At 46.9% G+C, this 68,030-nt stretch overlaps 1 protein-coding gene across 3 annotated transcripts; it reads right to left on the bottom strand.

Moving 5' to 3' along the window:
* Positions 1 to 7,821: 7,821 nt before the first annotated feature.
* On the bottom strand, positions 7,822 to 60,602 carry LOC119437150 (cholesterol 7-desaturase nvd-like). 3 transcript variants are annotated; one of them, XM_049659981.1, is made up of 7 exons: positions 60,478 to 60,602; positions 38,509 to 38,617; positions 35,888 to 36,008; positions 28,974 to 29,162; positions 19,915 to 20,336; positions 17,191 to 17,364; positions 7,822 to 8,673 (listed from the first exon to the last, which is right to left on the bottom strand). In XM_049659981.1, exons 1-7 carry the CDS (start codon positions 60,534 to 60,536, stop codon positions 8,509 to 8,511), a joined length of 1,239 nt encoding a protein of 412 aa, XP_049515938.1. In that variant the 5' UTR covers positions 60,537 to 60,602; the 3' UTR covers positions 7,822 to 8,508. The 3 variants fall into 3 exon arrangements, with proteins under 3 accessions (XP_049515938.1, XP_049515937.1, XP_049515939.1); XM_049659980.1 differs by having other exon boundaries at positions 7,823 to 8,673; positions 35,888 to 36,011; XM_049659982.1 differs by having other exon boundaries at positions 8,504 to 8,669; positions 35,888 to 36,011.
* Between the last annotated feature and the right edge of the window lie 7,428 nt (positions 60,603 to 68,030).

Below are 68,030 nucleotides of genomic sequence, written 5' to 3'. Positions count from 1 at the left end.
ACATGAACATTGTCAATAAAACCACGTGACCGCAAACAACAAAGTTTTCACAACCATGTGTCGTCTACCAACGGCTCCAATGACAGCCGCCAATCGACCCAGTATAGGCTCGCTGGCCGCCGTAACCGATGGCGCTTGCGATCCGGCCGCAGCTCGTCTTATAGACGTGTTCACGAGAGCGCTTCCGACGGTCTGGCGTGGAGAGTATGTGTCAGTGTTGCCTGTTCGGTCTGGACTGTGAGCTTGCCTTGCGCTTGCATTGTGGAGTGGTAGCTTTCCTTCGATGTTTCCGTTTATTTTTGTCACGAATGACTTACGCTCGTAAATAATGGCATATATACTCATCAAAAGGCTACAGGCCAGCATTGTGCAGTTTATGGGTGCCCAAACAACCAGCGGAAAATAACAATTTTGGGACTATGTGTGTCCACAACACAGCAATCCGCGAGACCACTGCCACGATGGGGTATGTTCACGCTTCGCCGGTTTCCTGCATCACCTGAGGACTTGGCATTTCAGTCTAATGTGAACCAATGCACACAACGGTAAAATAACGCATTTTGGTAAACTCTTTTCGGCACATTTCCCAATAGGTTGCGAGAATTGTCAGCTCTTCGATCCAATATTTTCTCGTATGTAGAGGTAGAGGCTACATTTGTTATTCTTTCAAACACGACTTCATTCCAGTGCCTAATACGGGGGTCACACGGTGCACTTTTGATCGTGATCGAGCACGATATAGGTCGAATTTCTTGGTTGCAATTGGCATCTTTGCTCAATGCGCGGAAGGGAGCCAATCGCGGTCGAACATTCCGATCCAGATCGGCCTCGATCGCTATCAAAGTGGCCGTGTGAAACCGGTATACGATAAATTGGAGCCCTCTGCGAGAGAACTAGTCGGTAAATACGCTTCGCAACGATCTGGAAAAATCGTGTCCTATGGAAGATTATGCAGACCCTGTGTCCACGAAAACATTGTCTCTGCGTTCACACGCACCCTGAGCGGCCCTGCCCATAAAATTAATTAACTTCAACAGTGTGGGGCTGCATCGAGCTCACCCATCTTTGAGCGTTGTCTATGTGCTTGGGCAGCAAGAGAATGCAAAAGCGAACGTGTCAACCTCATCAGCGCGGCCTAGCGCCAGTGCTAGAGTTCGGGACCCTTAATACGCTAAGTGTGCGTGGCGTAGAAACGCACTAAGTGAGCCCGCGCAAGTAAGAACGTAAAAAAACGGTATTAGCATGGGTACGCGGACATGCTAATACCGCGTCATAGCATCATGCTTGCAAGAATAACAGTAACGAAAAAAAATAAATAATTCGCACAGTCGATTACGTGAAATACTTACGTGCGTGCAGTGACCGCTTCGCTGACCACTTTGCGCTTTTCACTCATGGTCAGTAGTGGTTTACAGTCATATGCATATGTATTTATTCGACAATTGTTAAGACTCGACATTACTTTATTATGAACATAGCACAGTGAGACGGTGTAAGGGAAACAAGAGAAAGAGCAGAGATGGCCCTAACGCTCGAATATTATTGGCTTATTTCGCTTCAGAGATAGCGCACACGAACAATTCTTGCCGTACGCGATATCTTCAATACAAACTTCGTGCACGATCTACGTTAAGGTTCACCGTGAGCGAAGCTTGTTCCAAATTCAGACATTCGAAAGAAAAGCCATTCCAGGTATACAAACGTAAAAATAGGTAAACAAATATATCTTTATAACAAGTCCTGTTGTAAACCCTATTAGGATTCACAGTATGTATAAATAAATAAATACTAAATACTAAAAATAAAAATGTAGCACCTGGGCTGTATCAGTTGCGCTGGCATCTGTGATTACTGTGGCGCGTCGGTTCGCTGCAGGTACCACGCTGCTCGATCGCCACGCTCTTGCTTTGACATTTGGTTATAAGCGCCCTGCACCGCATTAGATCCAATAAATTTTGCATGATTGAGCTGTTCAGTTGCGTCGGAAACGTATAGAGTAACCACCCCATATCTACCAACCACTGACACGCGTCGTCGGGCCGTCGGCGCCTGGTTCTAAGCATTGCCCGGCAGCTACGTACGCACCTGCTTTCGCTAAATGAGGCAACTCTCAACCGCGAAACGTAATGGTGATCAGATTCAATCGACGATAGGGTCACGTGTGCCCAGCAATAACAATGAAATATACCGCTGATTAGCACGCCAGGTCTCAAGAAGCAGACGCGGCTGCCGCCGCTACCGACGACGTAACACCACATCCACTGGCTGGTCTTGCTGTTGCCATGGCACACTACACTGAGCGCTAACGCGAGCATGTGAAACATGTAACAAGTCAAGCAGCACAAGACAAGCGAAGCGGAAGAAAATAATCGAAATAATGCGCGGCGAAAATCACACAACCGAAGTAAGGCCGGCCTGCTCTCGCAAGCTAGGCTCACAGTCCAAAATGGCGGCGTAACATGTTCTGACGCTAGACGTCGCCCGTGTCCGCCAATGGCGCTGCTCAAACGTCGGTTTGTGAAAAGGTCTATAGAGCGCTTATTTTCGCCAACAAAAATAACATTGGTAGAAATATGTCGTGCTTTAATAAATCTAACTTGTTTTCTTGATGTCATGACTGCGAAGAGAAAACGTGTTAGCCAGGTGAGCTGCCTCTCATAGACAGTCGGTGTGTGCTGTCCTGCGAGACGAAATGCCCTCGCATCACGACTCAGAATTACGCCAGTGTTTTAGTACTGGGAACTGCTTGGCAGAACAGGCGCACTTTGAGCATAAATTTAATCTATTAGTTACTATTTTATGTCAAAAACTAAATATAAACAATTTGCATGCCGTCATTAATAGCGATAGACGCGATCGCCTCGGCCGTGGTGATCGGACCCGCCATGAACCCATCGCGCCGCCGGCGCCGGATCTATTGCAGGCATTCGCAATATGCACTAGTTGGTTGTTTGTCCAGCGTCCAATCCAATGCCGTATTCTGTCGAAACTTGTTGGAAATTGGACGAGTGTGGTAGCCGAGAAAGGTCCACAAGTCCGACCAGCCCACAAAAACTCTTGCAGAGAGCCCGCCGGAAGTTGCTAGGAACCTCCGTAGAGACTCCCACAGCCACCACCAGTAGCCCAAGGCCTGAAAACAGCCCCGATTAACGCAGGCGAGACGGCCGCCGTGCAACGGCTATACCGCCGCCCGCGTCAAGACCCCCAGCCCGGCTATGGAGGTCTCCGTAGAAGGAACGGAGGCAACGTCGGAAGAAATTACAGGACAGGGATGGATAGATGCCCACCGGAAGCTGAAGACACCCCGGAACAAGACGTTCCAGCCACAGGACACCCCAAAGCCCATCGCCACCGGATACCATCGTAAACAACAGCCACGTTAGCAGCCGCCGCGTCAGCAACTGCTGCCGCCGGGAGAGATCAAGGTCGTGCTGCGCCTGCGCAGCGGCTGCAACGAAGCTACGTGGGACACCGCAGCTCTTTCCGACGCCGTACTCGGAGCGCTTAATGCCACTATAACGGATACAAGCCAAGACAAGGTCCGCGTGAACACCTCACAGAACCTGATCGTCGTAAGCACTCCGCTCAAAGAAAACGCAAATGTTGAACAGCGTACTGCAAGAACTTAATATAAAAGACCAAACCTTCATTGCAGATGGCACCGGCACAGGCATCATCCACGACGTACCCGACTACGACACACCTCGAAATTATCCTTAAGATCCTAGAACGCAATGAACCGCGAGTCCTACACGCCAGAAGGCTCGGCAACAGATTCCGTAGTCAACGCCTTCGAAGGTTAACGGGCATCATACTGGGTGAGGTACTGCAACCATCATTCCCGTGCTACCTATACAAGAAACGGTAGCTGCTTGCCAAATATGCTGACAGCTAGGTCATCGCAAGAACAACTTGCTGGAAATTGGATGAGTGTGGTAGTGGGGACAAGTCGGACACCAGATCGGAAGACGGATCACACCATGTCTTAAGACGCAAGCACACAACCAGTTAGACTAGGAAGCATGGAAGCAGCGTCTATCCCGTCGTGCTCCGCGCAAGTATTCTTACCTAAGAGGTCGACAATTAGCGGCAAGAAGTTGGAGTGGCGCCGTCTACGAGTGACGTCACGGCCAGGACGGCGCTCGCTCGGCTGCTGCGCGCGCTCGTCCCCTTCGTGCATTATACTTGGAATGCCAGCAAACTTGGAAGTAGAAAAAATCGAGAAGAAGACATAGACAAAGTGACAGGAAGGTGGCTGGACTAACAACTGAACTTCATACATGAAAACGACGTCCCCCAAGTCCGCACTGAACATGCGCAAGGCACAATATAACATAAATACGGTCATCATCTTATCTATACACGTCTACACTGACCAAGAAATAAAAACTCTTTCTTGGTAAGGAACACAGATGACGCGCTTACACACTTCTCGGGCCCTAGTTTATAGATTTGATAGGCTTCAATCAGCTCTCTTTCCTGCTGATTCTTAGCCTTCCCCAAGATTGATACTTCACTGAAGATGGGATTACAACCGCACTCCTTACAATGTAGTGGAAGATTACCTCCTGTGCCTGTAGGTATCAGATTCGCATGCTCACGCATCCGATCAATGATCGTTTTGGAAAGGCAAAAATGATGATCGTTTTGGACGTTTTGGAAAGGCAAAAATGACGCTGAAACTATACGTCGGACATGTAGGTGAACGGGTCCAGATGGTCATATTGATGCTTGCTGCCGCTGGATGCGATTACACAGGCTGCTGCTGCCGCCACCATGTTCCCGAGTTCAACTCGAAGGGGGTTTCGCGATGTATGAGTTTGGTCCGAGTTCGTGTCAATCAAAACCATACGTCACGCCCCGCGCGAGGCATGTAACTCTTGTGCGCGCGCCCGCCGCGGTTGGGCCACGCCCAACTTATTTTTCCGGCAACAGCGACGTGGTGCGGAACTGAGAGGCATCAACAATCTTGACCGCCGACAGAAAATACGCGCAGCACACTGTCATCGGCGATGTACTGTAACTGAGAACCACTATCAAAAACAAGGCGGTGACTTTCGCTAGCTCATGCATCTATCTTCTTATGCTGTGATGGCCCCACAACATGGTTCATTGTCTGCATTGTAGCGACGTAGCGCAAAGCAAATATTTATCGGAACGACACTGTAGCTGCTTGCAAGGCGTCGATGCGCCGTGGTGGATGACGGTGCTGAGCAGTGCGTAATGTTTTCCAACGTAAAGGTATCGCAGCTGTTGTTTGAGATAGCTGCTGTGTCATCGGTGATGTATCAGATCTGCAGTGTCGCAAACACGGTCAGCGCCGAGAAACGCTCGCTTTCTTAAACCCAGTGCGATGGCATTTCTTCATCACAAGCACGGCACACTAAACAGTTGCAACCCCTTCCTGCTTTCGAAGTTTAATTTCCTAACTGCACACAGGAGCCATCACCCGCCAAAATGCGATTGCTGCGCTGTCGTTACTATATCTATCTGCGATCGCTGTTAGCTCAGCAGCAAAGGCAATCGGCAAGCACATTGGTGAGAACAACACACTCAAACTCTACGTATACATGCGAACGGAGGCACCTTCACTGGGCAAGCGGTGACAAGCGATGAATTGTGTCACTGGACAGCGCGCTCTTCTTTGCAATGCATCGCGGAGGCTTCCCGCTCGCAGATAAACGGGCGCGTTTTCACTGTGCTGCGTCACTACGGACCCTAGAATACCGCACAGCCATTTTGCAGTGACAACCGTTGCTCCCGTCGTTTCAGTTGGTAAAGCGGCGGCCTTAATAGCCGCCTAAGTGAAGCACCTGCGGTGAACAACCATGCCGTAGCACTGCGTTGCCATTCCCCTAATGGTCAGGGAATGGAAAGACCATTGTCATGACTGACTTTATCAAGGATTAGAGTGCCTCGATGCGCGCGGGCATCAAGGCACCCTATCAAGGATGCACTGCAGTGCCCCTGGCGACGGCTCACCGTATGAACTCCCTCGTGCGTGCGACGCTCTACAATGTATCCGCTTGTAAGCTTTCGCCTCACTGTCGCCACTCGCGGAAAAAAAGTGCAGAATTTAATAATTCGCTCGATCTCTGTTTGTCATCAAACATTTATGGCATTCCAAACGAAAAACAGATACTTCAAGAAATAAAGTGTTTCTTATTTTATTTGTTGTATTTGAACGTAATCTATTGAGGGAAAGTGTAGGCGCAACAATGCACCGCATGTGCCCTGTTCGCATCCGACGGAGGATAGAAAGATAATGGTCGAAAGAGGAGGCACGCCCTTGACGCGCCCGAGAAAGACGTGACAAGTGGCTCACGGAAGTGTGCAGATAGACAGCGGTACAGTCACGGTATTGCTAAATGGTGATAATACGTTGATAACAATACGCGGTGCTGGAGCCTGGCGCGTTTTGCTGCGCAGTCTTCTGTGCTTGAAGCGCGAAAGTACTGTGCCGCGCAGGGTGCGCTCATGTTGTCATACGCGGCTTTATCTCGACATTTCTTTTGGCCTGCTGTTCTTGCACGTTCCTTGCTATCTCCGTTCACAGACTGCCATCGAGCAAACTCGGGTGAAACTCGTGCGAACGAGAAACTCGGCGCATCCTGCATAGCACCCCAGTTCTTTAAGCGCCAATTGCAATGCCTAAGGTATACTCGAGGCTATACAGAGCAGCTTAGGCTGCTCTGAAGAGCAAAATTCAAACGCCTTCTGCCTCACCAAGTCTCGATCCTGCGTTGTTTAACTACACCAAATTGAGAACTATTCGCTTTGTGAGTACATAGAAGACAACATCACATACCCTCCTCATAGAGAAGACACAACAAGCCTCAAATGAATTCACTTCCTTTTTGACCTCCACAGGGGAATAATGATAGCTTCAATAAGCATCATACTGCTAATGAATAAGGCTTCGGCTTCTTTCTAGCTGACCATATGGTCCATACGGTCCAAATTTGGGCCGAGCAGCCTGTGTCAGTTCGCCAAACAGATTCGTGATGTCTGTTCCCCAAGAAACAAGCAGCAGTAAATTGCACAAGTGAGCACGGAACAGTGAATAAATATTGGTACATTCTTTTGCGTATTCTGCAAATGGCTGTAAGCATCAATTAGTTTTACTTCAAATTACCGCCACTCGAAATTAACCGGTGAAGAACGGTCTAATTTTGAGAAGCAGTTAAAGGAATAAATCGTGCTGGTTGAATCTAAACTGCATTATCAGGTCCTCGTGTTACTGCCGAGCGTTTCTGTGAAGAAATGAAAAATTAGATATTATACCATGAGCTACTCGTCATAAGCAAACACGTTTGGGTTAACATCAAGGTAAATGTAGCAGTCATGTGTAGCACACATGGTTAATTGCTCGTTGCACCACTGCAGATATGGTACCCTAACTGGATTCTTATGTTTATGCGTCTATGCTTTTATTAATCACGTGCTATTTTTGCTTCTTTAATTAGTCTCGCAAATCCATATCCGTGCATGAAAAACACGCAATGGGCTGGGCTGAGCTCCTTCCTCTGGCACTGCAGCGTTGCCCTTGAGAAATACATTGTCGTCTAGGAAATAAGCTCTTTGAATGAGTTTGTGCGAATGAAGACGTCATAAAAATGTATATAAGATGACCGTCATAAGTATACAAGCACAGGAAACGACATCGAACAAACGGAAACACTGCAGAAAGCGCCCGAACGGCAGCAGACGACAGGCGCCAGTCCGTGCCCTGACGTCACTCGAGCGGCGCTCGCAGCGCCCCTGTAGGTCGTTCTCGGGGCTAATACTCGCGGATCTGGCAAAACGTCACAGAGAGCCTGAGGGGCCACCAAAGGCATCATTTTGATGACGGTGTCGCGAGGTGCTGCAGTTTGAGATCAGCCGCTCACGCTGAGTTGAAAATCATGGTATAAGATATTTTCAAGCTAATGTTCGCCATTATACTCAGTGAGAGGTACCTATATGCAGGAGAATCGAACAACACAAACATCTTGAGTTTGAAATTTGGTGTTAGTGGTCCTTTAACTTTCTTGCTTTGTAACTGTGTTTCTTTTATTTCTCTTGCATTTATCCAAATCAACACTTACACAGTTAAAAACACCTTCTAGAGACTGCATGGTACTTTTAAGGTTGCGTTGTATCATGATCTAGCCTATCAGAATTGCTTTCTTCGCATATAGTTTCTTTTCACAATTTATTGCATGTTTGATTTGTTTTTTCGTAATTTAGGGCAATCCACTCATATGTGCCTAATAAAACGCCTTTTCTAGAGTATACGGTGCCGTTCAGGTTAGCTCCTGTCGCAGTTTTAAAAAGAAGTGCTTGTAGATGCTATAGTTCATAAACATGCATCAGCGACACCATGCCGCACTCGAAGTGGCCGCGACACAAGAAGGCGACAGTAGCTCACGCATGCACAACTGGGTTAAACTGTGAACTAAATTCAACGCCGCTGATGAACGCCGCAATGCCAAGTGCTTCTCAACGGTGTTCAAGCCACGTCCGCGGTCACCATTCCAGGGTCAGGTCGCGTATTTCTTGCCATGTGGGACTGCTGGCGCTGTAGAATTGAGAGTACCACTTGCGAAAACTGGCGACGGACTGTTCCTCCTTGACAAGCATGGGCTTCTTCAAAAACGCTTTGGAGTTCCACACGATCCCGTCTCGATCTACCTGCAAGGTTAGAAAGGCCACTTAGGTGTGTTGTGTCTATGAAAAGCGCTTATCTTAAATAAATGGCATAGGTGCTTATTATGATGTGAAAGCTTCAAATGGCTCATTGAGCGAAAAAGCCGGCGTCTGAAGCAGCGAAACGGCACCTAAATTCCCATTGGCTGCGACGCCATGGCACGAGCGCGCCTCGATGGAGCAGAGCGGGCGACAGGAAACACCTGCTGCCTCAGTAGCGCGCCAGGTGTTGCATAGGGGGAGGGGGCATCACCGTGGGCCCGTCATCCTTCCTCTCGCTCTCGGAAGCCTGTGGTATCCTCGCGTTTTTGTCCGCGCAAGCTCTCACCTGGGTTTTAAGTGCGTAAGGCAAAATCAAAACACGCCAAACGGCTCAACGCGCTCGCTTGCCCACAAGGCGTTCATAACTCGAAGGACCGCACAGCGGAGTTCAATTGGACATTAATGCTTTCGGATTCACAAGTCATAAGAAGTACTTCATGTGTCCTCGGATAATAATAATAATAATAATAATAATAATAATAATAATAATAATAATAATAATATATATATATATATTATTATTATTATTATTATTATTATTATTATTATTATTATTATTATTATTATTATTATTATTATTATTATTATTATTATATAGATGTACAAGTTCTCACATTTCTCTTGTGCATCCCGATAAGTTTCATCCATCACTAAAGATAGCTGCCCGTGCGTACCATCCCCGAGGCAGAAGGAGGACGCAAAGGCAGCCTCGCTTTGCTTTCCTTCCGTTTTGGTTTAAACGTGGTGAATACTTTTATTTAAACGACTTCTCCACCATCGAATCCTCACTCGTTAACGACAAAGCTGATGCTGCTGACCAAGCAGATCATTTCACGAAAGAAGAAGAAAACTTTATTATATGACGAATCTATAGTCCGATACAAGTCAAGAGAAATGTGGCTTTTCCCGGTCAAAGGACCCCCCTTCAGCCAATGGTGTCGCTGTGTCAACGTGACGTCGCGGCCGACGTCATGTTTCTATAGCGCCGCGGTCGCGAAAAGAAAAAAAGAGCGTGTTTCTCCGCGCTTGCGGACTTTTATCAAAATGGCCTCCTCCACTGTTCGCGTCTACCCACCGGCGTCGGTGTGGTCAGTGAGACCGTGCTCTCTCAAGCTGACTTACCGTTCAGTTATATCCCAAGGTGAATTCCGTGAAAACCCCTGTTTGTGTGTTGCGTGCAGTGTTTTTAACACGCTCGGTAACGGCGATCTCTCTGGCGTTTCGTCTACTGCGTCGGCGCTCGGTGCTGTCGCGAAACAGCCGCCGCTGCAGTTTACTGGAATTCAACTGACTACTCCATTTGAGAAATAAGCCCTTTGACCTCTTGTATTGTAACGGGCAGATAAAGAATTTGAGCTAAGATTTTATTTTCGCTCACAATAAAGGCGCCCTTCGGAACTACTTGTGCGTGCGGATGCACTCACCGGGTTCCAACGGCGCTACTAGTAGGTGTAAGGCGGTCGACCGCGACGTCACGTTGACGCAGCGACACCATTGGTTGGAAGGGGGTCCTTTGACGAGGAAAAGCCACATTATCTTGACTTGTATCGGAATATAGTCGGATTCGTTTCCTCGTGTGGAGGTGGCGCTCAACAGTGGTGAATTGGCGACGGATGCTAACGTCCCCTGGATGTGGCGGACGTGGCGCACCAGGAGCAGCCACAGACTCTGGCGCAGCTCACCCAGTTGTGAGGGGTGGATGGGTGATGTTGGCGCACCTGATAATATGGGGTGAGGAGAGGGCGCGACGACATTCCCAATACGTGTGCACCACGTTTGGATGCTGCCCGCAGAAACAGATGGGGTGGCCTGGTCTACGCTGAATGTGATGAATGATTGCGTCATTAGGAAGAGTGAGGGTCTGACATTGTCGGATGAGCACGCATATACGCTTGGAAAAATGTATGAGGGAGTCGTAAGGAGCATGCGGGATTCGTGGGCTTCTTTGAGTCTAGCGCGGCGTTTCTTGCGGTAAAGCTCGACAAGCTTTAGGGAAATAGACATCTGGCAATCGATGTGGGAGAGAGAGCGAAACGAAGAGGGAAACGCAGGGAGGTTAACGAAGAACGTGCCCAGTTGGCTATCCTAAACTTGGGGCGGGGAAAGGGGAAGAATAGATAAAACAAAAGAGGAGGAGGAGAAATAAACCTGTATTAGAGAACCAGCACTTTATGATGGCCGGGCCTAACCCTCCCATGAGGGGATGTCGAGGGCTTGCCTCGCCGCCGCCTTACGGGCGTGCTCGGTCGCCCAGGTTTGGTCGTCGAGGGCGGAGCTCCGCAGAGCCTTACGCAACCTCGATGAAAGGGCCGTGGTGTTAATGTGTGTGTACTTTCTGGGCACTCCCACAGCATATGCGGAAGCGTAGCCGGGTGAGTGCCACAGCACCGGCAGTTGAGGTACTGTAAACGTCTTGGAATATATATAAGGTGGAGACGGGCGGGTGAAGAGTACGTGTTTGTTTGTAGCAGACGCAGGGTGGTAGCCTGCGCCCGGCTGAACTTGGAGTGAGGTGGAGGGGATGGTTCGGCGACTGAGGTAAAAGGCCTTAACGAGATCGTTATAAGGTCTCAGATTGTCCCTGGTGTCCAACTCGTCTCCAGTGACTCCGGCGCGGTTGACTAGGCCTCGCACGATGGAGTGGGTGACCTCGTTGAGGTTGGGGAGGTGTGGGTGGACAGGCCCGCATGGGTCAATAACTTTAGAAGTATCTAACAGAAAATATGTACCTATACCGAAGGCCATGCAGTAGCCGTAAGGCACGCACAGTCTAACGCAGTGTCTGAAAGCGCTAGCTGTCACGAGGGAAGAATTCTGGATAGCGGCACATGACACACGCGCCAGAGGTTTCAAAGAGCAACTTTGGCACAAGGGAAGCATGAGTGCGATCATGCCCTGTAAAGTGGTTAGAGCGCTGTGCTGCTGTGCTGGAAGACAGAGGCTATCGGGTATGCATATCTTTCAGACATTATAGGCGAACTTCGCCCACTTTCAGGTATCTAACTGAAAAAACGCGAGGTGTTTTGAGCGCACGCGAGCGCGTCACAGTGTGAGCTACGAGATATAATAACGTCATTTTGACAAATGAAAGAATTAGAAAGACGCACTCGCACGAGGCGTTGTCAGGACATTACAATCATCACAATCTAAGTATTCTATCACACGCTTAAAGAGGTAGAGGTGCTAAAGTAACGCTAAATTTTTGTTCAAGCGTATTACAAGGTCGATCCAAACGGTCGCGAAGCTTCGGTCACCGACATCAGCAAGGGTGGTTATGGGAGCAGCGATTATAGCGCGACTATGTTTGGAGGGAACAAACATTGGGAAAGAAAAAAGCGTTTTTTAATTAAAGCGAGGCACACTTTGATTTATTCAACGAAAATAAAATTGATAATCAACTTTATATACGCATGGCGAAAAAAGAACAACTCTATTTTACTTGATCATTATCAATTAATACCTTTTTTCAGTGCCCAACGTAAGAGCGGCCACCGATAGCGGCGGGCGTTGATGCCGCTATCACTTGCAATGCAATTGAAGTGGACAGAAAGGCGCGCGCGTAAAGTTCCCGCCCCTCTCACATGTTGTGTTGCTTTGCTTGTCCACGTTTGCCTGAATTTGGTGACACGGGTAGTTTCATTGTTTTTTAACCTGTTCAGTCAAAAGTAGTGAGTTGCGACCGCCAGATAGTTGTTTACTTTAGTTGTTTTCGTGGGACAGCGCTGGCCGACGGGCTTGGCGTCCGACGAAAGGACGAGCACTCTACGCCCAAAGCGTTCGTCGGCCTTCAAACAAAGTATGTTCCGTGCAGCGATGCGATTTCGACACCCGTATGGCTGAACTTTGTCCTGTATCGCTTTCCGCGCTGAAAGCTCGAAACCCACACCAAGTCGAATGGCGGGGCATTTGAATACGATATACAGCTCTAATGGCATGCCTTCGAAAACAAATTTCGCGCCTTTCAGAGGAAAATGACATGACTTCTGTTTTTAGCGGATATGATGTCAAATTATTTTTTCTTCCGCCGGAAGTGTTCCCGCCTCACACAGATGGCGCTAAGCCCCATGAACCGCAGATGAACCGCCATGTTTAGAACGTATGGGCTTCTATGGAAGCTTAGCTACCAGGTATATTTACCTTGCGTATTATGCTTTGAAGCAATTTCCCACCGCTATCTATTTCTGCTTGCCGGCTTTGCCCTCCAATGATTGCGCTCGCGCCCCACGGGCGAATGGGCAAGGAGCCAGCGGTCACATGGTTGTTGCAACAGTGCTACGCACTATATGAAAATAGCACCAATCCCGTATCCTCCAGGCGTACGTAACAGAAACATTAGCAAGTGTGTTCAAGGATTATAATGTTCAGATCGCACACGTGCCCACGTGCAAATTAAGAATCCAACTGGTTCGCGTGAAAGACCCCTCAGTGCGTCAGCGTTCCCTCGGAGTGGTATATAAGACAGCGTGCCAAGACTGCGATGCGTCTCTATTGTGGGAAATCAAGAAAATTCAATCACCGTAACGTGCAGCACCAAAATAATGTAGCCATGGGACGCGTGGCCTAGAATGTGCTAGTTCTAGCTGAACATCACCTTAACACAGTCTACAATACTGATTGGTATTCTGCGGCTGTCATCGCCACGAAAAAATCGCAGTGATTCCGCCTTTTTTTGGAGTCTTTATTAATTCAACTCGTACCCCATACGTTTATTCAGACACGTGGAAACTTACCTGCGTATACACTAGATCATTGCGGCAGCTATTACATATAAAAGACACGACCCAACTTCTTTAGCTTTTGTGAATAAGCAACCCATACGGATCTCTAAACGGTCATAAAAAGTGTTATTTTTTTTTAATGCGAATAGGATTCTTAGCCTTGTCAGACCAGTTTTCTTTTCGACTATCTAGCTATCTACTTAGCTATACAAGAACGTAGGCCGATCCCTGAGAAAGTGCAGTCTAAAAATGTGGGCCGATCCCAAAGGTAACGCTCTTTAAAATGTGGGTCGTTCCCGTGGTTCAATGCCATTTAGTATGTCATCATCATCATCATCATCATCATCATCATCATCATCATCATCAGCTTATATTTTATGTCCACTGCAGGACGAAGGCCTCTCCCCTGCGATCTCCAATTAGCCCTGTCTTGCGCTAGCGTATTCCAACTTGCGCCTGCGAAATTTCCTAACTTCATCACCCCATCTGGTTTTCTGCCGACCTCGATTGCGCTTCCCTTCTCTTGGTATCCATTCTGTAACCCTAATGGTGCACCGGTTATTCATTCTACGCATTACATGGCCTGCCCAGCTCCACTTCTTCCGCTTAATGTCCACTAGAATATCGGCTATCGCCGTTTGCTGTCTGATCCACACCGCTCTCTTCCTGTCTCTTAACGTTAGTCCTAAGATTTTTCGTTCAATTGCTCTTTGTGCGGTCCTTAACTTGTTCTCGAGATTCTTTATTAACCTCCAAGTTTCTGCCCCATATGTTAGCACCGGTAGAATGCAATCATTGTACACTTTTCTTTTCAACGACAGTGGTAAGCTCCCAGTCAGGATTTGGCAATGCCGGCCGTATGCACTCCAAGTTCCAACCCAATTTTATTCTTCTGTGAATTTCTTTGTCGTGATCAGGGTCCCCTGTGAGTAATTGACCTAGATAAACGTACTCCTTTACACACTCTAGAGGTTAACTGGCGATCCTGAATTCTTGTTTCCTTGCCATGCAGGCAATTAAACATTATCTTTGTCTTCTGCATATTCATCTTCAACCCAATTCTGACACTTTCTCGACTAAGGTCCTCAATCATTTACTGTAATTCGTCTCCATTGTTGCTGAATAGGACATAGTCATCTGCAAACCGAAGGTTGCTGAGATTTTCGCCGTTGATCCTCACTCCTAAGCCTTCCCAGTCTAAGAGCTTGAATACTTCTTCTAAGCATGCAGTGAATAGCATTGGAGAGATTGTGTCTCCTTGCCTGACCCCTTTCTTGATAGGTAACTTTCTACTTTTCTTGTGGAGAACGAAGGTAGCTGTGGAATCCTTGTAGATATTTGCAAAGACATTAACGTATGCCTCTTGTACTCCTTGATTACGCAATGCCTTTATGACTACTGGTATCTCTACTGAATCAAATGCCTTTTGATAATCTATGAAATCCATATAGAGAGGTTGATTGTACTCCGCAGATTTCTCGATTACCTGATTGATGACATGGATATGATCCATCGTAGAATATCCCTTTCTGAAGCCAGTTGGTTGGCTGAAGTCAAGTGTTGCCCTGATTCTATTGGAAATTACCGTGGTGAATATTTTATACAATACTGAAAGCAAGCTAATGGGTATGTAATTCTCCAGTTCTTTAACGTCTCCCTTCTTATGGATTAGTATAATGTTGGCGTTCTTCCAGCTCTCTGGTACACTTGAAGTTGTGAGGCATTGCGTATAAAGGGCCGCAAGCTTTTCAAGCACGATATCTCCTGCATCTGTGATTAAATCTACTGTTATTCCATCTGCTCCAGCAGCTTTTCCCCTGGTCATGTCTTTCAAGGCCCTTATAGCATGTGCCGCTCTTCAACGAGCATCTTTGACGCCAACTTGGGTCACTGCCTGTTTGCCCCTGGGTATGCGTGGCGCCGCCGCCAGAAGGCGCAGCGTGTCCAGAGGCAAGCGCAAGACAGGAATCCGGCTGCAGTACAAATCCCATATATGATGCATCTAGGCTATTGGCATAGTTAGATAGTCAACGTACATGAATTTTGCCTGATATTTTTGTTGGTGGTGGTCTCGGTGGCGAGTGTTTGTTTACCTTCAAGAAAATGTATGCCCCTCACCAGAAGATGTTTCGTCGAACCCTGGGCTATATGTAAAATAAATTGTGGCAACACCCAGCACACGATGAATGTCGACTTTAATTCAGTAAACATTATCAAGCAATCAATGTAGCAGCACACCGTATGAAAGACGCGCGTCGTGTATGAGGCATGTATGCTGCTAGGCTCTTCACTCACGCGTCCCTCTGGACACGTGAGTGAACTTGAGCCTCCGGTGCTGGCCGTAATTAAACTAGCATTATATATATATATATATATATATATATATATATATATATATAATGCGAGTTTAATTACGGCCAGCACCGGAGGCTCAATTTGGTGTCAAAGAGGTTCGTTGAAGAGATGCACATACCCAGCGTGCGCACCCTGTGACTGAAGTTGGTCCGATGCTTGGTTTCCGACCAAGTTCCCTCAGCTCAGCAGCCCAATGTACTACCCAATAGACCCTGGACTACGCAGTGACCCAAGCTGGCCGAAAACGATGAGATACCCAGCCCGGCAGATATACGAATAGCCCCCTAATAGTTCAAGTTCCCAAAATAATGCTTAATCGCATTAAAACTGCGGTGTCATCGTTGCGCCATAGCTCTTGGCATTGACGTCATTGATGTTTTCTTTATTGTTTTCCACCAACCCCTTGATTCTGGGAGCATCCTCTATTTTGAGGCCACGTTTGAGGCTGACCATCACCATTGTCATGCACGCCTCTTTTATGCGTACAGTAATGCTGAGCGCTGTGTAATAAACGTGAAGAAGGGTAACCGAGGGGCCTGATCTCTTTTATTCGCAATCATATTGCTACATTCTGTTATAAGATGATGTAAGACATTCATATGAATCCAACAGACAATAAAAACCAAGGAAGGTATAGGGCAAATTACTTGTTGTCTTTAATTGAAATATTAAAGCGATAAATAAAGGGAAATAAAAGCGTACGAAAAAAAATCAACTTGCCGCAGGTGTGATCTTAATCCACATAGCGTGGCTCTCGACCCTGGAAGTTTTGATGCCTTCAGGTAGCATACGAGGGTTTATTGACCAGTTGCCTGTCCCCAAGTTCACGTACAACGTGACGCCCTAGGGGGCAAGGAAGTTCGACATTTACAGCCATGACCATGAGGAGTGGCGCTGGGTGACACCTATCAGAGTTAGATGTAGTACACACAAATACCCAAGAAAGTGGGCAAGAAAACCGCGCCGTGGCAGCTCAATTGGCAAGAGCATCGCACGCGTAATGCGAAGATGTGGTTTCAGATCCTACCTACGGCAAGTTGTTTTTTCGTCCACTTTCATTTCCCTTTATCATTACTATATTTCAATGAAATACAAGTAATTTACACTAGGCTTTCCCATAATTTTCATTGTGTATTGGATTCATATGATTGTGACCAACAAAAACGGGGTCCCTCGGTTCCCCTTCTCGTTCACAGGCTTCTTTAGGTCACCAGTAATATCGTGGTGCTGATAACGATAGCTTTGAACCTAGAAGACAACATTAGTCTTCAGTTGACCGATGTATTTTTAACAGTGCCAAGCATCCTCCAAAGATAAGAAATTGCAGTTTATGAAGTCTTTGCAGCGTTTACTGCCTTCAGTAGTACTCTTCCCCTATTTCACGTACCATGTTTCGCAGCATAATAATCCAGATCCATCGTACCAGCCAGCTCATTCGTGGCTCAAAGTGCAACTTGTGCAGCATCCTAATGTTGAATGGCCCTTCGGGAATCAGTGACTGGATGAGCGTGACGTTTGTGCGATAGCCGTGAACTCGGATGATGACCAGGGCTGGACCAACCTGCACCAGGTACCGACATAATGTTGCCTTCAAAACACACCTACAAAGAAGCGCTATATGCATCGCGATTGATCGATATGACCTGTTGTAGGACATAGAACACTTTATAGGTGCAGTGAGAGACACAATTTTCGTGGCGCTGAGCAGAAAATTTGTTTATGTCTCCGCTCGTGCAGCCCTGCTTAATTATTCGGCCACCAGATTCTTTAGGCGAGCTTGCAAAGGATAAAAACGGGTAGGCCAGCCACCTCGCGAGCAAGAGGCCGGTAGTTTGTGTCGTGTATCCTGCCAATGAAAGCTCTTATGTTTCTTGATACACAATAAATTTTACTACCAACATAAAGAAAACAAGCAACAGAAAAAGCAGAAACAAATGACCATGCTTGTTACCCGCGAATAATTGAGAGAGCCATCAAGTATAACTGCATAACCTTGGAGCTGAGCCTGTTTTAGCCACAAAAATATGCGTGCCCTGGCTGCTTGGTTAACACGAATGTCGTACATACACTCTTCCGCATACAGGCAGTGTGAAAAACCGTTCTATTTCATTTCAACCTGTCCTCGCGTACGCGTTTTAGATTATGCGGAAAGTATAGTACACAGCGATGCGTTTACAGGGATAGCATCACGTACCCGCGAAAGACAGAGCCCTGTGCTACAGTTAAGGCACACACAAGAGCGCGGGAGAGGTTGTCCCAGAAGTGCGATTGCGCCGTCTACCGCACGTAGCTGGATCGAGACAACTTGCTTCATCGGTGTTGGTCTACACTACTCAGGCGACTCGCTATAAAATTGCCTTTCCCTGATCTCTTCTAACAACGATACCACCTCACGCCACGTAGCTTCAGTAGTCGCGAAGATGCAAAGCGGTGGCGTGCCTTAACCGCCACGGTGGCGTCGCGGTGGCGTCGCATAGCCACGGTGGCGTCGCGGCTATGCCGTTGCATTGCTAAAAACGAGGATGCGGGTTCGATTTCCGGCCGCAGCGGCCACATTTAGATAGGGGCGAAATGCAAGAACGCTCATGTACTAAGATTTAGGTGCACGTTAAACAACCATAGGTGGTCAAAGTTAATCAAAAGTCCTCCACTGCAGTGCCCCTCGTAATCATATTGTGGTTTTGGCATGTAACAACACCAGAATTAATTTTTCTATAACGTGTCTTATCGCTCACGCGGCCTATCGCTCATTACAGCAGCTGTCTTAGCTGCACAGAGCTCAGCGGCCTCAACTAGACGGCGCAAATGACCGCTGCCGCACACTGCTTCAGAGCTCCGCCCAAATGTCCTGGCGGCTACACTTTTTTGGCATTTCAGTGCTCACCGATCGAAACGCGCACATAGAGCGCACGTGTCAACATCAAAGCTATGTGCAATGGATATGAAAACATACTGTGGTTTGTCACAACCATTATTCACACAGATGTCTCTTTATCAGACTTCTATCTGTTACAGAAAAAAGTAACAAATTACAATTACTTCACTGAAAATGTACGTGATGGCAGTGACCATTCATTGGCCCCCTAAAAGTAATTGAGCAACCACTAAAAATTAGTTACGTTACTTTCTTCCCAACTTTTAATAACATTGCCCATATACAGTTAGTAGGATGCGCTAACCTGGCTCTTTTGGTGCGTCCTCTGCAAACCATGACATGTTGTTTATATCATAATAATTGCTTTTATAATGTTTCTGCTATAATTTAGTATTTCCGTTTTTATAAGTCATCTGCTGTATTTTCTTGTGAAGGCATTAGCGGCGACTCTGAAATTTCGCTCGATGATTGCGCTGGTGAGAAGAGTGGTATTGTAACGTCTGAATACTTTGCGCATAAGAATGTGGTTACTGTATGCCTCTATGCTCGCGTCTTGGTGCTCTATTAAGTGCAACACTTCATTATTGCTGGGGATTGAAGAAGGTGCGCTCCCGGCAGAGCCAATGAAAAGCTGGAAAAAAAATAATCGTCTATAGCTATAGGTTCTTTCATAAACCGCAAAAATGGCCATCGCTACCGAGCCATATAGCAGTGCCAGTTCAAATCTTTGGCTAACATATGGTGGAACATAAAGATAAGGAAAAAAATATTGCCCGCCCGAGTTTGCCTCTCCTAACATGCCCATCCGCGAGGCTGCTACGTGGCAGGACCGCGGGCGTTCTACTGTAGTTGCACAAAGCTGTGTCGCCTGTTACAGATTCTATCGCCATTAAATTTACTGGTTGCATGTAATTGGTTACTGAAAAAGTAATTGAATTTCAGTGAGCGTTGCCGAGTAAAAAAGTAATTGATCAATCACGAAACTACCAAAAATCTAATTTATTACAGGTATTTTGTTATGTACTAGTTTGCTCTTTACACATACTGTAGACACGTCCTAAACTTCTTATGCCTCAGGAGAACAGCTGCGTGTTTTATCTGATGGCGACTGCTTGTGAATGCTCGAAAATAGAGTATTCCGGCCAAACTTAAGGCCACCAGTTAAATATAGGATTTTTTATTAAGTTTAGAATCAGCTCCAGCTGTTATTTGATTACGACAGCTATGTTCACGAACCTGGCGGGCTTCAATATTATAGCACAGGTACTTGGACTTCCAGCCAAGGAAAGTGACGTAGGAATCAATGGCCACCGTTGCCTCGTGCTTGAAAGGGCTCCAATTGGTTGCCCACTGGTGCTGAAGTATGCGGCCTTTCCAAGTCTCGCCCATGGTCTTCTTGAAGTGGACGCCATCGACGAGGGCGCTTGCAACGTGTAGCTGGGTGAAGTGTCCCATGTCAGCGCCGTTTTCGGCTATGTCCTGGATGTGGGTGTGGACCCGGTGCTCGAATTGCCCCGAGGCCTCAGACTCAACATTCTCTCCCAATACATCCGCTGGTATCTCCCATGAAGGCTTCTCGCCATCCGCGTGGTACCATATGAACACCATCCCTAGGAGCTCCTTGCACGTCCACGCTTTCGCAGTAACGAACGAAGGAACTGCGTGAAATCACGTAGAGGACGGGATATCACTCAGCAATTTCTCACAGCCGTGCCCACTCACTTGTTCTACTAAATTCAACCAACTCAATAATAAAGAGCATATGTTGCACATGTGTGTGGCGCCGGCGATAAACGATACGATAAACGAGCCACAGTAATAAACAACACGACTGCTTGCAACAGATTGCACACTGATACGCGCGATAATCTTACATGACACGTTGTCGCACGTGAAACCGACATATACCATTCACGTTAATAATGAGTAATAATGAGACACTGGAAAGGGTTCCGGTCACATCTCAGCTGCATGCGGACGAGAGCCAAAATAACACGCAAGCAGGTGAAGGTGCGCCTAACTGGCATGCTCACGTGTCGCACAATAGCACTCGAACAGACAGGGTAACAGAGACTGAAGCGTAAATGTCCAGTGTGGGCTTCGCGGCTGTGCCACTACACAGACCGCTAACCTATTCATCCTGATCATGCAGGTTTTTGTCCGCATAATCGCCCCTTTGCGGACAACTTCACTGCATATTGTTTGTCATGAGGAACACTCTCTGTAACCTTTATTTGTAAACCCACCCCTTATGTAATACCCCCTAACCGGGGTCTTTAAGGTAATAAAGTGAAGTGAAGTGATAGTACACAGACATGAGCGAAGACATTTTTTCAGCGAGTTATTAAAGACCGGGGCGTAGACCTTTTTTTAGAAAACCACATTTGAACGAAAAAGCAGCAGTTGCTGTAACGCTGGTTTGTCGCCTGTCGGCAACTAGAATAGATTAGGTATATAGCTGGGGGATCCGGCGGAGAGGTCGGAAGCATTTGCTTCCTCCTACTATTCTATTTCGCTTATAGATGGGCTAAGGCGCATGAAGTGAGGAAAATGAATTTTAAACATCCTGATTGATATGAAAAAAAAGAAAAATGTCGCAGTTTCGCCCGAAAGGCGAAGCATCGATTGCGATAGCAAATTAGTAGAGCGCTATTCGGAGTAGGGATAGTAGTTTTATCGGCTGCATAAACTTAGACACATTGGCTTACTAACTCAATTAACAATCGTGGTGTCAGCGCGCACAAGCAAACATGAATAGATCACAGTGTTGTCGCAGTTTCACCTGAAAGGCGAAGCATCAATTGCGATAGCAAATTTGTAAAGAGCTATACGGAGTAATGATATTAGCTTTATCAGCTGTATAAACTTGGACATGCAGCAGCACCGGCAACACGCAGAACTGTGTTGTCGACGCCGTCGGCGTTTTGCCCGCGTTCGCTCAAAATGCGTGCGGCGTTGGTGATTGTTGCCGGAGCCTCTGATATAAATAGGCACTTGGTGCCGCAGCTAAACGTCGCCTCCCTTCCCTCCCCCTCCCCCCCCCCCTCCGCCACGGCCTCTCGCGCGTCGGAAGAAGGTGCGTTTGCTCTACATATATGGTGATTCTAAAGGAGGAAAGAGACGCCTACTTCTGCAGCCCTTAAGCGAGCACGGCGCAGAACGCGCGTTTGTTCTCCGCCGTGCGTTCACTCCCCGTGAAAGCGCGCGCCCCTCGCGCCCTTTCCCTCGCACATACAGCGTTCGGCGCGCGGCGACGATTTCATCTCCATTGACGTCATACGGAACCTCACGGCGACGGCGACGGCGACGCCGACGGCAGAAATCTGCTTTTGAGTGTCCATATAATTGCTATCGCAATAAAAAAGAAAGAAATAGTGGAGGGCACAATGAGACAAAGTGTGAGCTCGAAGCAAAAAAGTGTCAGCGTTCAATTGCATGCACAGTGTCCGTACTTTAAGGTTATAGGCCGCATGCGACAAAAATTTTCCGCAGGGCAGATCATGCCCTCCTCGCAATGTCTAAAGAAGGCCGCGAACCGAAAGTCGGAGTTGAAGGTGTACTACTGAATTGCTGAACCGTGTTATCAAAGGCCATTTCTTCACGATGTGCTTTATGTTATGGTTGAACAGAGGAATAATGCACTTCTTGTCAATTAAACCATGCACAAGCTTCGGTCTCAAATGACGCGACATCTATAGAGTGACCGCGCTTGGTGTTACCGGAGTAATTTATTACTTTAAGGTATTCTTTAAAATTCTTTAATACCTTCAAATATTAATTAAAGGACTATGGTATTACTTTGTTGTGCTTCGGTGCCTCTACTTAGTAAACCTTTTGGCTGACGGTGGACTTACATTGGCCTGCCTTTTTATTGGGTGAGCAATTATATGGACACTCGAGGCGTGTTCAGACCGCCGCCGCTGTGCCGTGCTGTCACGGTATTGGTGGCGCACGTGCGGCCCGCCAGTGGAAGGCCTCCATAGACGCGAGAAACGCGTCGTGCGTTTGGTTGCACAGATGACGAAGCCAAGTAGTCGCTCCCGCAGGATCGGCTCAATTGTCTCTGCAGTGGATCCAGGGCCTCGTCCTCCCCCCCCCCCCCCCCCCCCCCCCCTGCTGACGTGAGGGTTGTACGCACGAACGCTCGCGTTCCTGCTGAGGTGCACACTACTTCGTGGCGCATACAGTAGTCTGAGCGCAACAGGTATACTACACTTCAACCAAGCAACGCTGAGTGTTGTACTTCTGCCTCATGTCGCGCATCATTGAGGTGCGACGCGTGCAACGGCTGTGGCGGCGGTCCTCATACCGCCACAGTTGTGAGACGCCTGTAGCTTCTAGTGCACTGTTTCTGCTGCGCACAAGCAGTTGCCTCGCATGATGTGCCCCGTGAACACAGCTGCCAACGTATTCTTAGTATACTGGCCGATTCAGCTCAACGCAAAGCCTTGCTGTCGCTTTCAGTGCTTCGCCCTTCGAATGAAATTGCCAAATTGTTTGCACAAGACTGACTTGGCCACTGCAGGAGAGTTTGCTGTTAAGCTAGTTGGTGCATTGTGCTTGCGCACTTGTTGTTCCTAGCCATTGCAAGAAGCTGTCCCACAGCATTTCCTGCGACCACGGTTGAGGTCGAAACGGGTTCGTTATGTCCATCCTTTTTGTTGCGCCGTCAGCGTTATTGTGTCGTTACTGTACAGCCACCTCTTGATTCACAGGTTCACTCTCGCTATACGGCAAAGAAAAACTCATTTTTGTCCGACCAGTTGGCGTCTCATAGGATGGACACTCGAAGCAATTCCGCACGACGAACGTCACTTCTAGAATTTCTAGAACCAAACGATTCTGCGATTCGCCAATGAGCGATCTATATTCGCATGGCGACTGATTATATTTCTTGACCATCGCGGTCGTTGCGTCGCGCGATAAATTGATGAAATGTTCATTGTGACGGCAGCAACAATGAACACACACTGGGCAACACACACACTGGGTGTTTTTTCTTTGTTTGTTTCTATAGACTATACACAATTTCTAAAAATTATCTAACGCCGCCCTCTACCACTCTATAGTGTACGCGGTTTGTTTGTGCGCGTCTCTCTTTCTCTCTGTCGGCCCTTCCACTCTCTTTATCTTTTTGTTCCCCTAGTCCTTCCCCCCTGCTGAGTAGCCAACCGGAACTATATATCTCTGGTTAATCTCCCTGCCTTTCTATGCATTCTTTCTCTCTCTAAACATTGTCTGTGACACATAGCACAATTCTAATCTCTGAGCCGGATTATTCGAAGAGTTTAACTTTAGTTGCATGAGAAAATGAAATGCACTAACGACTAATGAAGAAAATTTTAATAATTTAGCTTCGAACTAGTTATTTTGCTGCAGATATTGCCAATTACCGACTGTGAACCTGAGGTCCACGTAGATACGCAAGGCGTATCCATTTGGAACGAATTCATCTCAGAATGAGACAAATTTCGATATATTAGCGTTCCAGGTAATTTCGTGCTTCAGTGCATAAAATGGCATTTTGTTTAAAAAAGGAAGTTGAACAACGATGTACTTTTACCGCAGCTTTGCCCGTGCATAGCTCGAAACCATTGCCACCTTCTTAACTCTTTCCAAATGAGTATGCCTTGCAAGTTCACCGGCAAAAATGGGTACATTACAATATTTGCCGTAAAGTAATGCTTGAAAAACTTGTTTAGTGAAAGTATGTAAATTATTCAATTATGTATTTCAATTCACTGTGAAATTAATGGCCGCCTCTTCGCGTAACCCACCTCATGAATTAGAATTGTGCTATCAGGCACAGGCAACTTTCACAAATTCTCTACAGCCCGAAAACAGAAAAAAAAAGATCACCATGTACAAAAGGGATTACACTGGACCATATTCTTTTCGCTGCTGTTGTAATGAACTTCAAAATAACAACTGGCACATGTTTATACCTTATCGCTCAAATGTACTTCAGCCTTTCACTTGTTTGACATGACTGTTAATCTGTAGACGAACGCAAAAGGCTGAGTGCGAGAGGCGAATGGTTCACAAGCCAGTATCTTCTGGCATCAAGGGACATGAAAGCCCGGCCGCGGAGCTGCAATCTACGCGCAACAGTCGGGAGTAGAAGGTGGACTAATATGCTGTTTCGGTAAGGATTGTCTGTTGATGCACACGCTGAAGTCAAAACCATGACGAAAGCCATATTTTTTCGTGCACGCCCATGCTGTATATCAGACATGGTAATTATTATTCAGATATAACCTTAAAAACATTATTAGAGCAGCTGGGACGTCGTTGGGGCCCTTTTGAAATAGAATATACCTGCGTAGTCGGTAGTTCTTCATTTGAAATGCAGCTCGTGGTTTAAGTTGGGATGTTGTTGTCGTTGTTTTATTGTTCAAAAAAGGGAAAAGCTTTTGTGAAATGCGACACGGGAAGCACCGCAATCTGCTCTTTCACAAGAAGGCTACAGAAGCTCTCAATAAAAACTTCAGGCCGATGAAGCTGAAGCCAGCCAAGGAAAAGTCGGCTGCACTGACTCTCCTTGATCAAGTAAGCCTTCATGCAAGTGAAGGACAACAAAGCAGATGCTCTGAAAGTGTTTTTCGCACCAAAAACACACAAGGGCCCTGGCCGTTTAAGAATGATCGCCTCGGAGAAAGGGATTTGGCAGGTTGTTCTGAGCACATGCCTCCTAAAGCACCTCCGAAAGTTGTCTTCAGGGGATCCCTTCAAGGTGAGAAGTTTCCAGAATGTGACCGATTTTCTACGCCAAGTCGTCAAAAAAATAAATAAAACTTTGGAATGTCTGTAGACGTTGTGTGCGTTATAGGAATGTCTTTAGACGTTAATTCTGTTGCGCACATGGCTTCTAGCTGTAAGTGAGCTCATACACCGTTTCGGTATCGCTGCACTTCAAAACGAATGCGGTGTATCGATCTTACGACCTTATTTTTTATTTTTAAATAGCATGTACACCCGTGAGAAGAAATATACGGACCAAGGATTCAACAATAAAACCGATTTTTTACCGCGGCCTATGCATATATCTTGAAACCGAGGACTGAAGTCTAAACGTTGCACAGCGAAATTTCCAGTGCAGTTTTTAATTTTAGTTTGCGCGTCTTGGTTACGCTTAAATTCAGTTTTTTTCAGCGAGGCTGTGGTCCGTATCATTTCGCAGACTAGTGTACATTCATTAATTAATTATGGGGGTGTACGTGCCAAAGCCACCATCTGATTATGAGGCACGCCGCGGCGGTGGACTCCTGATGAATTTCGAGCATCTGGGGTTCTTTAACATGCACTTAAATCTAAGTACACGGGTGAGTGTACGTTCAGTGGGAGGTCATCGATATAGGCTACTGAAGTAGCTCAGTTCCTCTCTAAAAAAAATCTACCCTGCTTTACCCGCATAATCGAAAAACCGCTTGACGCAGCCGAACTCAGTATAGTAAAGTTGTTTTAATATGTTGATAATGTTTTAGCCATTTTAAATGAAGATCCACAGACAAGCTTCACTTCTATGGCGACGATGACGTGTGTCGTAGAATTTTTAGCATGGGCTTGGTCACACTGAAGTTCTAGTCGGTACTCCGATGGGCGCAGTGCATCCATTTTTGAAACCTTCGCGCATATTTCAATGGAAATCACCACATTTGTTGAATGTCATGACATGATAAGGCTATTTTACATTTTAATTCATCACACTCCAAACTGACAAAAACCGGAATTACTAAATCAAGAGTCAGGTCGGCAAAATTTCATGTCACGTCCACACAGGATTACTGAAAGTTTTGAACACCAAGCACTGATTTTACAGCAGGCGGGATGGCAGCATCCGCCGCTTGGATCTGTCGCAGAAATGCTACATAATTAGCTGCAAAAAGAGCCAGCTGAACAAGGTGCAAGTGAAATACAGAACAGGCATTTATTTTTGTTGGTACTATGTCTGCACCAGTTTGCGCACAATTTAGGGAAAGCCGCAGGGAAGCGCAATGTGAAGCGTGTTTTCTTTTTTTCTTTCTTTTTTTGCGTCATGGAAGTTGGCAGAGTTGTGTCCATGCGCTGCGGAATGTCAAGAAAATACTGTACGATGAAGCATCCGTCTCCCTATGTTCCTTACGCGCTTTGTGTCATGTACCGAATTCCTTTAAGCTGTGGTCTGGGTTACTTTAGACAAACAGGGTAGTTCCTCAACAGTAAGCTGCGATATCCTTTTAGGTGCTTGATATTAAGGGAAGGCTCGAACCAGGTTATCCTGCAAAAGTTGCGGATGTTAAACCCACGGTTGAAGGATACGCAGATAATCGGCTGTGGATAAACAACATTAGGACGTGTAACTTCGGAAGCGGTGGCAATAGGAAATAGTGGATCCGATGTAACACGATTTTGCTGGCACTTTTACACAAAGAAGCATGTTTCATGTTTCGCTTATTTTAAAACTGGCTTATCAATTTACACCTGTTTTACTTTATGCCTTAAGTATTTCAGCACCATTTGTGCGTTGTTGACTGTGGACACATGCTGCCTGATTATCAGGTTCCATTGGGAAATCATGCACGTGCTGTCTGCATATTTTGTTGCTAGATTAATGGACTCTTGGCCGCATGCGCGCCATGTTGTACTCTTATGTATTTTTCGAATAAGCATTCACCGTTGTTAGCCGCGCATGCCCTGCCTGTCTCGTCTTCTTCTTGGTCGCGTCTTTGGAGCGCTTCACCTTTTCTAAGTGGAACTCGAACTCGTACAGATAGAATCACACTTGTCTAGAGCAGTCGAGCGGCCGGCTGCGGACTGCAGAAGCGCCGCTTACCGGCAGTCGCTGGGTTCGAGATATGTTGGATGCGAGCGCCAAAAGCCTGCATGCGGCATGGCTTCTCGCGGCCATTTCTGTTATCGGCCTGTAGATTTTTTCGCGAACGTGGGTGGGCGGGATCTGCGCTTATTCGCTGTCTGCTTCGTTGCGTACAGCCGGCGCCGCAGCTGATAACAGAGAAAAAATGCGTTTTACTTCGCGTCAGTCGTCGTTTGCGTCTATCACTTCATGTGCCAATTGGCGTTGACGTCACCATTCACCGAGACGCCGATGAATCATTGCCATTTTTTATCTTGAATCATGTGTAGATCTCAGAGCCAGTGCATGCATTCCGTTGCACATCCACGCTTATCACGGACAGCGGTCGTTCCACAAGTGACAGCAAGCAAAAAACAAAAATAATTAATTATGGAGTTTTACGTGCTAAAACCACGATCTGATTATGAGGCACGCCGTAGTGGGGGACTCCGGAAATTTGGACCACCGGGGGTTCTTTAACGTGCACCTAAATCTAAGTACACGGGTGTTTTCGCATTTCGCCCCCATCGAAATGCGGCCGCCGTGGCCGGGATTCGATCCCGCGGCCTTGTGCTCAGCAGCCCAACACCGTAGCCACTGAGCAACCACGACGGGTAAAAAACAAAAATAAAGAAGAAGAAAAATAAAGATAGCTGACTATCTCTTATGATCAAATTTACAGGCTGACATCGCAGATAGGCCGCAAGTGCACATGCCGCGTGCAGGCTTTTGGCGCTTGCATCCAACATATCTCGAACCCAGCCACTGCCGGTCGCGGCGCTGTTGCACCCCGCAGCAGGCCGCTCGACTGCTCTAGACAAGTGGGATTCTATCTGTACAACATCATCTTCTTTTTAAAGAAGGAACGCCAACAGCTCAGTAAAGTGCGATCTCTGGAAGATAACAGTAGGAATCCAACAAGTGGCCATTCCCCCTTTAACACTGACCGAGATCCGTATTCAGGAATGTTTTTTTATGTTAGGGAGACAGAGGACAAATGAAAGGTGGACAGGTTGACCAGCTCTGAGCCCGGTTAGCGACCCTGCACTGGAGGAAGAAGAAGTCGAAAGGAAAGATTAGGAGAAAAGTAGAAATCCTCTGTTGATATCGGCCGGGTATCAACAGTTCTCGGTTGTCGATCACCAACATGACGCTTAGTCCGGTTGCTCTCAGCAATTGCCGCAGCGTTTTTGGGGACTTTTGCAGCTATGATATGCGGGTCCATGGTCCCAATATCTCGTCCAATGAGAAAGGTCTTTCATATTTCGCTGTGTTCGTTCGCTCGGTTACGACGACTCTCAACGCAGGAACTGGCACCTGGGAGTTACGCTCTAATATGTGTTCAGAATCCTAAAGCGCTGGAAAGCATACACCATTTTCTGCATAACTGTGTATGCTGCTTTGAAACAAATAACATCCGAAAAAAGTATTACTATCAAACAGATTGTTTAATCTCGCTCACCTTTTGTTGCATAAGGAACGTGCGTGCACGCTCCAGTGTCAGCGTCGAATCTCCAGCCGTGGAAGGGGCACACGATGCAGTTGTCTAGTATACGGCCCATGACTCCCAGATTGGCACCCATATGCGGGCAGTAGGCGTCGAAAATCCGTGCCTCTCCATCCTCAGTCCTAAACGCCACAAGCTCCTTGCCTGCACGAGTCATCGGTGTGGGTAGTTTTTTTTTTATTTATTTATGTCGGGACAGAATTTTATCGTAGCCTCGCCACAATCCTGTAAACATCGTCATAAAATAAGCCAGTCTCAAAATATAAATGTAAGATGTAATGGAAATGTAATATTTCCAGCGGCTTTCTGCGTACTTATTCCGGCTAACCGGCCACCCACCAACAAAAGCATCGTGGCTGTTCTTTTGGATATGTGATACAAGCGAAGGAGCGGTGGCTCAGAATAGCAAGTTTGACAAGTAGTAAGCATACAGCTACACAGCACTCCGGCTTCACTTGTTACATTGCAGGCATTATTCATTGTTTTAGACTTTCGGTGGACAGCTTGAACCTTGACAAGAGTTATTGAACAGAGTTCTTGCATACGTTCCAATACGTTGGCCAGCATGAACGTGGATTTCTGAACTTACATAGCTGCGTTTGAGATTTAATAAATATAACAATTTATATGTGCCTTTGCGTATTATGCTGCAGTTGATGCGCTCTCTAACTAAAGCTCATAAATCTTCGACATTCTCTCGTTCTCAAATTAAATCTGAAATGTTCGGGTATTGTGACACCGGTTGGCAAGCCCTATGAATACATTTTTTTGGACAGACCGTTTGCGGTTGAAATATATTTGTATTCAAACATATGCAATCGCTTTAGTCAATTTTGTCTAAGTACTCTACCCAAAAACACGTTACACATACAATTAGGAACTCGTAAGCATTTCACATCACTAGAACCATCCCTCAAGTTAGCACACTGAAAAAAAAAAATCACGGGCTATTCCACTCTGTGAAGGTGGATGACCAGTGAAGCTGTATAGATGGTATATCTAAATGTACATCACAGAGATACATAAATGTTTTGGTGTTGTCTATTTTCTCACGCAAGTTACTATTGGTTTGCCGTCGCTATAGTAGACGGTCAAGGGTTCGGTGACGACGATGGAGAGGTTCTTGGCGAAGGTTACGTCCAAACACGAGCACCTCGTGGTCGTTGGCAGCTTGGGATCGGTGTAGCAATGCAGCCCTTAACCGTTCGAGCATAAACGAGGGCAGCCAATTGCTATCTGGCCGCGACACGTCCACGTTGAAGTCGCAACGACCAGGACTGGAGTTTGATCGTCGTCGGGCGGATCGAGCAGCCATCCAAAGTGGTCGTTCATAAAGTCCTGTACGTCGCGCTCGGATAGGCAGGTCGAACGTACACGGTGGCAACGACCGTCCCGTCGGTGGTCTTTACGGCGCACACGTCGGCACAGCACGCCGCGCTTTCCAATTCTTGGATGGTGGTGTAGAAAACGTCGTACGGCGCGACGGCGGCGGCTGCGTCGTTCCTCACGTAGAGAGAGAGAGAATAAACATCTTTAATGTCTAAATGCAGCTTTGGAGAGGCGTCCTCATTCCAGAATGCCTTGAGCTCGGGCCGCGTCCTGGGCCCTCGCAATCAGCCGTTGCTGATCTTTGAGGTCGGAGCTGGCCAAGGCTCTCTCCCAAAGCTCGTTGGTGTGGTAAGGGTTCGGAAGATTGAGTGCTGCCTCTCTGCAGCCCCCTACTATGTGCCTGAGGGACCCGGGCTCTGCGCAGAAGCGGCATTGCGGAGAGAATTGTGTAGGGGCTATGAGGTGGTTTCTGGTTGGGTGGGGGAATGTGTTAACCTGTAGAGCTCGGAGGAATCGCTCCTGCTCTCTAGGTAGTGACTTGTGTGGGGGTGCATATCTTCTGCGGGATAGCTTGTAGTGTTGTGTGATGTCTTGGTATACGAGACTAGAGGGTGCATACGCTCCGGTTCAGATTCCTCGGCGTCGGCTCGGTGGGTCAAATCTCGAGCCACGTGGTTGGCGACCTCGTTGCCAGGAATGCCGTGATGAGCTGGCGCCCAGATGATTATGACTGATCTGGTTGGCGGCTTTTGATTTATTATCTTGAGCGTAGTGGCATGAATTCTGCCGCTAGCGAAGTTGCGGCACGCCTGTTGGGAGTCGGTAACTATGACTTCAACCTGTGTTTGGGAGAGCGCGAGGGCTATGGCCGCTTCCTCGGCTTGGAGGGGATTGTATCCGGTGAGCGAAATGCTGCTCCGATGTTTTTTGTTAACGATTACGGTGGCTGTTGTGGCTGCGCGTCTGGGGTAAGACCCCGCATCCGTGTAGGCTGTAGAGGGCAAAGTCCCGTATCGCTTGTGTATGGCCCGAGCCCGGGCCTCCCTTCGCTGTGCGTGGTGCACTGGGTGCATGTTGCGAGGTAGAGGAGGTATGGTGATGTTGCTCCGGATGGCATGGGGTAAGCTAACAGTCTGAGGCGGCGGATGGCTGAGAGGAGCAGATAGCCCCAGGCGTAAGAGGATGGACCTCCCCGCTTCCGTAACAGCCAGCCTTGTTCGCTGGCTGGATAAATGTGCCTCGATCAGCTCCTTGGCCGTGTTGTGCACGCCTAGTCGTAGTAGGCGTTCTGTGGACGTACTGATCGGCAGGCCCATCGCCTGCTTATATGCCTTTCTGATCATTGTGTTGATTTTTGTGAATTCCGTTGCGTTCAGTAGTGCGTATGGAATAGCGTAAGTTATTCGAGACACGACGAAGGCTTGGACAAGCCGAAGCGTGTCCGCCTCCCCCATGCCTCTTGTCTTGGTTGTTATTCGCCGGATCATGTGGGTAACTTGGGCTGTAGTATTCTTAAGCTTGTTAATTAATATTGTGTTGGTGCGATCCGACTGGAAAACCATTCCCAATATCTTTACGCTCTGAGACGGAACGATGGTGTGTCCCTCCAGTTGTATGTTGATAGTGGGCGAGTCGGATGCATGCTTCTTTCGCGGTGAGACCAGGAGTAGCTCTGACTTTTGGGGGGCGCAGTTGAGGCCGCAAGACTTAGCATAGTCGCTCACCACGTCTGCTGCTTCCTGCAAGCGGCTCTCCATTGCCCCGATGGACCCCGTGGATGACCAGATGGTAATGTCGTCTGCATATAGGCCATGCCGGATCCCCGGGATGTTATCGAGAAGCGGCGGGAGGCCTATTAGGGCGATATTGAAAAGGAGAGGGGATAACACTGCGCCCTGTGGTGTGCCGCGCCCGCCCAGTAGAAAGGGGTCTGTGGCTTGGTCCCCGACCTTTAGAATGGCTTTTCTATCTGAGAGGAAATCTCTGATATAGGAATACGTCCTGGCCCCACAGCCCAGCGTGTTTAGCCTCTGTAAGATTGCTGTATGCTTGACGTTATCGAACGCCCCTTTAAGATCCAAGGCGAGGATAGCCGTGGGGGAGTTGCGTGTCGCTGGTACAATCACCTCCTCTTTCAGCTGAAGTAGGATGTCTTGAGTTGAGAGGTGTGGACGGAATCCTATCATCGTTGTTGGAAGTTTCCCCGAGTCCTCCAGGAATGGTTGTAGCCGGTTGAGGACGATGTGCTCTAGGAGCTTTCCTACACACGAAGTGAGGGAGATCGGTCGTAGGTTCTCAATGGCTGGTGGCTTGCCTGGCTTCGGTATCAGACGAACCTCGGCTATTTTCCAGTCCTCGGGAAGTTTTCCTTCCCTCCATACTTCGTTAAGGTGAGCGGTAAGCTCTAGTAGCGAGGGGTTGTCAAGATTGACAAGTGCCTTATTGGTGATTTGGTCCATTCCCGGGGCTGTGTGGCGTCTCAAGCCCATTATCGCCGCTGTTACTTCATGTAGATGAATTTCCTCATCTAGGAGCTCATTTGGGGTGCCGGTGTAGGGTGGCAGAGGCTCCGATGGCTGTGTGGGGAAGTACTGGGCTTTGAGAGTCAAAAGGAGATCCGCCTCGTTTCCTGGAAATTGGTGGATTACTCGGGCCATATTGTGGTGGGATTCCGTTTTGCTGCTGGCCGGGTTGATTAAATACCTCAATATCTTCCACGTCTTGGAAGTACTCAGTCTTCCTCTCAAGCTGTCGCAGAGGGATAGCCAATTTTCGCGGCAGAGTGTGTTAGCGTATTCCGCAGCCTCTTGTGTGAGCATTGCGATTCGCCTCTTGAGCTTGCGATTTAATCTTTGCCTTTTCCAACGCTTCAGCAGGTTACGCCGGGCTTCCCACATGTGGAGCAAGCGAGCGTCGATGCTTGGAGTGGTGGTGGACGTTTCAAGTATTTTAGTATGCGCCTTCACATCCTGGTGGAGCTGAGTGATCCAGTCCTTAATTGACTGAAGCTGTAGATGGCGGCGCTCTTCCGACCGTATCCCGTTGATTTTGGACAGGTCGTTGTCGAACCACAGCCGATCGGAAACTGTACAACTCGATCCAAAGTCGCGGTCGAGAAAGTCTCTGTTGAACCTCGAGTAGGCGCCGTCGAACCCTCGCGCGCCTTCGTTGCGGCCAGCGTCGTCAGCTCAGCGCCATCTCTTGCGGGCCACATCGCGGGCACGTTTCTCTTCTCGGGTCTCCGAGTCGCCGCGACGACGATGTTCCGCGGCGAGAGCGCGCTTGGCTTGGCGCGGGTATGGTCTTCTTCTCGGGACGGTGAGTTGGCGGCGCGACGCCGGCGGTCACATTCACGCCACTGCTCTCGAAGTCGTTGCTCGTAAAATCGGTGTTCTTCGGGTGTACGAACCACTCGCGGCTGTCCCATGGCGAAGGCGGAGCTAAAATGAGACTGCAACTTTATCTGCTCGAAGGTATGACAATGCGCGCTTGCGCTCGTGTGCTATACGGGGAAGTAGGTTTGAGCAGGTGTGGAACAGAGCCAGCCGCGGAAGAAAATGACGACGAACACGCGAGCAGTGGCACGAGCGCGTTCACGCGGTTGCGCCCAGGGGCGCCAACGAGCTGTGGAAGAAGTCAACGACGCTCGATCTATTGCTGATGATGATAGTTTTTGCTCGCGGAAAATGGACATGCCCTAGCCATATATAGCTTCGCTGTAAAAAACAGTGGTCGGGATGGCTTGTTCACCCATCTGGTGCACTCATGGGAAAAAGGAGTTTTTTTTTTTTTTAATCACGGAGTGTCGACCATGCCGTTTTGACGCAGCTTCTTCACTGAGTGGCATTTCTTATGGCTCTAGGCCCCCTGGAGTTCTGCGGTCCAATGTTGCTTAGGCATTAACTCGTGGGCGATTTTCAGCAGTGTAGTGTAGCTTTATTGCCATAATTAGTTTTACCGCCGTTATGACTTACAAGAAGCTGGTGACAATCACTTTAAATGCCGAGGCAAAATTTTACAAAGTTTCTTCTCACCTTGAGCAATCTTTCATGAATCTACCACTTCTGTCGCTAGATCTCGCGACTTTTCTGCTTGCTTAGTGAACAATGTTCTTATTTAGCAACCGCCAACGTTTTCAGCAGCATGATTATACAATTGCTGACATTTTAACTGGATTTCAAGTTAAGTCTTTGACTTTCCAGACAGCACTTCAGTATTAAAAAGCGACAATTAGGTATATTGTGGAAATTGGCCGCGCGGCGCGTCGGCTTGGCGACTATAGAGAAACAATGGTGTCCACTCACATAGGCCATTGGCTCGGGTTTCTTGCGCCGAAAAAAATCATCTTTTATTTTTATTCTTTATAAAATCCATTAGAATGACTCTTAACTCTCGGGTTCTGCAGTTTCACCGAATACCATTGAATGGTGGATGTTCGCAAGCGTACAGTAAATTTAATTTAATTAAATTACAGCAACGTTGTAACATTGTACTTTCTAGGATAACAACTGTATAAAAGCGTACATATCGGAGTATCTGGTCTTCTCCTGCAAATCTTATGGTACCCCTTCCTTTTCTCAAGGCTTTTGGACAAATGAACACTGCACTCAGCCTTCTAGTGGATCGAAGGGTGGAAACGTAGTATTTGACTTGTATAGAAGAGGTCTTAATTGTCACCGCCGTGTTAACAACGTGACCAATTACCTGGCCAAAATATAGTTATCATTTAGCCTGTGCTGAAAACTAGAAAATTGCAGAGATAATGTGAACCAATCGCGTTTTCGGGCTAGGGAAATCAGGTTACCCGTGCTCTTTTCAACTGTGCTGAAATGCCAGCCTTAAAATTTGAAGTAAAAGCAGAATTTCAGTTGCTATTTTCTATTGTTTTTTATTAGAAATTAGAACCCAGCTGGTAAATTCAATGTTCATTCCTCACCTGCACGGGCACTAGAAGAACCTGAAATATTTCGGTCGATTCTTTAAGCAATATTACCCTATACTATTTTGTGCCACAACGTCTACGTTATTTAAAGCTTCCTAAACAGCTTTATTGAGAATTTTAACGACCTTGCAGCAAACTTTATCGAAAATTTAGCGAATTCTTTGTTGCTATTTAGCAACACGCTTGAACGAAAGTTGGCAACACTGAATATTTGAAGACAGTGGAGATTTAGGGGAATCGTGATTCGGCTCATCTTCCAATTCTTCGCGTTACAGAGCCGGGATGCAAATTGTGAGCCGTGTATATAGTACGGGCTAACAAGGCGAAAGAGTATAAATGGCGCGCAGCATGATGCATCCCGGTTGACTTGTGTCTTCGCCGTTAGTCTTCGTTGCATGTGTTCTTATGGGCTGTTTACTCCATCTCACTGGATAAGTGCTGTTCGGGCGTAAAATTTGCCGGCAGTTTTTGCAAGGGTAGGTCCACCTGCAGTTTGCAACACTCCTTCTCCTCAGAAGAAGCCAACTCAAGATCCTCGATACGCGGTGTCTCCACTAAGCATGCGTACGGTAGCGGTGGAAATTTTCAGAGAACTTACCCATTGCACTGAGAGATTTCAACTCCCCTTTTTTCACTTGTGAGGCCTCAATGACCGGAATCCAGCCGTTGGGAAAAACTGGAGGCATCCCTTCGGGCATCGCCATCCGAGGTCTTCGTTTCTGCTCAGAAATAAAAAAAAAAAAGAAATAAACAAGCCAGCGCTGCATCACCCTATCTTTACTTGTATAGCCGCCGTTATATTTTACCCGAACAATGAAGACACACCTATGGTGGCCGTAAGGAGCAAACATCGAGCACTTTAGAAGAAAGTCGCAATTAGCTAGCACATTCAAGACACCCCAACAAGAAATCTCAAGCACCCACGACAGGAGCAGCAATAAGATGGTTATGGCGTGTTCAGGTTAAGTATGATGGTGATTGTACATCAGGATGCAACGAGACTTTGTTGTAATTTGTGACATAGTTTATCGTCTACTGTTTAGATGCGCACGCTGAGAAGAAGACAAAACCTGAGACACGTCCGACTACCTTGAAGGCGCTTCATAGTAATGCTGAAGAAATTGGGGGAACCTTATTAAACCGGCACAACGAATACTTTCACATTCAAGCAACTTCCTTCGCGTGCCACAGTTATTTTAATAACATAGTTATCAACGACAGGTGATATCGTGAAGTAGAATACCATCATACCCTTTTCTATTCCTCTATTCTGTATTCTTTTGCCGGGGTAACATCTGTATCGCCGCATGTTAAAGTTTGCTATGATTGAGGTTGAGGTTTTCAGGTTGAGATTGAGGGTTATTTTGCTTCTATTACAGAAACGGGAGCAGGAGCAAAAGGATACGGATGACAAAGGGCTCCCACTCCTGTTGGCATTCAGCACTGTGGTACAGGCATATACATTATATGGAATGTCGCATCATATCAAATCAATGTTACATGTGTAGTATAGAGGTAAACATAATTATCAAATTGAACAGATTAGTAGCGTGAAATATAAAAGAATACGTACATTACACAACAATAATACATATTGACTACAAATATGCAGATACGATTTCCCAAGTCAGTGAAATAGATAGCACGTTAAACATAAATGAATTGTATTATTAAAATTCAAAACAACCGTAGCAATGTGTTACAACATAAATTATAAAATATACATTTCATCTATATTGTATTTTTTTATTATTTCAAAAGTTCGCCCAACGGCATACTGCATTTCATGTTCGATAATGTGCGTCTTCATAGATTTCTTAGATAAATTACTGTAATCAGGTAAATTTAGATGATTAAGTAATCTAGGAACCTGATAATTCAAATGCTGTCGGCCATAAATTGTGCTAGACCTTGGAATTTCCCTAGTTTCTTTGCGTTGGCAATAGTGAGTTTTTACGCCATATTCGAGAGGCAGTTGTTTCTCTCTCTTTATTTTCAAGGTATCGATGGGTCGGAGCGATCATTATGCTTATGATGATAAAAAAAAACAACAGTACGGCCTCGGTCGGGGCCGCACTGCTCCTTATGAAATCCTGCGCTTGTGTAGTTCAGACCCTGCTCAAATCCTGTGCTTAATGTAGCTCCAATCCTGCTCAATTTCTGCGCTTGTGTAGTTAAAGTCCAGCGCTAATGCAGCTCCATTAACGTGGAACCTGGGGAAGTGCAAAGCAGTGATGCGCCGGTGCTTCCCTTATGTTATTCTTGTGCTATTCTTGCAGAAGTGAGGAGGAATCGAGCGCCCCTCTTGCGCTGCGCTGGTACCAGACTGGCGTTTTGGAAGCGGTTTTTATGAGTTGCTGCTAATTACCGCATATCCCTGGTTCATACCTGCATATCCAATGTGGGTATGCGCCACACGTGATTTTATCATCGTTAATCGTGACGTAACTGACGAGTATGTGATGTTATTGATGCCATGTTAGTCATGTTAGTCATGTTAGTCATACATTCGTACCCTTCCATGCCAATTTTGGTACATACCAAGTGAACGAGACGCCGAGTTTTCGGCAGATCTTGTTTTTCTGAGTGACCACGACTACATGGCATCACATTAGACGCCGACAGCCCGGGCCCCTAAAGTGCTTCGCACTTAAAACCAAAGAAAGGAACCAGCAGAGGTTTTTAGCGCTGTGCTAAGAGTGTTTTTTTTTTAACTCAAACATTTTATGATTGCTTTCACATGATGCTTTTAGGGACGTTGCGCGGCTAGCGGATGAATGGAGTGTCTACCAAAGCAGCGATGCTTACGAGAGGGAACGAGCCCTTAACTGATACAAGGTTACCGAAGCATAAGAGCATTTTATGCTTTGTATTCGAGTATTGCCGAATATTGAACGTCAGTGTATAGTTGACTCGAGAACATACGAGAATGTCGCATGTTTGATTTGTCATCAGACAGTTTCGAACATTTACACAACGTTAAACTTTTCCATAAATTTGACATAATGATGTTCATTGTCATCTGTCAGTCAGGTTATTTCTGCTTCGGCCTTAGTTTGTGTCAAAACGTGGGGAAATTAGCAACCCTAGACAAATAGCTTGCTGGATTTCATCTTGCATTTAAGTATTCATCCCCAATCATGGAGATGACTTCAAGACTGCATCACTTGTGATGCTTTGTCATGACTTGTCATGACTTGTTCGCGGTTATTATCTTACCTCGTGGTTATTCGAGCTCCCCTTGAAGTAGCGTAGCGCCCAGAGGATGGAGCAGGCCACCACTGCAAACACGGCCACCAGGACTGAGCCATTCTCTGCGACCTGATAACTTTGTGAAGGAATAAATCAATAAGAGTGTCAATGATAAGTGACATCTATGACCCATAAAAAACTTGTTTTGAATATAAGTTAGCCATGGCAAAGATGCTTAACTACCGGGGCTTTGTACTCCAATGTAGCACTGTGCATTGTTATCGGGACGACATAGCGGGCGCCTAAGGAAAATGCGGAGCTGAGCTATGCATTAAAATCCTAATGCCTTGCTATCCCGGCCGCGGCGGCCGCATTCTGATGGGGGCGCAATGCAAAAATGCTCGTGTACCATGCATTGGGTGTGCGTTAAAGAACCCCGGATAGTCAAAATTAATCAGGAGTCCCCCACTTGGGTGCCCAATAATCAAATCGTGGTCTTGGAACGTAAAAGTCAAGAATTAATTTTTATGTCATTGTTGTCTTTTTACATTCTTGATAAGTTATTTAGCAGCTTTCTTGAAACTTTTTTAACTTATGGCATTGGTTTCAAAGAATTATAGTAATCTCTTCATGCAGCAGTCACAACTTGCAGCGAAGGTTGTCTGCCTTTTCTAGTTTGCGCGTTTCGAAGTGATCTGCTGTTCCCTTTTGTACATGTAGAATATATATATATATATATATATATATATATATACGCTGCTTGAATGTTTCTGTAACAGAGCACTCATTCAGAAGACCTCAAAAGCTGGCGCAGGAAGTGCGGGAAGCACTCGTAGCAGTCATGTGGAGTCAAGTCTATACTCGACGTCCCGCTCCTAATAACCAACAGGAAGCTTATATTCTCGCTTTGATAAATGCTTAATTTTATTCACCGGAGCTTTTATTTTTTCAGCACAGGTAGAAGAATAAGGAAAAGCAAGGGCTTAAACGTGAAACTGTGATGTACGCGTATAATAAGCCAGTATTTAGTTGAAGGAAGTCATACCAGTTGCCAAAAGATATCGAGGATAAGAAAGATAAAGAAGCAAAAGCGTTGTTATGCTGAATAAGTTGGTTCTCGCGCAGCAGCTACTATGTTTCCGGCAATTAATAGTGCGTGAAAGAGTACGTGTGTTATTGCGCATTATTTGCTACCAGTCACTGCCCCTACTTTTTAATTTGGGCAATGCTTTGGATGCCTCAACGTTACTAGAAGCGTGTTAAATGTTATTCAGTGCACATCATGCAACGCCGGTGGCTGTAAACCGGTCAAGATAGCACGAAGCCTGAGCTACAGCGTCATCGAAGTCTGGCTCGGCGATAGCAGAAACTTGCAAGTGCCACTGCTCGTTTCTCACCTTCCTTATTTGATTGTATGCGAAATCGCCGACATTGAGATTATTCAGTGTGTGATGTCCCAGCTCACACTGCAAGTGCCTTACGTTATCTATGTGAAGTTTCTCATACGCACTCAGGCAGTGTGTTGCCTTTTTCCACTGATCAACCCGCGACTCTGCCAGCATTTCTTGCGTTCAAAAGCAATTTTGCCGGCGTGGCAAAATTTTGTACTCAGTCAGCAGTTGGCGGCCGGTGACCCCCCCCCCCCCCCCCCAGAGTGCTTCCATTTCATATCACATGCCGTTTGCTTTTGTAGAGCGCAGCTCTTAGGCCCCAGTTCCTGCGTTTCGCGTCAGCGTACCTCGGCGTAACCGAGCGAACGAGCACAGCGAAGGATGAAAGGGCGAACGCGGAGCGCAGCAGGGCATGAAAGACGGCGATAGCGAAGAGAGCGCGACGAGGAAAGCGGAGGAGGAGGGTATGGGGAAAGAGTGAGAAGAAAAGCGTAGGGCCGCGCAAGACGTGTTCTGCGGCGCCGATCGCTACGAGATGGCGCCAGGGTAGCGCGCGTCGTCTGTTCACTGATGACGCCATCGATAAGGCGAGCGCGTCTACGGATACCATATATGAAAACAAAGCGCTGCATGAGCGGAGGTCTGTCTGTGGCAGTTGCTGGGAATCGCGCCCCCGCGTCACCCACGCGCTGCCTATCGCGATCTCCCGATTAGCGAGGCAGTCGCGTCACGCTTCGCTCCGTTTGCAATGTGCCGCACTAGTCAGCATATCTGTGCCAGCCAATATATCGCAAAATGAAAACACGTATATAGCTGCGCTCAAATTTCGCATTAGAGAGTATCGTAATCGTCAGGATTTTTCTTGTTTTTTTAATGTTTTCTTGACGGTTCATTCGACCGTTCATTTTTATAATGTCGTGTAGATAGATGTGCGTGCTACAGAGTGTTGAAAAATGCTACACCGAAAATTTGCTGCTTTCCGGGCTATTCAAGAAATTACCTAAGAGGGAAATAGGAGAAATTATATTAATTTTCGAAAGTTCAGAGCGCTGGGAAAAAAATAAAAAGTACTGCCATGAAAATTCTGTGTTCTTTTTGTTCTTTTGCTTCTTTGGGTAGCTGTCAACTCCATAATTTGATGCACATTTCGAACAGGTAGCATGCAAAAGTAACATATTTTTGTGCCACCCTCAAAGAAGTGAGGTGCCATAACATAATTAACTGGGTGGAGTGCTACCCATTAAACATATACAAAGTAAAAAAAAATTATCTTACTCCTTTAATACGTGCCATTCCTCGGAAGAACTTAGTCTCGAGGAATACGTGGATCTAAGATTCCTTCCGCAGTCGAATAATTTTTACAGAACTATATACAGCTACGTGCTGGATACGTTTTAAGTAAAATGCTTTAAGCACGGCGCTTCGAGTGCAAACGTAGTATTAGGAACGCAACCGCGACGGTGATAGTGTTCTTGATTTATGTTAGCAGTACCGTAGAAATGGTGGTAACCGCCTGGTGGATTCCACGCGCACGCGCACGCGCACCAGTATTGAGTTTGTCCAGACATGCGCTATCCATTTCGAGGCTTAATGTTTGCAGCGAGAAAGCTGGCATACTGATCTCAGGACACAGAGCACTGGAAGTTAAATTGTCGGCTCCCCGCTTCAAGTCCTGTATCTGGAGTAACATTGTTCCCTGGCTGTTCGTCTCTCTAATTCAGAGTCGTATACATAAGCCACCTGAACTGAAGACATCATAGTTCTCTTGAGCACCCGAAGAATGTTGCTGTCACGTTGATAAAAAAAAACAGCACACGGGCACGTCTACATTTGTAAACGCAAGTGTTAAGCGATATTTTTTACAGCGAAGGTGTTATAGGCTAGGTTTCAGGAGATTGCGTCCGTAGAAAACCGGAAGTGTGGTGTACAACAATTTCAGACACGTCGCGCCACCTCGTGGAGTCGTCGTATGAAAACGCCGGGTTGGCGGCGTTTTCAAACTTAGGATTGTAAAAAAAGTGTGCATTATATCGCGGTTTTCGCCGGATCTTACGTTTGCTTCTTCATTATATTGATTACGTGACGTAGATCTGGCGACCACGTGAGCGCGTTACGCTTGTGTGCGCGCCGCGAATGGCGTAGCCTTCTTTAATAAAACGCTTTGACGGTACGGCGATCGCGACTGTGTACGTTCCCTCTGCAATGCCTACGAAAGACATCGAAATGTTCATGATATACATGTTCGGTTGGGTGATGCCCAACGACGATACGCCTTCTCATGGGGGGGGGGGGGGGGGTAATTATTCACTACACCAGACTCACCATCGTCATAGCTTCGCTGGCTCCAATTTTCACATTAGTGAAAGGGCTCTGACTTTTTTTCATTTCGTCCTCCTTCTCTGATTTGATGCACGATCTAATTGAGGCATCATATATGACATACTCGTAATACGTGACACAGATATCTATAGTGCGCAAACTGTGCACGTTGTGAAGTGGGACTTGCTGAGGATAACATTTTCCAGCGTAAGCTGTTATGGGCTCATTACAATAGCCGTTTCGGTTCGCGATGATGCCGCCGCCGATTTTGTACGCCGCCGTAACCGCTCTCGCCGGAAATGCGAAAAAAGTACGGATTCCCGCCGGGATCGAGACCGCGCCCGCTGCATGGGAGCCAGATACTCTACCGCTGAGCCATGCAAGCGCTTGCTATCGGGCAGCGGAAAATGCCCTATAAAAGGCAAGCGCGCAGGGGCAGACGACCCAAGCCTCCACCAGTATGGTGGCGCCATCTAAGTAAGGCCCCTGCAAACGTAGCGTGCGCAGGCGCAGAGGACGAGATGCGATTCAGACGAGGCACGCAATAAAAAAAAAAACGCGAAGCCCAGCCTCCGCCAGTATGGTGGCGCCATCTAGTTAAGATGCCTGCAAACGCAGCGTGCCCGACATGTAAGTTGCGATTGTAAGGTTTGATCAGGCTCAGCAGGCTGCTGTGCAGAGAGCATTACAAGCCGCAGCTCACCGTCGAGGCCGGGCGGACAGTTCAGATCGTTCTCGTCAAAACGAGGCGAATAGACTGCCGCGAAGACCCTGTTGTGCGTGGTGCCGAAATTGGAGCTACTCTTGAGCCGCTACACCAGCTTACGCTGTGACTGTGCTGCGTGTGCCGCGCAGGCCTGTGACGTTCTTCCTTGCCATGTTAATTGTGGCTTTTTTATTCAATAATACCGCGACATCTCGACTGTAAATTAGGTTATGCATATCGGTATTCAGCCAGCAATGGATTTACGCAAACTAATAGGCAGCTGTGAACGCGAAAGTTATTCAGTAAACAAAAATGCGCGCTAAACGAGAGACACAATGACATGCATTCACACCGCCTTGTGGCTCATCTTATTCTTAAGTATTCCAGAGAAAAGAAAAATTATACGCGTCCCACGCACTGTAGGAATCGATGTAAAGGAAGCTTTCTGTGAGGTTTGCTTCGAGTGAGGATAATTAGTGGTGATGTTCACGGCGAATGTTTATGTTTAATTTTTAAACGTTTAGTCCTATACGAGAGTGGTGAGTTGATGTTAAACAATACCTTGCGTGCGCAACTGCTGTTGATCTGCGTAGTATACAAAACACACCGGTAGCCGTGTTTGCTTGAGGCGTTGTTGTGCGCCATTGTTCATAACCTCTGAGAGGGTTGGGCGTTGTCATTGCCTGACATGGCGCATCACACTATGGCAGAAGTCTTAAACTTTAATTGAATTATGGGGATGTACGCGCCAAAACCACAATCGGATTATGAGGCACGCCGTAGTGGAGGGCTCCGGATTAATGTCGACACCCTGGTGTTCTTTAACGTGCACCTAAATTTAAGTGCACGAGCGTATTTGTATCTCCCTCCCGTGGAAATGCGGCTGCCATTGCCGGGATCGAAACCGCGACCTCGTGCAATGCCATAGCCGCAAAGCTACCACGGTGGGCACAGAAGTGTTGATTTCAGGTGCGACCACTAGCGTAGTGTTACCTAGACCGTACAATGCTTTAATGCGGCTTTGCGTCGCCACGCGGTGTTTATTGTTCAGAAACAGCAGAAACGTACCGTACCGTAGTTTCAGTTTGCCCGCAACCGCTGTCGTGTCTATAGTAATAGCGCTTATTTGCCTTCTCACGTCACCTGCTGCTCGCGGGCGCCGCACTCTCAGCCGGTGAGTGACGTCTATGTCGTTAGAGCGCTACGTACTTCGCCGTGCTGTGACGTCACTGTCACTGACATGTGACTTCGAGAATTATTCAAGGCAACAGCGGTTATTTGTTTGATCTGTTGCTTCATAGACGAACTAAAGTTTAGAGAAAAATAACACCTACAAACCGAATGTCTGCGTGCCTTTGTACTTCAGTTTCGTCTGCTTGTTCCCACGTTGTGCATTCGCGCGCGCTGAGAGTGAAACTATATGTCATTTGCTACTGCATTCCAGCGCGCGATCATGCTCTATGATCCGCTTGCGTCTGTCTCAATGTTCGTGTAGCACTGACTTATACCGCTAGTCAGGTGTTCTCGTGCACAGCGCGGAAAATCGTGCGCTGCGCGAAACAAAACAAATGCAACAGCTCGCGTGCACGACCGTCAGCGCAAGTGCGCCGCGCAGAAAGAAAACAAGATAAAAAAATAAAATAAGGCGGGGCATGTGAAGTATGTTTCTTGCGAGCCTCCAGCTCCGGTATGGGATAGAGTAACTGTATAGGCTCCCTTTAGGGAGCCTGAAGGGACCCTATATATACAGTAACACTGGTATGGGAGAACGCAGGGAAGGAATTTCGCTTGCGGAGGCTAGACGGGGATAGTGGAGAGTGTGTCCTTGTTGTCGGCACTTAAATATTTCTATCTTGGCAATTAATGAACCAATTTGAAACATTCTTGCGGTAGAGCACTCCCAAGAGGGTACGTAATAACTTCCAGCGCATAACCAAAATTTGCTATGTGGCCGGGTGAGGGGCCCTTTAAACGATTCGCTTTAAAAAAAACTGCTTTACCGGACTCCCGGTATTTCGCGTAAGAAGTTCATGGCAAATTAATACTTCTAAGGAAAACTCCCCGCAGCGTAAACGCATCGAAGTGGCGACAGCATGTATGTCGCTATGGTGCATCGACTTTATCGTTGCCATAAGGTGAGATGCCTACCAAACTTGGCGGTAGTACCAAGCTGAATTTCAATTTGTCAACCCCGTTCATTACAATATGGCAGGTGCATATGGGGGGAGGGGCGCATGATAATAGTATCGTTTTCTGGGAATAATACTTGATAGATGACTTTCATGGAATGATCACAGATCGTCCTTTGAGGAGCGTGCTCAGCGCACCTTGAATATTCTTGGATGCATAACATGCATCACATGGGGAGGCGCATCTGAACCTGTGATGACACTACATGTTGCGCTTATTCACCACGCTATTGCCTACTCCTTGCCTGACCCGTCGCAGCGGAGTAGTGGCTTCGGCGTTACGTTGCTAAGCCCGAGGGCGGGGTTTGAAATCCCGGCCACGGTGACCGCATGTCAATGGGGGCGAAGTGCAAAAGCATCCGTGTAACGTGCATTAGATGCACGTTAAAGAACCCCAGGTGACCAAAATTAATTCGGAGACCCGGACTTCGGCGTGCCTCATAATCAGATTATGTCGTTGACATGTAAAACCCTACAATTTACATTTATTCTTTACTTGTCATGAATAATCCATCGCAGTATAAACAACGTCGACTAACAAACATAATAGCCAGAAGTCTGAGAATATTCTTTGTAGTTACCCTTTCAATGTTGAGCAATCTTGTCATAGCTGAAACGAGGGAACCCCCTATTCCCGCCTCCTCACGCAAAATAAATGTGTGGCCATTTTCTCCGTTTGTCATCGCGACGCGAAGATCGTCCACTAAAATCCAATCTTATGTAGAGGCGTGGAAGTATCTGTGATGCGGTGCGACCACTACAGACTTAATTTCCCAAAGCATGCCCTACTCAACAGCCAGACAATAATCATCCTCCTTGGAGGCTGACGACGTGCTCAGTGATGCTGAATGTTCCTTTCAGAAAAAAGAAATCTCAGGCTCATCAATAGGCGGCAAAACGTCTGATATACTACATAGTCGACTACGGGAAAACAATACGTTTGCCTTCACAGATACATCAATGACAGATGTCAGCTCGACTGCTACATTTTACATCCGAGCATTTGAAGTAACGAAAGTTACCATGTCTCTCACAAAAAGTCATCGACATTAGCAGAGCTATTTGACATTCGACAAGATGCGACATTTGTGGCCCAAAGTACACGCACTCAAAATTGGGTAATCTATCCTTACTTTAAAGCAGCCCTGGATACAATATTACAATGCTATTTTCATGGTGATAACTCCTCGCTTTGCTGCGAAACTAGGAAAATATTGACCCTGGCCCCTTATTCCGGCCATCAGATCCGTTTGCAGTGGATCCCAGGCAAAATTAGACAACGGGAAATTAAGTAGTGGACAAAATGACTACTGCGGCACATTCTCTGAATTACCTCAAGCCAATATAATTATCTGCATTTGACTCCAAAACTGAGGCGCAGATTATCAAAAACGATGGGCTTCGATGAGCTGACAAAATCACAAAATCACATCTCTTGTACAACATAGACCTTTCATTACGCTTATCACCAAACGTCAAGATAAAATGGGCTTTAGATACACTCTTGCATCATTTACGTCTCGATGTGGCGTACACACACCGTTTTCTATGTCACGTACGGAAAATACCCTCTTCAGACTGCGTAGAATGTGGCACCTCGGTATCGTCGCAAGCGAGGAAACCTGCAGCAGTTCATAACAAGCAAGGAGCCGCCAGATGTCATCGCCCTGCAGGAGACCGGGGGGATGGCAAAATTATCGGGTTATAAATCATACAGTCCTTCCGGCGAGCAGGCAACCGTCACGACACTGGTACACAGAAACCTCGTGGCTGTCGAGCACGATACCGGAATGCGAGGCATAGACCACGTCCTTATTGAAATAATTCCCTCCCGCAAAGAAGCGGGAAGTCTATTTATTCTGAACATATACAGTCCACCCCGGCACAAGCCGAAATTCGGTCCACTCTTCCGCAAAGCGTTGAGCGTAGCAGACAAACAGGCGCTAGTCGTGGTCGGCGATTTTAACGCGCCACACGCGGCATGGGGATACAGCTTAGGTAACATTAAGGGCCGATGCTTATGGGCAGATGCTCAGCAGGAAAGACTAACGCTCATAACTGATCCTCAAGCACCCACCAGAATAGGAAACAGCGTAAGCAACGACACGACACCAGATCTCACGTTTACAAAAAACATAGTGAATTCTCGATGGAAAAACATGCAGGAAAGCTTAGGTAGTGACCATTACATCGTCGTCACAACGGTAAAAGCAGGCCCAAAGAAAAAGAGGGGTAGAGAACTGAAACTTGTAGAATGGGACTCTTACCGCAAAATCCGAAAGGAAGATGCGGAAGCGAATATAACGGACATCGAGAAATGGGCAAAGAAACTACAACAAAGTGTTAAACGAGCTACCAAAACTGTTCCAAAAGAGGCAGGGATTGAGGAGATGGATAGCAGGTTATTACATATGTGGGAAGCGAAAGGTAGTATGCTGAAAAGATGGAAAAAGCAAAAACATAATTGGAAATTAAGGAAGAGAATTGCAGAATTAGACAAGGAAATCGAAGTTTATGCGAATAGGTTAACCCAACAAAATTGGGAGGCCACGTGCAATTCGATGGAGAGGCAAATGGGTATGTCCAAGACCTGGAACATTCTCCGATGCCTCTTGGATGCCGAGAGTACAAAAACTGTACAAAGACACAATGTACAGAAGGTTATACACAGCTACGCAGGTACAGAAAAAGAGCTCTTTCGAGAGCTCCAAAAGATGTACGTTGGAGATGCGAATAGAGAACGACTTCCGGATTACAGCGGCAATGATAATCCTGATCTCGATGCCCCCATTACGGAGGCAGAAGTCAGATATGAACTTACCAGACTGAACCCGAAATCTGCACCAGGGCCTGATGGTATAACCAATAAAATGCTCAGAAACCTCGACGATGAATCCATCCGAGCTCTCACAGACAACATGAATAAGTGTTGGGAGCAAGGTGACATTCCAAGTCAATGGAAAGCAGCCCAAATCACCTTTATACCAAAGCCTGGAAAGAAACTACACCTGACAAACTTAAGGCCCATATCGCTAACATCCTGCGTCGGTAAACTCATGGAACATGTGGTTCTCACACGCCTCACGAGATGCATGGATGATGGAGGACTTTACCCACATAGCATGGTTGGATTTCGACCAAAGTTATCGACGCAGGATATTATGCTCCAACTTAAACATCACATATTAGATGTGGGCGCGAAAACTCTAGACACCAAGGCGATACTAGGGCTCGATCTAACAAAGGCCTTTGACACTGTCACGCACAAAGCAGTACTGCAAAATCTCCAAGAGTTGCATGTAGGACGTAAAACATACGCGTACATCAAAGACTTCTTGACGGATCGTACGGCAAAGATTACAATTGGGGGAACCAAATCGGAGGAGATCAAACTTGGTAATAGGGGTACTCCGCAGGGGTCGGTCCTATCCCCCTTTCTATTCAACGTGGCAATGATTGGTCTGCCTGTGAGACTCGAAAAAATAGAAGGACTCGGGCACAGCCTATACGCGGACGACATTACCCTCTGGGTGGCGGCTGGAAGCGATGGGCACGTGGAAGAGATCCTCCAAACAGCAGTAAACACGGTCGAAAGCTACATCAGAGACAAGGGACTGCGATGTTCCTCTCAAAAATCAGAACTACTGCTCTATAGACCCACATGCAGAGGTCGAAAAAGCATTAAGGAAACGCCGGACATTGTGGTCACAGTAGAAGGCACCAGGATACCGATAGTGGAGAGCCTAAGAATACTGGGACTCCGCATATCCGAAAACGGTCATAATGGGGAAACCATTAGACTACTGGATAATAGTGTTTACCAAACAATTAGACTAATAAAGCGGATATCCAACAGGAACTATGGCATGAAAGAGCACAATCTTATTCGATTAATAGAAGCATTCGTAATCAGTCGTATTGTATATGTGGTCCCTTACCTTAAGCTCTACGCTGCGGAGAAAGCCAAGATAGAATGTATCATTAGAAGGGCGTATAAGCAAGCCTTGGGACTTCCAGCAAATACGTCAAACGAGAAGTTGCTAGCACTCGGCGTGCACAACACATTAGACGAACTTATTGAGGCCCAGAAAGTGGCGCAGTATGAAAGACTTACGCAGAGTTTGACGGGCAGACACATATTAAACGACATCGGAATATCGTACGAAGCACAGCACGGACTGCGGGGAGACATCCCAAGGAAAATAAGGGAAAATCTCTCAATACTCCCAATCCCCAGAAACATGCACCCGGAGTTTCACGAAGAAAGAAGAATCGCAAGAGCGAGAGCTCTCCACAAAAAATTCAGTAGTGCTAGGGACGTGGTCTATGTGGACGCGGCGGAATACACAAATAGACAGAGTATGTCGATAGTTGCTACCAGTCTAGAGGGTGACTCCAGAGTTAGTGGCAGTGTAAAAACAGGAAAGGCTGAGGTGGCGGAGGAGGCTGCCTTAGCACTGGCAATAGCCTCCACGGAGGCCAACATCATAGTCAGCGACTCCAAGACCGCCGTCAAAAACTATGCCAAAGGAAGAATCTCGCCGGAAGCGCTACGAATTTTAGCCAACTATCGAGAAGATCGAAAAGTTTACATTATATGGGCACCCGCACACTCCTCCCTTCCCGGGAACGAAATTGCGCACAACCTGGCTCGAGAACTGACGGACCGAGCAGGTAACACGCAAATACTGGGAACGGAGAGAGACCGGATGACCAGCTTTACAGAGATAACCAAACACTATAAATTGGGCAGGGCCCGTTTCCCCCCGGCACACTCCTCGCTAAGTAGACGGCAAGCGACAGCATGGCGCTTGTTGCAAACAGAAACATATCCGAACCTGGTGGCCTACCACCGCTACTATCCAGAACTTTACACCGATAGATGCAGATTCTGTCAAGAAAGGGCGGACTTGCAACATATGGTTTGGGCTTGTCCTGGGACACCCATACAGAATAGAACGCACAAGACCAGAGAGCAGTGGGAGACCGCGCTGCTCAGCTCTGCACCGGAAGACCAACTTAAGGCAATCCAGCAGGCCGAAGATGCCACCAGAGCCCAAGGGCTCGAGGCCGTCATCTAGGTAGAGACGCCTAGGTCTCACAAATCTGCTACACAAATAAAGTTTATTCCTCCTCCTCCTCCTCCTCGGAAGCCTCTGTAGAACATTACCGCATCAATTTACCCATACATCAAGAGACACTTCGTCATCGTCTTGAAGCCTAAGATAAGCGCCCCTTATCTGTAAAAAAATGCTTGGTCCCTGGTCCTGTCCCTATAAACAAAGAGAAGCTATAAAAGGAATGCGCAGTGTTCTTGTAGACTGTCATCTCATTAGTTCCTTGTCAACACTGATTTGTGCGACGTAAGCTATGCCGGGCTACAACGCCATGATGACTTTGTCGTACCATTAGATATTTGTATGCTTTGGTATGCTTTTCCTTATTTTACCTCCGTTTTATTATCCTCAGAACTTTTTCAAGTCACATAATTCTTCTACACTCTGCTTTGAACTGATGTATTTAATCATGAGCAGAGTAATTGTTCTTGTCCCAGGTCATACGGCTAACTCTGTATTATTTATGTATAGATTTACGGTTGATATCAAGTCCTTTGTACACTTATAGAGTGCATTTAGGGAGTTTCACTCGGTGCTCTTGTGAAAGCTTCTAATGTATATTTTTTTCAATTGTTCCATTTATACGGTTCCCTCGTGTGCTGTTTATAATATGTGTGTGTGTGTGTGTGTGTGTGTGTGTGTGTGTGTGTGTGTGTGTGTGTGTGTGTGTGTGTGTGTGTGTGTGTGTGTGTTTAACTACGATTTTGGCACAGCGGGCTTTTCAGTAGCCAAACTTCCCATATTTTTGCAGTTAATAAACAACAATACTTCGTACTCCCGAGGATAAATAGCGACCTCGGTGGTTACAGAGCCCGCTGTTGCGTTGTGTTGTTGGTAAGCTTTCTCTAAGTTTCATGCGTGAATATTACCATCTAAGCTCTGGCTAGAAATGATGCGCAGCAATGTTTTCGTGTATGCCGGCGAGTATCTTAAGTCCAGGGCCGAGAGAACAGAGCCACCAGTGGATATCTTCGGTGTGTGGGAATGCACAACCAATAAACGAGAAACAGATTATGTGTACAGTAGCTACCGACGTGCTCTAAAATTTTATCTCTAAGTTGATCACTCCATAGTTCTCGATTCGCGAGATCGCTGTAGAGCTTTCTATAGTTATGATTTATTCTCAATTCTGTTATACTGAATATCCTACTGTGATAATAATTCTATGTTTAGTATATCCAAAATCAAAAAAAGATGGCTGACTAATGGAGTAGCACACGAGGAATAAGGATTATAAACAGGGATAAGATGCCTCAGAAAGGCTGGCCAACGTTTCGATAGGAGGACCTATCTTCGTCAAAGGCGGCCTCGTCATCCTCGGCGGGTTAGTTTTAAAGGGTTAGTGGAGTGACGTCACGTCGATGTCCGCTGTGGCTGTCTGTAAAGGGGGAGACTGAAAAGAGAATGAGCGCCGGCGCTTGACTGGCTAGGCGCGGTTTCTAAGACGAGGGGACAAGAGCGGGAGAGCGAGAAAGTGACAAAAAAAATTATATATATATATATATATATATATATATATATATATATATAAAAGAAAACCACCGTCAGAGGGGGTTGGGGGAGCGAGAGGCGAGTGAGCGTTCGGAGGAGTCGTGGTTGGCGTGCGTTTGGGGTCCCTGAAGAGCCGGTCAGTGTGCAGGTCACAATACGAGACTCGTATTGTGACCTGCACACTGACCGGCTCTTCAGGGACCCCAAACGCACGCCAACCACGACTCCTCCGAATCAACTCGTATTGTGACCTGCACACTGACCGGCTCTTCAGGGACCCCAAACGCACGCCAACCACGACTCCTCCGAACGCTCACTCGCCTCTCGCTCCCCCAACCCCCTCTGACGGTGGTTTTCTTTTTTTTATATATATATATATATAATTTTTTTTGTCACTTTCTCGCTCTCCCGCTCTTGTCCCCTCGTCTTAGAAACCGCGCCTAGCCAGTCAAGCGCCGGCGCTCATTCTCTTTTCAGTCTCCCCCTTTACAGACAGCCACAGCGGACATCGACGTGACGTCACTCCACTAACCCTTTAAATCTAACCCGCCGAGGATGACGAGGCCGCCTTTGACGAAGATAGGTCCTCCTATCGAAACGTTGGCCAGCCTTTCTGAGGCATCTTATCCCTGTTTATAATCCTTATTCCTCGTATGTTTAGTATAGTTGACTGTTTTACTGCAGCTGCTACAATAAGACTACAGGTAACTTGTGTGAATCGATAAATCACCAGCATAAGATATTGCGCATGAAATCTCAATGAGACAACATGCCACAAACCAACTTTACTTTTATGAAAAAACAACAGCACTAACAGACGCCATTACAGGTTTCGTAAATAGAGTCTCACTGATGCTACTCTCGACAAAGCACAAGTGCTGTTAATCCACAAACATCTGGCAATATAGCATTGTTTTAGTTGCTTTGTTTCTCCTGTCTAATTGAACTGTTTTTGAGGCGATCCCAAAGCAAAGATTCTATGTATAAATCTGATAACTTTCAAAGCTTGAGCTGTGCAGCTGAAGCTTTGTATCACGTATGCATGCTATTGTGGGCTCCAATGGAGCGAAAGCGACGGTTTGTCGTCAGACCGCACTCATAGCTTGGAGTAACTAAAAGAGCTAAACGCTCTTTGCATAAAACTGTGATTTAGAGGACTTGCCATAGCAATTTCAGGCCTTTCTTGCAAACCAACAAGACAGCGCCGTCGCCACACTCTTTCCCCTTCTCCCCTGCCCGTCTCAGTTCCTGTCCACGCACCATGATACGGACGAAAGCCGCCCAGGGTGTCCCCCCCCCCCCCCCCCCCTTTTGCAACGCACCCGTCTCCATTCCTGTCCACGCGCCGTGATACGGGCGTAAGCCGCCCAGGCTACCCCGTCTGGGAACGCATGAGGGGAATGCATCCGGGGACTACTAGAGGTAAACAGCTTGGCTGTACAAAAATACTGGTTCGGTTCGGGTTCAGTGCGCTCCTACTTCGTTCCGGTTCAGTTTCAGTTCAGATAAAGAAAAAACGAAATGGTTCGTGAACCGCTTCGCCCCACTGAACCGGTGCGCGAACCGGTTCAGCACAGTAAACTTTATCCTGCCCTATATGGCGAAATGTTGCGGAGTGCTACCGACTTGTCCACACGACGCATGCCCAGGCTTTGTCAGGATGTGGAAGAAATGGTCTTTCTGGTAGATGAGAGACAGAAAATGTTTCTTACATGGATATTAATGAAGTTTAATGTACTACACCTACAACAGTGATACACATAAAGACGGTCATCTTAGGAATTGTCATCGCAAGCGAATGCGGCACGCGAGGCGATGCCTCGAACCGTCCTCCCTCTTTCCCGCGTTTTCTTTTAAATTTATAGGAGGGGTTTGAGTACTAAAATTTCCGAAACGAATCGCGAATAAGAGTACTTGAGAAAAACGAATGTCCAATATCAAATAAAATATCGTGTATTTCTGATTTCTAAACAAAGCGAAATGAAAAATTTCACGGGCCGGTTCTGCAACAAAAGACTTGTTTACATTGTTCACTACATGTACACCGTGATAAAGTAAGATCACATCTTGTACACGATGACGTTGGAAGTAACAAAAAAAAAAAAAGGGGGGGGGGGTACAGAACGTGCCAAATACATGTAGCAGAGTGTATAGTGCTCATAGAAAGAGCAAATGACAATACTAGAACGCCGAGCATCATTTCATAGAAATACAAAAATGTTGAGATTGTTCAAATAATAAACTTATTTATCTAAATGGCAACAGTGATTTCATATGCCGCCTAAGACGACATACGAGCGTATGCTTACTCAACGGCCAGTAGGGAAGGAAGAAAGGAGAAATAGATGGAGGCGAGCCACTTCTCAGTACAGCAGTCTACCCTGTGCTGGGGAAAAGCGGTAAGGGGAATAAAAGAACGGCTAGTAACTATTGTGCATAAGTGACCTCCTCCGCGTGTTAGTTCAGGAACTCGCCCCCGATCGCTTGCACACACAAACATTCGACAACTTCGAATAGTGAATTCCCGAATCGAGTCTATTCTATTTGTATTCAAATTTGGAATATTAGCGCACATCTAGAAAATATCAAAGCCCCTTTCTTAAAGAAAGATGGTTGAACGGGAAGCTTTCTCCCTTGCAAACTAAATAAAAGTCCAAAGCCAACGGCCACGCAACGAACCCAAGGAAATGCTGAGCGACCCGATGTGATGCATATGTGATTTGATTGGTTGTTTAGGATTGTATTTTTTGAACGTTGAAGTTGAATGAAGACACATTTCGGTAAGTTGCATAACCTTTATTTTAGATGATGTAGTCGTAGATAACACGCACGCACTCACACTATCACGCACGAATGTACACTTGCACAGTATTGCCTTGTGATCGCTGTGGTAGGCGGTCAGAGGCTCTGCTAGAGCACTGCACGGGCTCGGGTTTACCCGAAAGCCCGGGCCACGGGCCAGGCCGGGCCGGGTAGGGCAGTTACTTTACGGGCTCTGGCCGGGCTCGGGCATGGAATGTGCTTTTTAACTCGGGCCCGGGCCGGGCTCGGACTTTCTGGTGGTGTGCATGTAACGTGCAGCGAGTTATCCTCGCGCATCTCGACTCTGAAAAACCTGTTGCCCCGGCGCAGCTGGAAGCTAGCAGTGCTGCTCCCTGTTTACTTCCCTTTTATTTTGCCGTCGTATTTTGCGCTGTTTGAACAGAATGTCAAAGTCCAGAATGACCGAAGTCGCCTCAAACCAAAGGATGCCATTGTAGGTGGTGGTGATGTTGAAGCAGGCGGGGATAGCCTGGCATACATGGCCGGCAATTGTTCCGCCTTATCCTCCTTCGAGTTGAGATCAGGGGTGTGTCACCAGGTGTCGATGAGCCCCGTGTCTCGCAAGAGGGCTATCAACAGTCGTTGTGCTCTCTTCCTGATTGCCGCGGGCCCTCCAGGGAAAACGACGTCTTCAAAGGTCCTGTGCGTAAGACCGATCTTTTGTAGGCTGTCGACCATCGCTTTTCTTTCTGTGTCAAACTGCGGGCATAGCCAAATGAAATGTTCGATGTCACCAATGTCACCACAGAAAGCAGAGAGTGGAGAAGCGGGAAGCCCAATTTGGAATAACCAAGCTATGGTGTACGCGGAGTCGGTCCTGATGCGGCATGAAAGCGTCGCTTCATCGCGGGTAAATCCATGAGTGACATAGGCTTCGTGTGGATTCTTGTGGATCTCCCTAAAGTGAAGGCGGATTGCACCCTTAGGGTTCTGAAAAGCTTTTGCAGCTTTCACTTTTGAGACACATGTCAGCGCTAGGCGTGCAATGCCATTGTTTTCCTTACCTAAATCAATGTAATTAATGCTTTCAGCGCGGTGCAAGCGCGTTCGCGACTTGCTGATTCTTCAAAGGCGAATTGGTAAAACGATGACTGGTAAGATAAGATAATTCGTCACGCGGCTGAAATATGGCACTGCGTCCATCTCATGATAGCACGCATGTTCTCAACCGGCCGCCTAGCAGCAGTGCATTACGCTTCACCATGGAGGAACGAGAAGCTTTCTTTCTCCATTTACTCCATCCATGCGCTGCGCTCACGACCGGTCGTGGCTGCGCTTCGGCTATGTGTACTAGAATACGGTTGAGTTGGACGAGCGGCTGGGGCGGCGCATGCTTTGCAGTGAGACGCCCGACGTGGAAAAATACTGTGGCGGCGCTGCGATAGAAGTGGATTGGGCCGCATCAAAGTCGCGCCGTTGGAAACTGCTGGCGATACTGCTCGGCAGGGATATTCTTAATACTTCGCGCTCTGGTATTTGCGTTCAGAACGCTCGAATGGTGTTCATAATTGCATATGACATGTATTTATGCCTTAAGAATAAATTCCTTTCATGCTCTTCTTTGTTTTGTTTTTGAATGCCGCTCGGTGATCTTTTTCGGTCTCAGGCCGGGTTCAGGCCGGTTTAGAGCCGGGCTCGGGCCGGGCTCGGGCCGGGCTCGGGCCGGGCTCGGGCTGGCTCGGGCCGGGCTCGGGCCTATAAAGTAAAGGGGTGGCGGGCTGGGCCGGGCGGGTAACGTATATTATTTCCGGACCCGGGCCGGGCCCGGGTCTAGCCATAAAACTTTTGGTCGGGCTCGGGCGGGCAGCCCAACGTAAAAACGGGCCCGGGCCGTACCCGTGCAGTGCTCTAGGCTCTGCCGTGGCTGATACATGGGTTCGGCCTTGCGGGCACGCTCGCGCTCGCGCTTACGTTCGCGTACGGCAGCCTCTTCTGCCGTGCGATGCACCCGCGGCCTATCCCATGGTAACGGTCGGGAATGCATGCATTGCGTGACGCGCGTAATGCAATGCAGATATGTGCAGTTCGTCTGGGTAGCGTGGCGTTCCAGTTGTTGCAGTTGCCATTGTTCTTATCGGTACAACTGCGAATGCAAACTGTAGTGTTCTACGATACGTATGTCGTGCGCTGTTGTTCTATTGTGTGCGGAGATGCGCAGATAGTTCCATTGTGTAAGTTGGCTTTCCTGCAGTGCGTTTTCGGCGCTCACGGACGAATCAGTGAGACATAGAAAGCTTCGCTATAAAATTCCCGATATAGCTTTATGTTGCTCAATACGTGCTACATGAAGAATCTGCATGAAGAAACCCACGAATACACACAAAGTGCCTCGAGCGGCCAGTCGCGCGGCACATTTATGTGTATTCGGGGGCTTCTCTCATGCTTGGAAAAGCGACGGCAAGCATTACCTTGGTTCTGTCCAGCTACGCGGCATTTGCATATTTTTAACGTTTGGCTCAAGTTACCTGGGACGCCCAGTATAGTACGTGCGTGCATCTTGCAAAATGCAGGGCCCGTATTCACAAAACAGTTGTTATACGTTACAACAGTTAGTAACAGCAACTGGTAGCTGATCGTGATGTCGGATATGTAATTCGCATAGGCGACCTGCCAATGGCAAACAGCACTTACGAACAAAAAAGCTTTGTGAATTTGGACCAAGGTTTTCTCCGCACCACATAACAGTAGCATCCATACCATATGACTGCTATGACTTCCATCAGGTTTAGGGCTACCGTTGGTTGTCCAGTAAGCAGGAGCATTCGTTGAGAAGAACAGCAAATTGGGCAAGTTGATTTAGATTCGTGGATGGGAGCAGCGCAAGAAACGGAGACGAAGCATGCGAGAAGACAAACACGTGGTTCTTGTCTCTCGTTCTTCGTCGGCGTTTACTGCGCTGTCCTCAACCATCGGTGAGTGTTCGATCCGCACTCTGACGTGTCATTCGTACAACTTAAGTCGGCCTTTTCAAATGCTATATTAGTGTAGGGTAGAGCACTGCACGGGCCGATTTTTTCAGCCCCGGCCCGGGCCTGTTATTACGTTTGCCTGCCCGCCCGAGCCCGACCAAAAGCTTTATGGCAAGACCCGGGCCAGGCCCGGGTCCGGAAATAATCTACATTACCCGCCCGGCCCGGCCTGCCACCCCTTTACATTATAGGCCCGAGCCCGGCCCGAGCCCGGCTCGAAACCGGCCCGAACCCGGCCCGAGACCGAAAAAGATCACTGAGCAGCATTAAAAAATAAAATAAAGAAGAGAATGAAAGGAATCTATTCTTAAGGCATAAATACATGCCATATGCAATTATCAACACCATTTGAGTGGTCTGAACGCAAATACCAGCGTGCGAAGTAGTACGAATGACCCTGCCGAGCAGTATCGCCAGCAGTTTCCAACGGCGCGACCTAGATGCGGCCCAATCCACTTCTATCGCAGCGCCGCCGCAGTAGTTTTCCACGTCGGGCGCCTCACTGCAAAGCATGCGCCGCCCCAGCCGATCGTCCCACTCAACCGTGTCCTAGTACACTATTGACCCTTTTCGCGGAGCAGTTTGCTCTAGAGGAACGAGATGGCGCTTTCGGCCGCGCGCCATACGTTGCCTCAGCGAATGCGCACGAATACGAAACGATTACTGCTTCTGCCCTGCTACTGTGCGATCAGCTGTCGAAAATGCAACTGGGTGTGCGCTAATGCACTGTGTCCAATTCATACTGCAAAATGTGTAACGATAAAGGGAAGACGTGTGCGGTAGTTCGCTGCAAAAATAGTGATTCACATAATAATGAATGAAATGAACCTGTATCGCCGCTGCTACATAAGGACTGCCTGTGTCTCCGCCCTTCGCGATGCACGGCTTTCCTCAAGGATAAAAAAATATTATTCATCCGCCTGCGCTGTATAGCTAACCTCTAAAGAAAGGACTTCAACTCCGGAACGTCGGCACTTGGGAGTCAGTATCGCTCGTTACAAAATGAAGTAGTGCTACTTACTGGCATAATAAGTTTCCCGCACGTTATCTACACACATCCACCCTTACTAGTACGAAAACTTACGCCCACCCTATCGCCAACGTGTGAGTGAATAGGCGCACACTTCAATCAATGTGCCGAAGCATGAGTGATGGCGACTACACCGACAAGACACGAATGTTGGAAGATGAATGTTTCGTGACGGTCCACAATAGCAAGGGAGGGACTAGCGATAATACGTCTTTGCTACGAGCTACCTGCAAAGTACAGAACATTTAAATTCAAGCTTTGTGCGCAGCAAGAACAAATTTATCGCAGCAGAGCAGACCCGTGAGTGATTACGCTGAAAATAAACAATCAGATAGTGGCCGCACCGAGGAACTTTACTGAGTCAGAAATATGACAAGCCGCTGGTTCAAAATGTTTACCAAATAAAGAAGGCAGAGGACATTGATCCCGATTTAATTCATAAGCGGAAAGTTTGGACAGCTTGGAATACATTTCTAGCCCCGCTTTTAGTACGATCACCGTATACGCTGCTCGCGCCGTTTGGACAAGGCGTAATGAGCTCTGAAAGCACTTGCATGTCCTCTAAAGCTGTGGCCAAAGCTTCGTGTCGTGCACACAGTCACCGTCTACGATATGCGTCGAAACGGAGGTTTGCTGCGCCGCACCGGCGTCGACCACGCGCGTGCATTGTAAACGCGGAGACAATGGAGGCGGCTGAGGCAAGCAATGGACGCGTCACCACGTGATCAAACATGACAGCGCCCAGGGGAGCGCCGCGAAAAGGGTCGATAGCCGAAGCGTAGCCACGACCGCTCGTGAGCGCAGCGCATGGATGGAGTAAATGGAGAAAGAAAGCTTCTCGTTCCTCCATGGTGAAGCGTAATGCACTGGTGCTAGGCGGCCGGTTGAGAACATGCGTGCAATCATGGATGGACGGAATGCCATATTTCAGCCGCGTGACGAATTATCTTATCTTAACAGTCATCGTTTTACCAATTCGCCTTTGAAGAATCAGCAAGTCGCGAACGCGCTTGCACTGCGCTGAAAGAATTAATTACATTCATTTAGGTAAGGAATACAAGGGCATCCTTTAGATGAGGTGACTTCGGTCTTTCTGGACTTTTACATTCTGTTCAAACAGTGCAAAATACGACGGAGAAGAAAAGGGAAGTACACAGGAGTAGCACTGCTAGCTTCCAGCTGCGCCGGGGCAACAGGCTTTTCAGAGTCGAGACGCACGAGGATAATTCGCTGCACGTTACATGCACACCACCAGAAAGTCCGAGCCCGGCCCGGACCCGCGTCGCAATACCCGAGCCCGGCCCGGGCTTGGGTCAAAAAGCACATGCCGTGTCCGAGCCCGGCCCGGGCCCATGAAAAAACTGTTCTACCCGGGCAGGGCCGGGCCCGGGCTTTCGTGTAAGCCCGAGCCCGTGCAGTGCTCTAGTGTAGGGTTCCAGTGTCAAAGCACGTTTCGCTCGATAGCGCGCGCGTAGGGAATGTCTAGGTGCATGACCTGTTTCTTTCCATACCTGTTCAAAATCTGCAAGTTTAGCTCGAAACAAGCGAGCTCAAGCCAAGTACTGATGATTAAAAGTGTCTCACCAAAGTGTCTCACCAAGTGTATTAAAGACTTGCATAAAAAATCGCACACCTAACGCGTTTTCCAGTGATCGCGACGATGCTTTTTTGTCGCGTTTTTAATTGGGAACGCGTAAGAATTAATATGCTGGTCAACTCGAGTACAGAATCCCTTTCAGTTGTACGAGAGAATGAGACTTACAATAACAGTGTCAAGAAGACATTGATTGTGTTTCACGCAGCGCTTAACTATGCTACCGACCGATGGAATCACCTCTACAATGTAAAGAATCAAATATTCTGATTACATTGATGGTGATTATTCTCGGGAAAGACCTTATGAGCTTTCGCGAGCACCTTTTACGATAACGTCTGGCATAAGAAGTCAGATGGTCGCTTACCCTGAAAGTGTTAGTGGATGCAGTCGCACACATTGCTCTGACGATGTCTCCTCGCCCATGGTGACTCGGCGGAACACTCCAACGAGACTAAAAGCTCGCTCTAGAAGTACGTTGAAAGAGAGTAAAAAAAAAAAGAAATGGCTGCAGACCTTGCGGTATAATGTGTCCCCTTCGCGCTTCACGTTCACGCTCTCACTGACACACTGCTCCACTGGAGCCTCTCGACAAAGCCAGTTTTTCTTGACTTCTCTGAGGTAACTACCATCCTTTGGTACTTTTCGTGCTGTAAAAACGATGCGACTCGAACTACATCAAAACGAGCGTGGAATTAGCAATATTCGTAATTGACCTCCGCAGAATACTTGATTTTCCTCCTTACGGAGCCATCTACTTTGGCGACCTTGAACAAGGTGTGGGTTTTCGCAAGGACAAGGGGCGAGTGATGCGCACTGTACAGAATACGGGGCTTTTAGCTGTTTTTTTTTTTTTTAGTGCCGTCAGATTGAGTGATAAATATAAGAACCACTCATGAGGCATCATTGACAAATCGCACCGGAGTGGGGCGCCCTGGGGTACGATGATTGTATGCAACAGCGTCTGATGCTAGACATGCGTAGCGAGATCAACAACGCTGTCTACATGCTTAAATTCTTTTTACCGCTATGCATATACCCGAGATAACCATCACTGAAGCTGGGATATTTTCATTACTAAACAAGCTAAAAGTTTCATCTGCTTCGGCTTACATTGGTTTCAACAATAAAATACTGAAAAATATATCCCTTAGTGTAATGTGCCACTGTTCTGTGCACTTTTTACACAATAATTAGCAACTTGTTTCATTCCAAATGACTAGAAAATAGCTAAAGTTATACCGATTTTTGAGTCCGGTGATCGGTGTTCTCCTGCCAACTATCGTCCCAGTTCCCTCACCAGTACTGTCTGTAAACTTCTAGAACACATTATACATTCGCAAGTCATGAACTAACTCGAAGAACATAACATTATATTCAAATACCAGCACGGTTTTAGAAGAGGATATTCTTGTGACACGCAACTAGCCGGCTTCATCCATGATATTCATTCTTCCATAGACACGGGTTTGCAAGTCGACGCAATTTTTCTAGACTACTCAAAGAATTTTGACTGCGTCCCATACCACCGGCTACTGACCAAATTGGAAGAGCTTAACATTCCCACAGCGTTGTAGCATGAATAAAAGATTTATTATCATCTCGCGTGCAATTCACCTGTTACTGACACTACCTCATCTTTAGAACACGTCACTTCTGGTGTCCCCCAAGGCAGTGTGATTGGGTCGTTACTATTTTCAATCTCTATTAATGATCTTCCATCTACATTGTCATCCAGAATTAGACTGTTCGCCGACGATTGCGTCATATATCGTAATGTATCCTGCATCACCGACCAGCTGATATTGCAAACCGACCTTAACACGATAATTTCATGGTGCTCATCCTGGCTAATGCCACTTAACCACAGTAAAACAAACGTTATGTCATTTACTAACCGTGTTTACATACTGTGTTTACTACAAATCGTCTTACAAATTAAACGATAGCTCCGTTGAACTAACAACAACGTACAAGTACCTTGGCCTTCATTTACAATCTAATCTGACTTATCATGGAATTGCCATATTAACACAACCCTTGCTTCCACTAATTGTTCTCTCGGCCGTCTTAAAGGTAGCATTAGACAAGCGCCTATTCACCTTCGTAAACTTGCTAACACCACGTTAATCCGACCTAAAATTGAATATGCATCTGCCATCTGGGATCCTTGTAAACACTGAATTATTAACGACACCGAAGCCCTTCAAAACCGCGCTGTTCGCTTCATCTACTCTGAATACTCACCTTTCGCTAGTGTCACTGCTTTAAAATATCGCGCTCAAGTGCAGGAACTTTCGCATTGCCGTAAACTTGCTCGCTTATCACTTTTCCATAAACTTTATCATGACACATCCCTCCATGACGAATTTTTCCTGAACCCAGCAGATATATCTTTCCTTGCCGGGACCATCCTAACAAAGTGAAACGATAATGTGTCACTCTAAACACTACGCTGAATCGCTCATACCACGCACATCAAAGGATCGGAACCGCTTGCACTCTCACATCGCTACAGAAACTAATATCAGCAAATTTCAGGATCTCATTCACGATAGCGTACTGGCAACCATCCCTGATTAATATTCCGCTGGTTTTGTTCTTTTCGCATTGTGTTTGTTAACTAGTTTCTTTCTGTATGTTTAATGTATTTAGCACTTTTATTCAATTTACTGTACTGTATACTTTTACTATGTACTTTATTAGATACCGGACTTTATACCTTTGTTTGAATATGTTTTTTATTAGTTCTCCTTTAACTACCAATAACTGTATCTGTTACCCGTGTGTTGTTCATGTAAAGTGTAAATATATATGCATTAGTTATGTCAATTTTTTTGTATCTATTCTGCTGTATTATTTTTTATGATGTATCATTTTTTATGATGAATTATTTTTTATGAATTTTGTAACCGCTTGAACTGTTAATTATAGTTTTCTTGGAAGCATGTTTGCGCTACTATAACTCTATTTGTACAAAAAAAACCTATGTAATGGCCTCAACCAGAGGGCCTTTAGGGGTAACTTGAATAAATAAATATTGATGAGGGTCTCGTCGGAAACCAGTCACGTAATTTGGATACACGTTGTGGTGTTCTAAGCACCACTCCCAGCGGGCAAGGATCATCTTTTCTATTACCTTTTCCACTCAGCCGTCCGGCGCTACTGGAGAGTATGAGGTGAGTCAGAGTGGACAGTCGCCATGCTTCAGGAGCGGGACCAAGCGGCTTGTCTTCCATTCTTCGGGGGAACCTTGCCATCTTGCCTGGATACGTTGTAGAGATCTAACAGTTCGCTCCGGCGCATTCACTCATGTTTGCGAAGGCGTGGTAGGATATTCTGCCTGACCCGGGAATGAGAAACGCATGCATAGAGCAAGAGCGGCCTCTAGCTCCTCCATTTTTAAAGGAAGATCCATGCGGCAGTCATGCGAAACTGGGATGTCGCTGGGGCCAGGAGAGCCTCGACCAGTTACTTGGCCAGCGATCCTCGCACAAACGTCTTCTGCAACATCAATTCCAGTGGCCGCGTCTGGAAGAATACCAGCGCTTTGAATGGGAAACGTTGTTCAGGGAGGGAACGCAGACCACGCATGGTTGTCCAGATGTGGGAAAGTGGCTTCCGGGGGTCTATAGTGACTGGAAAAACGCTGTTCAGCGTTGAGATGCTAATCTAGCCATGCGACGCTAGGTTTTATTTTGTATCCGTCTCGCTGTCCTAAAGTCACGAATAGACTTTGTTCGCCGATATCGCCGTTCCGCACGGCGGCGGAGCACACGAAGTCGCTCCAACTCTATATCCAAACCTGTGTTCTTATACGAAACCTTGGGAGTGGCGTCTCAAATTGAACACCTGATTATTTCGTCTAATCCAGAGGATAAGCCCTCTCGGCAAGCATCTTCCATGGCAGATTTAAAAGTGGTCCAGTCAATTATTCGAACCTCTCTCTCTCTCTCATTGGAAAGGACAATCATATCTTTTTGATGATAAGGTATATGGGAATATGATCACTCCCGTGAGTACCGGCATCCAAATACCATTTAACACATCTGCTTAAAGCGCTAGAGACAAAACCTATGTGATGACAACTGCCGTAATTCACGCCTCGTAGGAACTTTGCACTACCATCATTCAGGAGTGAAAAGCCGTTGATGCTAATCTTTGTCCTCTTACATTTGGCCTTGTGCTTCCCCACGCCCTATGGTTTGCATTAAAATTTCGCATGATGACCCATTAAGCAGGATACATCGTGCAGATGTCTGGTAATCTTTTGGAATAAAAATTATTTGAAGGCGACATATACATTTCTAAAAGTGTAAACATGAGCTTGCGATGTTTAGCTGTTAGACAAACATATTTATTGCCATCGTGAGGCGGAATCGGCTGACGGACATACATGAGTTCACGACGAATAAGAACGATGACTTTGCTGCATGCACCAGTGCTTGTGGACAGGACAGCTTGGTATCTTGATAATCTGACTGGTTTTGATATGTTAGGCTCATAGATCTTAATGATTGGAAACATATTAGTACATACAAACTTACGAACATCAGAAAGGCGTGACTTTAGTCCTCTTGCGTTCCACTGGATGATTGACGCTGCCTGGAGGGATGGGTTGAAAGTGGAAGCTATAGAAAAATATACCGCTTGCGTCATTGCTGGTTCCACTTATACAATTGAAATATAGATTGCTTTCAACAGCACTCACTGTTCAAGTATGCCCCTACCGCCCATCGACAGCCTAGGTGTATAGATCATTTGGTAAAAACTTGTTTTGTGAACTTCTTTCGCGGGCCGTTCAAAATCGTCTAAGACTTTCCTTGTGTTCCTGTTTTCATCGTTAGCCACTTTTATTGGGGAAGTTAATCTTTTTCGTACTCCTTGTCTATGCCACACTTCATAAGCAGGTAGCCCGCGAAGCACCTGGGCACAGACTGCAATATATCATATACCCCGTATGTTTATTTAAAATTTTTATTTTTGGTTCAAACACATTGTAGAATATCGTAGATGAGACAAAGTGATATTTCTCCTTTTCTGGTCGATTTTCGGAAGAGGCAGAAATTACCTTCGAGGGAAAGTACAATGTCCAGGTGGATAATAACTGTTTTAATTATTCACTTGTGGGTGCATGTTGCATTTGTGAAATCTTGCACAGTGGAACTCGACGGAATTTACCAACGCTCGCCTCCATAACTTGGATCCGAATCTACAGCTCCGTTTTCCGTCAGGAATATGTAGAGCTGAGGAGACGCTTCTGTCCCGCTTGTGGCTTGGCGTAGCTTTCACGAATGCTTACTCCTTTCGGATCGGAATGGCCAACATGCCCTACATGCGGTAACTGTGGCTGCTAGGAAACAATCGCCCACCTTCTCTGTGAGTGTCCGCGCTTCAGTGTGCCCAGGAAACAACTTGCAAGAGTGTTAGATGGACTTGATAAACGTCTTTTGTCAGAGAAAAGAATCCTGGGACACTGGCCAAAACCGACCTCAGCACAGAAGCCTTTGAACGCGTTGTTGCGCTTGTTGCGGAGAACTGGTGTTAGATACATACTTTAAGCAGTGCCGTAATCTCCTTTCCTTTTTCTCTTGTTTTACTTTCCTTTTCGGCTAACATCTCTTTTCTATTATCTTTTATTCCCCTCACCCCCTATTCCCAGCACAGCGTAGCCAGCCGGTCTGAGAACTGGCTAACCTCCCTGTCTTTCCGCCTATATTCCTGCTTCCTTCCTGGAGTCGAGCAGTTGTGCTGTCCAATGTGCATATAACAGATATCCTTACAGGGACACTAAAGAGAAACAGGAAGTTCAGCTGGAATAAAAGAGGGACCTTCAGGAATGCATGCAGTTTTTGTTGGGTGCAAAAATATGAGTTATTAGCGGAGAAATTCGTAAACAAAGAACAAATATCTCTTCCTCAATTTCTCTCACCCCAGATTCGGCGCTGAAGCAGTGTCGTCACGAATTTAATTGTTGTCAGTGAATCAGAGGGCGCCATGATACGTCACCGCTTGCGTAAACGGCTGAGGCGCTCGCTCCATCATAGGCTGCATGGCCGCTGCGTTTGCGTTCGCTGCGAGTTTTGCTAAGGTGTTCTGTGGCCGCGATGGATACCGTTGCTGACGCTGAACCTTGCAACGAAGAGCTCACCAGGGAAGCAGGACTGCATTTGAGCGACTTCAGTGGAACGAAGTGCGAAATGATCCTTCGTGATCGCGCGGTAGGTGTTTCCGCGTACGATGGCGGTGAGCCGCTGGCCGCGCCGACGGAAAGCGAAGCCTTGTTTTCGTCGACGCCAGGCGACAATGTTTCCGATAGAACAAGCGTAGAAAGTTCCGATAGCACAAGCGTACTCGGTATGGTTTTTCCTGTTTTTATTAATGACATTCAGCACTCACCGAGCCGCCAGTTTGCTGCTGCAGGGGCATCAGTAGGGAATTTGATGAAGGCGACATTGATGGGACAGCTCCTCGAGAAAGGACTGACCTCTGGGGCACGCCAAGATACTTTCCGAAAGCAGGATTATATACATAATCCGAGGACGAGAAATGCAGAGAGCACACCATCGGTTTCTCTGGCTCTTTTGCCATTTTATCATCGGCAGAGCACTGAGCCATTGCGAAGGCCGAGGCTCTTCGCGCGACACCACATGAAAGGACACAGTCGGGTCAACACTGCCGCTGCCCCTGAACAAGCGCCTTGCGCCGTTGGTACAGCCCTCAACACTATACACACGAGACATTTTCTGGCTGTTTCCCGCGAAGTCAATGTTTTTCGAGCCACGAAACACGCAACCAAACACTGCAACACTGTACAGCGGAATAGGCGCGCGCGATGATGCGTGGAGCAAAAACAAAACTACGAAACTATCATGACCGCATGTAACGCCAGGACATTTTTTCTTAATACTTATTTATTTTTGCGCTAAACTTGTACGTCCTCGCTTGAAACGGCTTAAAAAGTTGGCAAATGCTGTTTATGTACGTTTAAGTTGTATTTCATTTTGCGTTTTATTAACAGCGATACATCGCTCTCGACCAATCGCGGCCGGGCTGCGTTTGTGATCTCCGACGTCACGAACGTGTAGTGCTGGGAATTCGAAGGGGCGTCAGCACTTACCCTTCAGTTTTTCGCTATTTTCTCGTTTATTAAACCTCTGTTCGCAGTAAGAATGAATAGTATGTCTGTGATCCTGATAGGATAATCTACCACTTAGGCTGAACTTCCGGTTTCTCTTTATTGTCCCTTTAAGACTAGCAAAAGTTTCAAGATATCCTGCCTTGAAATGTGCCACGAAGTACATTGGCGTCCCAATTAACGGTTTCCCAAACGCGTACCTGTGGCAGTCAGGAACTAGAGCGGCAAGATGGCGCTTTTAGCGGATTTTGGGGATATATATACATAAAACGTAATGCTAGTCTTCGGACTTTAATTACCAGACACACCTTCAGTACCATTAAGCTTTAAGTTCACAATTACAACATGTGCCTTAAAGGGAATAATTAAAAGTTAATTATTGAATTTTAAATATCTACCTGGACATAGCAGTTTGCCGTGCAAGTAATGCCTGTCTCTTCATGCAATCCCCCAAAAGAGGCTCAATGATGCGATATATGCTCAATGCATTTTTATAAATCTCTTCAAATATTTAAAAAAAGAAAACACCTGCTGTATTAAATTTGCTGCTGTCGCTTCCCACTCCACCTTTGTGGCCTGCGATGCAATTTGAATTACTGCTCGTCACAGATGTTGTTGGAGTGTCCCGGATTATCGAGTCCCAACTAGAGCGTGACAAAGCAGGAATTCGTCCCTGACTATGATCGACTGATTACTCAAAGCTAGATCTACCTTCCCATTGCGACTATAATCTATGTCTCATGAACGCGGTAAGAGACGCAACCACCAAATCCCTCTGAAGG

This window comes from Dermacentor silvarum, chromosome 1 (genome assembly GCF_013339745.2).
Source record: "Dermacentor silvarum isolate Dsil-2018 chromosome 1, BIME_Dsil_1.4, whole genome shotgun sequence".
In the NCBI taxonomy this organism is placed as follows: Eukaryota; Metazoa; Arthropoda; class Arachnida; order Ixodida; family Ixodidae; genus Dermacentor; species Dermacentor silvarum.
Note: the sequence above shows the minus strand (reverse complement) of the source record. Positions and strands in the feature narration are given on the sequence as shown.

Coding starts and splice junctions, on each gene's coding strand:
- LOC119437150 (XM_049659980.1), bottom strand. CDS start 60,536: ATGGGCGAGGAGACATCGTCAGAGCAATGTGTGCGACTGCATCCACTA. Junction 20,337..28,973: donor CGTTCCTTATGCAACAAAAG/GTGAGCGAGATT, acceptor GATTTCACGCAG/TTCCTTCGTTCGTTACTGCG. Junction 8,674..17,190: donor TTATTATGCTGCGAAACATG/GTACGTGAAATA, acceptor CTAACCTTGCAG/GTAGATCGAGACGGGATCGT.